This window comes from Helianthus annuus, chromosome 14 (assembly GCF_002127325.2).
Source record: "Helianthus annuus cultivar XRQ/B chromosome 14, HanXRQr2.0-SUNRISE, whole genome shotgun sequence".
Lineage (NCBI taxonomy): Eukaryota > Viridiplantae > Streptophyta > Magnoliopsida > Asterales > Asteraceae > Helianthus > Helianthus annuus.
Genome location: NC_035446.2, coordinates 29,954,600 through 30,026,688, shown reverse-complemented (window position 1 = coordinate 30,026,688; position 72,089 = coordinate 29,954,600). Strand labels below are relative to the sequence as shown.

Here is a 72,089-nt window from a genome sequence, read left to right as displayed (position 1 = left end):
TATTATGATCTTAAAATGGTGGGATCCGAGATTGAAGCATACGTGAAGCGGTCGTATGAGTTGGCTGACTTGTGTCCGAATTTGTCTCGACCTATGCCTCGCAGAATTGAGTTGTTTATCAAGGGATTACCTCCACGGGTGAAGGGTTTGGTTACTGCGGCAAACCTTAATAACTTAACTCAGATTGTCCGTTTGGCTCACAAGATCGTTGATCAAGAGGTGGAGAGCAATTCACTACCACCACGTATTTCTAGTACTACTACAGCCGCTACTACTTCCACTGCACCTACTACTGATAGCAAGCGTAAGTGGAACGATATGGACAAGGGGTCCAACTCTGCACAGCCTCAGAAGAAGACGGATACTGGCAGCAACCGCAGTTTCAGCCAGTCATCGTTAGTGAATCAAAACCAGAGTAACAAGTCAGGGCAGGGATCTTATGCGGGGAAGCTACCTTTGTGCAACAAGTGTAACTATCATCACAAGGGATAGTGTACTCGGGTTTGTCATCGGTGTAACCGATCAGGGCACGTGGCAAGGGATTGTAGGGCTACACTTCCAGCTCAGCAGCAGCCATCACAGCAGCAGGGCAGACAGCAGCCACAACAAAACCAGGGTATTCGTAAGGGTTGTTTTTAATGTGGTGCTGAGGGTCACATCAAGCGAGACTGTCCTCAGCTGAATCAGAACGCAGGTGGTAATAACAATGGGAATAACAACAATGCTGGGAACAACAACGGGAACAACGGGGGAAACGGTGCGCGTGGGCGCGTGTTTACTATTGGAGCTGGGGAGGCACGAAATGACGGCAACGTGGTTACTGGTATGTTTTCAGTAAACGGTGTATTTGCTTCTATTTTATTCAACTTTGGTGCCGATTGGAGTTATGTATCTTTGGGATTCAGTCGTCAGTTAGGGTTGAGTCCTACACCGCTTGTAACTAAACACATAGTTGAGATAGCTGATGGTAAAACAATTGAGGCCTCACACATTCTAGTTGGGTGCAAACTCGACCTCATGGGTCAAGTGTTCGACGTTGATCTACTCCCTATTATTCTTGGAAGTTTTGATGTGGTTATCGGCATGGACTGGTTGTCCAAACATCAGGCGGAAATTCTCTGCAAAGAGAAAATCGTGCGTGTTCCTCTCCCTAGCGGAGAATCTTTATCGGTTCAGGGTCATCGTAGTGGTGCCACAGTTAGCATTATTTCAGCAATGAAGGCTCAGAAGTGTTTGCGTAAGGGTTATCCTGCTATGTTAGCCCTCGTTACTGATTCGCAGCCTGATGAGAGAAAGATCGGGGATTTTCCAGTAGTTCGTGAGTTTCCTGATGTGTTTCCTAAGGAACTCCCTGGTCTACCTCCACACCGTCAGGTGGAATTTCAGATCGACCTCGTGCCAGGAGCAGCCCCGATTGCTCGAGCCCCTTATCGTCTTGCGGCAGGAGAGTTACAGGAGTTGTCGAATCAACTCCAAGAGCTGTTGGATAGAGGTTTTATCCGACCTAGCTCTTCACCTTGGGGAGCCCCTGTACTATTTGTGAAGAAGAAGGATGGGTCCTTTCGGATGTGTATAGATTATCGCGAGCTCAACAAGGTGACGGTCAAAAACCGTTATCCTTTGCCTCGTATCGACGACATGTTTGACCAGCTGCAAGGGTCAAGTTTCTATTCTAAAATCAACTTAAGGTCAGGTTATCATCAAGTACGAGTTAGAGAGGAGGATGTTCCCAGAACGGCTTTTCGGACGCGGTATGGTCACTATGAGTTTCTGGTTATGCCGTTTGGGTTGACCAACGCACCAGCGGTCTTCATGGATCTCATGAACCGCGTGTGCAAACCGTACCTTGACGACTTCGTTATTGTCTTCATCGATGACATCTTGATTTACTCCAAGAGCCAAGAGGACCACGAGCGGCATTTACGTCTAATCTTGGAGCTCCTGAGGAAGGAGCAGCTTTACGTGAAGTTTTCTAAGTGTGATTTTTGGATTCGGGAAGTACACTTTCTGGGGCATATTATCAACGAGATAGGTATACATGTGGATCCTGCGAAGATCGATGCTATTAGGAATTGGGCGGCGCCAAAGAATCCTTCGGAGGTGCGACAATTCCTGGGTCTTGCAGGGTACTATCGTCGGTTTATTCAGGATTTCTCAAAAATTGCACAACCTCTCACCTCCTTGACACAGAAGAACGTCGTTTACTCTTGGGGAACGAAACAGGAGGATGCTTTCCAGCTTTTGAAACAGAAATTATGCAGCGCGCCGATTCTATCTTTACCAGAGGGTACCGAGGATTTTGTGGTTTATTGTGATGCTTCGATTCAGGGTCTCGGTTGCGTGTTGATGCAACGCGAGAAGGTAATAGCTTATGCTTCTCGTCAGTTGAAGGTGCACGAGAAGAACTATACGACTCACGATTTGGAGTTAGGAGCTGTGGTTTTCGCGTTAAAGATCTGGAGGCATTATCTGTACGGTACCAAATGCACTATTTACACCGATCACAGGAGTCTCCAGCATATCTTCGACCAGAAGGAGTTGAATATGCGGCAACGTCGTTGGATAGAGCTTTTGAACGATTACGAGTGTGCCATTAAGTATCACCCCGGGAAAGCTAATGTTGTGGCTGATGCACTTAGCCGAAAGGAGTCGAAGCCTAAACGTGTTCGCGCATTACAGCTCACTATTCATTGTAACCTCCCTGATAAGATTCGTACGGCTCAGACTGAGGCACTGAAGGAGGAGAACATCGAAGCTGAGCGTTTACGAGGTATGAAAAAGCAGCTTGAGCAGAGATCTGATGGCATCTATTATATTATGGAAAGAGTATGGATCCTTCTGTTTGGTGATCTTAGAGAACTTGTGATGGATGAAGCGCACAAGTCACGGTATTCTATTCATCCGGGATCGGATAAGATGTATCAGGATCTTAAAGTTTTGTATTGGTGGCCGAATATGAAAGCTCTCATCGCCACATACGTGAGTAAATGCTTGACTTGTGCTAGAGTCAAAGCAGAGCATCAGAAGCCTTCGGGTCTACTTCAGCAGCCTGAGATACCCACGTGGAAGTGGGAGCAGATCGCCATGGATTTCGTTACAGGGTTACCGAGGACTCAGGCTGGAAACGATACTATATGGGTGATTGTTGATCGACTCACAAAGTCAGCACATTTTCTGGCAATCAAGGAAACAGACAAATTTTCTCAGCTGGCAGCAGTTTATCTTAAGGAGGTGGTTTCTAGGCACGGGGTGCCAACTTCTATCATCTCAGATCGAGATCCGTGTTTCACTTCCGATTTATGGCAGTCAATGCAAAAATCGTTCGGTTCCCAACTCGGTATGAGTACTGCCTATCACCCACAGACGGATGGTCAGAGCGAGCGCACCATTCAGACACTTGAAGACATGTTGCGGGCGTGTGTGATTGATTTTGGGAAGGGGTGGGAGAAACACTTGCCATTGATAGAGTTCTCCTACAACAACAACTACCATACAAGTATTCAGGCAGCTCCGTTCGAAGCACTGTATGGGCGAAAGTGTCGTTCTCCTCTCTGTTGGGCTGAAGTGGGTGACAGTCAACTCACAGGTCCTGAGCTCATCCTTGAAACTTCACAAAATATTGTTCAGATTAGGAATCGTATGGCAGCGGCGCATGATCGTCAGAAAAGCTATGCCGACAAGCGTAGAAAGCCTTTGGAGATCGAAGTTAATGATCGGGTTATGTTGAAAGTTTCACCGTGGAAGGGCGTTGTACGCTTTGGGAAACGCGGTAAGCTTAATCCGCGTTATGTTGGGCCGTTTAGAATCCTGGAGCGAATCGGTAAAGTCGCTTACAAGCTTGAGTTACCTGCCGAGTTGGGTAATATTCACGATGTCTTTCATGTTTCTCAGTTAAAGAAGTGTCTTGTTGATGAGACATTGGTTGTGCCATTTCAAGAGCTCAAGATTGATGACAAGCTACAGTTTGTTGAAGAGCCTATTGAGATCATGGACCGAGAGGTCAAGGTGCGGAAACACAGTCGTATCCCGATTGTTAGAGTTCGTTGGAACTCAAGACGCATACCGGAGTTCACATGGGTGCGTGAGGATCAAATGGAGCTCAAGTATCCACACCTTTTTCCTAAAGACAAATCTAAATCTGGTAAAACTGGTAAATTTCGGGATGAAATTCCTCTTCAAGTTGGGGATGATGTGACAACCCGAGATTTCAAGGTTAGTGTCTTCGGTTTTGTGAATTTTTCCCAGTTCTTGTTTAATCTATCTATTCGACCCGTGACCTTGATAAGCGTGCTTATATCTGGTTGTGTGGCTGTGTGTATAACGGGCCAATATATATATTTGGACCGCTATATATATATAATGTATTTGTTTGATTAAGAAGCCCATGGATATAATTTAGCGGATAAACCTTGAACCCAATATTTTGTGACTGTGATTAGAATTACCATCGGCCCAAACCCCCTTTGCCCCTATAATTACATGAACGTAACTGATTAGGGAGAATAGTAGCTCAAACCCTATCTTTGCATCTGTTGTACGAAGGCAGTGGTCAAGGACCCCCCTCTCTCTCGTAGCAATATCTTAGTGGATCATTGGCTGGTTAGTGATTTCTCTTATTTGTCTTGCTTTGATAATCATGTACGTGTGTATTTGTGACCTTGATATACATGAACTATCCTGTGCCATTAATTATTGAGTGGATAACTATTAATGTTATTAAAAAAAAAGCTATATCAATATCAAGATGATGGGACAAATCGGTGGACATTGGTTGGGATTGGGAACTGCCGATTAAATAATGATGTTGGCATGTGAGTTGATAATTTCAATATCATGATAATATTAGTCAAAGTTTATAACCAACTATTTGTGCACATGATAACCGAACACACCCACATCTATTAAAGTTTGGCCGGATTTAATTGAACCTATCGATTGGAATTGGGCCAGCAAGGTTGGGCCGAGTAAGATGTGGCTGGAAATTGAATGTATATGACATGTGACAGGAATAAGTAATAAGGGACTTTAGTATGTTTTTGGTGTGCTGAAGTAATATAGGGTAGACGTATGTGCTTTTATCCTTGAACGAATATGTTAATTTTGAACAAATATTCATGATGTTGTTGGGGAGGGGTCTGGTCGATTTCTTTAATTAATGATTAGGGTCTAACATAAATTAATTAGGTATGAACAAGGGGCTGATTAAGTATTGCTATACATATGGCTGTGATGTTATAATCGGCAAGGTATCGAAAGGGGGTGGGTCATGATTGGCACGAACAGGTTGTATATCTAATGGATGACATATAATCACACACAGGTGCTAAGGGTTGCAAACTAGTTGGGGTTGTTATGTATAATGGGCTGCGAATGAGGTTATGTTTAAAGTAGTGTATATTTGATGTGGGCATGGTATTGTTATGATAAGTGCTTGTTAATAGTTGTAGTGGATCATGAAATTATTAAATTAAGGAATTGCCATGCCAGATGTGTTGAGTCTTTAAAAAAATGATGTGAATTGGACAAGTTATAAGGGACTAGTTGGGCACCATGTGAATGAGTCTGGACATGGGCCGACCCCTGTTAGCAATGGGCCGACCCAGTGTGCAAGCATGAAAGGAACAGTGTGTTGCATGTATTTATATTTTGTGTGCACATTGTTAATATATGATTATGTGTTTTTGGCAGAAAGGTGTCAACAAATATATGGATAATATTACGTGTATGTATGATATGACAGCTTGTTAACTTGGACTTCTTAAAAACCTTGAGTTGTTGGAAACACTAATCCTACGTATGTGCACTTACGTTTACTATACATTAGGTCGCGTGTAGCGGGTTTAACATTTAACGTGTAGAAGTAATAAATCATACCGAGCACTCTAAGGTGAGTTCACTACATTCGAGCATGCGTCCCAGTGGTTGGGGACAGTCAGTGGTTTGGGTAAAAGCGGGTATATTGGTTAATATTCTCACCTATCATTTTTGTAAGTCCCTTATTATGTTACCTGGAGGGTAACGGGTATTAGTTGGTAGCGCTACTTAGGTTTGGCACCCTCACACCGCTCCTAGAGAGGACGGATGTGAACTAATGACCCAGTTGGGCCCAGTACTGGATAGGAGTACGTGGGAAAGGGCAGTCATGTACTTCAGGAGCCGTCTTGTTCGGAATTGAGATATTAACAATATTACTTGCATTGGTTATTGAACTGTTTTCATTCAACTGGTAACAAACGTTTTCTTAAACTGTGGACTCGCCAGCTTTGTCTGATACACTTGTTACATGCTCGCAGGTCGTTAGGTACTTGGGAACAGGAACTTGCTGGCCGGAGGGCGTGAGTGGTCATGGTTGCCTTGCTGGGTTTATTTATCAAACATTTATTTACTATGGTTGTTTGGAAAGTATTTACATTATGATACGTTAACGCTTCCGCTGAACTTGATAGTCTTGAATTACTTATGTTTGGATTTTATTACTATTAAATGATGAAACTTTATTTAGAACTTGTGATTCAATGTAATTGGTGGCTCATTGTTGTTCGTCACACGCCTAACAGGGACACTCCCTAGTTGGTAATTTGAGGGTGTGACACAATGTAACACCCCAAAACCCGAATGTTAAATTTTGAGCATGTTTTGTTTTACACGATGTGACATGGTAACTAAGTTAGTTAACTTAGTTATAGTTACAAGTTAAATATTAGGAATGGAATTTTTGTGACTAACAATTAACAAATTTCAAGGGTTAAAAGAGGATAAATGGAAAGTGTTTTATTTAAAGGAATGAAGTTGTGGCAAGTATGGGAATATGGTGATTCTTGAGGGACTTAGGGTGCCAAAATGGAAACTAAAATTTATTAAACAAAATATCACACACACACAAGGTGTGTGTGTGCGTGACTTCGATCAGGAGAAAGAGCAGAAGGATGAACCCTAGCTCTCAAGAACATCAACACAAATTCAGCCCAATCAAAGCTAAAATCGAATGGAAAATCATGCATGAATGAAGAATTAGCATCACCCAACGTTAACAAACATGTGGTAAGTTGTAGATTATTATTTGGTGAACTTTTAAGAAATGGGTTATGAGCAAATCCGTGAAATTGTATGAAATTAAGCATGAATGGGTGTTAGAATCATTAAATAGAACATGTGTTATGCAAGATTTTGACTAATTTGATGTTTTGGGGTGAAACCCACTTGTAGTAGTAGAGATGATGATATGGATGATTATACATGTTCAATACTTGTGTGATGTTGATATTTGATGTTGTATGTAATGAGTAATTGTTAGATAATGGCATAAAAGTTATATGATTCTAGTTGAAATTGATGATCTATGTTATGAACTAGGAAGAGTATGCATAAAATACTTGTACTATAGGCTTAAGTGATGGCATGCACACCAAGTGTTTGATGAAATGCCCAAGTGATATTAGGATATGAGAATTTTATCAAAGGGCTTGACATTTATGAATGAATTGGGGAATGACGAGGTCGGTAGTAAACTAACTTGAAATAATGTGCCTTAGAGGAAATTCATAAGAGAATTCGGGTTGAATGTATGTGATGATCAAGATTATGCATTAGAAGCTTGTACGTTGTGCTTGAACGGGCGATGCTCCCCATGTGTTTTTTATTAATCACTTAATTTCAATCAAGAAGTGAATGTGTACTAAATATATAATATATGACCATGCTAGTAAAGGATGATGTTATGAATTACGTTAGGTTGTCTAACTGAACAATGTGGTTGACAATTTATGTCGTATGCGTGTTAGTGAAAGTCAATGTAGATAAGAGCTGGAAAATGTGTATTAATATGAATAAGCATGAGTACTAACATTATTATGGCATGACGACATGAAAGGATAGGAACCACACTAGCATGGACCAAGCATGAAAGGCTAACGGGTCGAAATGAGGCAAGGAAGCGGTTACGAACATGGATGCACGAGGTAAGTGATTTCCGTAATCACTTCTTATTTTGTTTAAGTAATGTAGTGTTAGTTAATTGAGCATGATGATGATTGAAATTTGATATGGTTTTGGTTGTATGAAATCGGTGAAGACATTACCATTTGGCAATATTGACTAATGAATTGTTTGTCAAGTATTATGCATTCACAGGATGATTAGCGAAAGGGATTATGTTGCTATTACTTAGTCAATTAGTGCACGAAGTATTAAAACGGGTCATAGCTTTGATCCGAGCCAGGTATGTGCGATTAGAGTTGTAGTTAAGTCATGGGAGTAGTCAAATGTTTAAGGAAGCCCTTTATAGTAAAGGATGGAACAAAGTTGACAAAAACGCCCTTGAAGGGTAAATTGGGCTAACGATCTTAAAAGTAGTTTAGAAACAAGCTAATCGATTGGTGTAATGTTTTGGTCAAGTATGAAAGTGAGAAGTATAGGGTTTTGTATGTCGTAGACCTTTTATGCACGAATACCCATGACGTGTAACACCCCAAAGATAAAAGACACAATAAATAATAATAAACTAAATGTGGGATCCTAAGGAATATGTAGTAATACGGTACCTAAATGTGGGATCCTAAAGAATATGTAGCAATAAGGTACCTAAATGTGGGATTCTAAAGAATACATAGTAATATGGTACCTAAATGTGGGATCCTAAAGAATATGTAGCAATAAGGTACCTAAATGTGGGATTCTAAAGAATGCATAGTAATATGGTACCTAAATGTGGGATCCTAAGGAATATATAGTAATATGGTACCTAAATGTGGGATTCTAAAGAATGCATAGTAATAGGGTACCTAAATGTGGGATCCTAAGGAATATGTAGTAATATGGTACCTAAATGTGGGATCCTAAAGAATATGTAGCAATAAGGTACCTAAATGTGGGATTCTAAAGAATGCATAGTAATATGGTACCTAAATGTGGGATCCTAAGGAATATATAGTAATATGGTACCTAAATGTGGGATTCTAAAGAATACATAGTAATATGGTACCTAAATGTGGGATCCTAAAGAATATGTAGTAATATGGTACCTAAATGTGGGATTCTAAGTTAAGAATTTCCTTAATCCGGAGGTAGGATTTTAAGTTAATATGATAGAATGTGAATTTACAAGCATGTAGGAAGAAACGAGAGGTTAAACGGATAAACGGTTCAAAAGTTATGCGCGTTTTAGCGCGTACGAACGACAAATCTCGTTTCCGTGAAATCGAGTCGTGCTGAGAATTATACAGCACCAGCTGCAACATTCTGTCAAAACTAGGCCGTGGCGTAGCGCGACGGGGAAGGCCCCAGGCCGTGGCGCTACGCGACGGGGGTCAGTTTCGCGAAAATCATTTATTTTAACTGTTGATGCATTGCGAACCCGTCTGGACCGTTTTAAACGCGTATTAGCTAAGAATGATTAGTTTATTCCTTGTTTTAGGGAAAGTAGATACGTATGAAGGTATGTATGTATGTATGTGTGAATATAAGTGGTATGTATGAATGAATGTATGTATGTATGTAGGTGTGTATGTAGGTAGTATGTGTATGTGTATATATATATCCAAGTGAGTATGTACGAATGTGTGCACGTATGTAGGGTTGTGAGAAGGCATGTAATAGGTATGTATGTAGACATGTATGCATGTATGTATGTAGGTATGCACGTATGTAGGAACGTACGTATGAATGTAGGTACGTAGGTTTGTAAGTAGTTATGTGTGAACGGATGCATATATGTAAGTATGTATGAAAGTATATACGCATGTATTCAATGAAATTGAGTATTGACGATAATAATAGTGTGCCTTGTGAACGAAGTGTAACGCAGGTACAATGAGAAAGTCTCACCACGGATTGTACGATCAGATGGAAAGCTGGGATGTAAAGAGTTAACGGAACAAAAAGTAAACGTGAATAAATCTTGTATGTTTATAATGCGTACTAATGTTATGAATTTTATGTGGTGAGCGCAGGTAGTACGAGTTATGAGGATCATCAAGGAATAGAGATCGAGGATCGAGTCACTAGTGAGATTGTACGGGAACGTTGATGTATATAATGTAGTAAACATAAGCTATGTTTTTACTTAGTAAATAAGTCGATTGATGGATTTATGTGAAAGAGTTATGTTAAAGTTAATTTTTAAATAAGTTAAGGTGTTTATAATGAAAGAAAGTTTATGGCTTGAACTTCCGCTACGACTTTTAGTCAAATACGTATTAGGGTCTTACAAGTTGGTATCAGAGCCCTGGTTTGAGAGAATCAAGTACGAGAAGGTAGGTACTTGAACTCAAACCTATGAGCTCTTGTGATAAGGAACCTGTACAATCCATGACTCGATCAAGATCTAAAGGTAGAAATGGAATAAAAACGTGTATGTATGTATTCATATGAAGAAGCTAACGGTTTGATATGTGCAAGGTAAGCTTAAAAGTTTGGAGAGGATGATCCGTGAATGCAGTCTACGATGGATGCTAAGGTAGGCAAGGATGCGAATGGACGGACGGACCCCAGGTACATAATGTTAATATGTATGGTACCGGTGTTAAAAGAAAAAGGAAGAAATCTCCATGGGAGGGTAATTAGTAAACGAAAGACAATGATATGGTCTTGGGGAAGTTTTGGAGATGTGCACAAAACTGAAACCCATTTCTCGGACATAAGGTGATGATTACACGAAGGCACGAAAATAGTATGTGAATTGCGCACCTGGCCAGTACGCAAGATGCATATGACGTTCGTGAGACCATGGTAATTATCGCATGTATGTCCGATAGAACTGGGTAGCAGGTGGGCGTGCGGGTGAAATAGGTAGTAAGACTCTCGGGAAATCGAGAGTACTACATAAGAGTAAAAAGTATGAGTGATAAGAATGAAGAATGTTGAATCCGTAAGAAAGTACAGATCAACAAGATATGAATGCAATGTTTGGATCCGCAAGACGGATTCAAGAAATGAAATGTTTGAATCCGCGAGATGGATTCAAAGAATGAAAGATGTGAAAGCAATGTTTGAATCCGTGAGACGGATTCGAAACATGGAAGAAATGCGAATGATATGTTAGAATCCGTGAGACGGATTCGAAACATGGAAGAAATGCGAATGATATGTTAGAATCCGTGAGACGGATTCGAAACATGGAAGAAATGCGAATGATATGTTAGAATCCGTGAGACGGATTCGAAACATGGAAGAAATGCGAATGATATGTTAGAATCCGTGAGACGGATTCGAAACATGGAAGAAATGTGAATGATATGTTAGAATCCGTGAGACGGATTCGAAACATGGAAGAAATGCGAATGATATGTTATCATCCTTGAGACGGATTCAAGATATAGAAGAGAATGAAAAGTAGAATGAAAAAGTTTGAACTCGTAAGCCAGTACGAATCAAATAAGTAAGAATTACTGGTTCGACTTCGAAAATGTCAAACTGCAAAAGTTGACGAATGAGTTAAAGGTCCTCGATAGAATGGTTATGTAAATTGACCCGTTATGAACGGGTCAAACAACTAAAACGATTTGTTAGGTAATGGTCATGTATTGACCTGTTTAAACAGGTTGAACGTACCAATGTTTTGAGAAATAAGTCGAGAAAGAATTAATATAAAAATAGGAAATGCAATAAACATTATGTTTTGAACAAGTTGAATGTAACTGTGGAAATTCTGATAGAATATACAAGACAGTAAGTATCGTTGGAAATACTAACTGGATGCTAGGCTTGTTGGCCATGTTCATTTGAACAAGACATTGTTGAAAGAACGCATTTAAATGGAAGCTTAACAAGGAACAAATACGATCAACCCAGGTATCGCATGACTCACAATGAATTGGGTCGATTCGGGTCGCAGGCAATTGGATTATGCAATGGAAACGAGGTTAGTAAAACGTTTAGCTTGTGATTATAAGTAAGAGTTGGTATATAAAATGTTTATGGTATGCGTATAGAGATACGCCGACCTTTCAATGAATGTGAAAGTAAGTAGAAGGGACGTTAGTAACGGGGTGTTAGGGTTTGATCGTGGTGAACATAATGAAATAATGTGTACGATATAATAATAGAATGAAATAAATCGTAAAAAGTGAAAATGACACTAATAAGAGCTCTGGATAAGTTTCCGACCTTTCATGTGTTTGTGAAGGTAAAGTTTGCTTAATTTAGGTAGGTAGGGACAATGCGTACAATTACATTAATTATGAATAAAATTTTAGGCCAAGATCTCGAATGTATTCATATTGTATTATGCACTCTGAATGGGTACAAAGAAAAGGTAAGAGTAAGAACGAGCAAGGTTTCGGGGACGAAACCTCTTCTAAGGAGGGTAGACTTGTAACACCCCAAAACCCGAATGTTAAATTTTGAGCATGTTTTGTTTTACACGATGTGACATGGTAACTAAGTTAGTTAACTTAGTTATAGTTACAAGTTAAATATTAGGAATGGAATTTTTGTGACTAACAATTAACAAATTTCAAGGGTTAAAAGAGGATAAATGGAAAGTGTTTTATTTAAAGGAATGAAGTTGTGGCAAGTATGGGAATATGGTGATTCTTGAGGGACTTAGGGTGCCAAAATGGAAACTAAAATTTATTAAACAAAATATCACACACACACAAGGTGTGTGTGTGCGTGACTTCGATCAAGAGAAAGAGCAGAAGGATGAACCCTAGCTCTCAAGAACATCAACACAAATTCAGCCCAATCAAAGCTAAAATCGAATGGAAAATCATGCATGAATGAAGAATTAGCATCACCCAACGTTAACAAACATGTGGTAAGTTGTAGATTATTATTTGGTGAACTTTTAAGAAATGGGTTATGAGCAAATCCGTGAAATTGTATGAAATTAAGCATGAATGGGTGTTAGAATCATTAAATAGAACATGTGTTATGCAAGATTTTGACTAATTTGATGTTTTGGGGTGAAACCCACTTGTAGTAGTAGAGATGATGATATGGATGATTATACATGTTCAATACTTGTGTGATGTTGATATTTGATGTTGTATGTAATGAGTAATTGTTAGATAATGGCATAAAAGTTATATGATTCTAGTTGAAATTGATGATCTATGTTATGAACTAGGAAGAGTATGCATAAAATACTTGTACTATAGGCTTAAGTGATGGCATGCACACCAAGTGTTTGGTGAAATGCCCAAGTGATATTAGGATATGAGAATTTTATCAAAGGGCTTGACATTTATGAATGAATTGGGGAATGACGAGGTCGGTAGTAAACTAACTTGAAATAATGTGCCTTAGAGGAAATTCATAAGAGAATTCGGGTTGAATGTATGTGATGATCAAGATTATGCATTAGAAGCTTGTACGTTGTGCTTGAACGGGCGATGCTCCCCATGTGTTTTTTATTAATCACTTAATTTCAATCAAGAAGTGAATGTGTACTAAATATATAATATATGACCATGCTAGTAAAGGATGATGTTATGAATTACGTTAGGTTGTCTAACTGAACAATGTGGTTGACAATTTATGTCGTATGCGTGTTAGTGAAAGTCAATGTAGATAAGAGCTGGAAAATGTGTATTAATATGAATAAGCATGAGTACTAACATTATTATGGCATGACGACATGAAAGGATAGGAACCACACTAGCATGGACCAAGCATGAAAGGCTAACGGGTCGAAATGAGGCAAGGAAGCGGTTACGAACATGGATGCACGAGGTAAGTGATTTCCGTAATCACTTCTTATTTTGTTTAAGTAATGTAGTGTTAGTTAATTGAGCATGATGATGATTGAAATTTGATATGGTTTTGGTTGTATGAAATCGGTGAAGACGTTACCATTTGGCAATATTGACTAATGAATTGTTTGTCAAGTATTATGCATTCACAGGATGATTAGCGAAAGGGATTATGTTGCTATTACTTAGTCAATTAGTGCACGAAGTATTAAAACGGGTCATAGCTTTGATCCGAGCCAGGTATGTGCGATTAGAGTTGTAGTTAAGTCATGGGAGTAGTCAAATGTTTAAGGAAGCCCTTTATAGTAAAGGATGGAACAAAGTTGACAAAAACGCCCTTGAAGGGTAAATTGGGCTAACGATCTTAAAAGTAGTTTAGAAACAAGCTAATCGATTGGTGTAATGTTTTGGTCAAGTATGAAAGTGAGAAGTATAGGGTTTTGTATGTCGTAGACCTTTTATGCACGAATACCCATGACGTGTAACACCCCAAAGATAAAAGACACAATAAATAATAATAAACTAAATGTGGGATCCTAAGGAATATGTAGTAATACGGTACCTAAATGTGGGATCCTAAAGAATATGTAGCAATAAGGTACCTAAATGTGGGATTCTAAAGAATACATAGTAATATGGTACCTAAATGTGGGATCCTAAAGAATATGTAGCAATAAGGTACCTAAATGTGGGATTCTAAAGAATGCATAGTAATATGGTACCTAAATGTGGGATCCTAAGGAATATATAGTAATATGGTACCTAAATGTGGGATTCTAAAGAATGCATAGTAATAGGGTACCTAAATGTGGGATCCTAAGGAATATGTAGTAATATGGTACCTAAATGTGGGATCCTAAAGAATATGTAGCAATAAGGTACCTAAATGTGGGATTCTAAAGAATGCATAGTAATATGGTACCTAAATGTGGGATCCTAAGGAATATATAGTAATATGGTACCTAAATGTGGGATTCTAAAGAATACATAGTAATATGGTACCTAAATGTGGGATCCTAAAGAATATGTAGTAATATGGTACCTAAATGTGGGATTCTAAGTTAAGAATTTCCTTAATCCGGAGGTAGGATTTTAAGTTAATATGATAGAATGTGAATTTACAAGCATGTAGGAAGAAACGAGAGGTTAAACGGATAAACGGTTCAAAAGTTATGCGCGTTTTAGCACGTACGAACGACAAATCTCGTTTCCGTGAAATCGAGTCGTGCTGAGAATTATACAGCACCAGCTGCAACATTCTGTCAAAACTAGGCCGTGGCGTAGCGCGACGGGGAAGGCCCCAGGCCGTGGCGCTACGCGACGGGGGTCAGTTTCGCGAAAATCATTTATTTTAACTGTTGATGCATTGCGAACCCGTCTGGACCGTTTTAAACGCGTATAAGCTAAGAATGATTAGTTTATTCCTTGTTTTAGGGAAAGTAGATACGTATGAAGGTATGTATGTATGTATGTGTGAATATAAGTGGTATGTATGAATGAATGTATGTATGTATGTAGGTGTGTATGTAGGTAGTATGTGTATGTGTATATATATATCCAAGTGAGTATGTACGAATGTGTGCACGTATGTAGGGTTGTGAGAAGGCATGTAATAGGTATGTATGTAGACATGTATGCATGTATGTATGTAGGTATGCACGTATGTAGGAACGTACGTATGAATGTAGGTACGTAGGTTTGTAAGTAGTTATGTGTGAACGGATGCATATATGTAAGTATGTATGAAAGTATATACGCATGTATTCAATGAAATTGAGTATTGACGATAATAATAGTGTGCCTTGTGAACGAAGTGTAACGCAGGTACAATGAGAAAGTCTCACCACGGATTGTACGATCAGATGGAAAGCTGGGATGTAAAGAGTTAACGGAACAAAAAGTAAACGTGAATAAATCTTGTATGTTTATAATGCGTACTAATGTTATGAATTTTATGTGGTGAGCGCAGGTAGTACGAGTTATGAGGATCATCAAGGAATAGAGATCGAGGATCGAGTCACTAGTGAGATTGTACGGGAACGTTGATGTATATAATGTAGTAAACATAAGCTATGTTTTTACTTAGTAAATAAGTCGATTGATGGATTTATGTGAAAGAGTTATGTTAAAGTTAATTTTTAAATAAGTTAAGGTGTTTATAATGAAAGAAAGTTTATGGCTTGAACTTCCGCTGCGACTTTTAGTCAAATACGTATTAGGGTCTTACACACAACCTAAAAGCTCCGCCACCACAGCCCCTCTATTTCATCCGCCTGTTCACACTTTTCCAGTGAAAGCTCGAACCAGTGACTACAACTTTGCCGGCCGATGGCCTGAAACCAATTGTCATAAGTTAAATGGTTTTACACACATGATAATTGTCAGACAAAGTCTAATAATTTTAAATTTGATAAGAATTGATGGAAAAATCTAGATTGAATATTTTGGAGTGATCTATATTATAATCCAATATAGAAGTGCATATATACATATACATGTTAACTGCCAAGTATGTTAACTGCTAAACAATTATTAGAGGGGAGTTTGTATATCTGTTTTTTGACACTCCCCCTCAGATATACATCCTTATTCATTATACACTATTAACCACATGCTTCAGGATGATGTTAAATCGATACTTCAGGATCTATGAGATAAACTGATACTGTTGGATCAGTTATGCTGCCTCGTTAAAAACCTTACTAAGAAAACCCGATGGGACAAAACTTAGTTAAGGAAAAGAGTACGGCGCGTATAAAGCTCCCCCTCAATTTAACTAACGTCTTTCAATCTACGGAGCCCGATCTTATGTGATAACTGCTTGAAACTGCTTCTGGGTAAAGACTTTGTGAAAAGGTCAGCTAAATTTTCACTTGACTTGATCTGGTGAACATCAATTTCCCCTTCCTTTTGCAGGTCGTACATTGAGAAAAACTTTGGTGAGATGTGCTTTGTTCTATCACCCTTGATGTAACCTTCTCTGATCTGAGCTATGCAAGCAGCGTTGTCTTCATAAATATTTGTCGGCTCCTTCTTGATTTGTTCTAATCCGCATGCTTCTTGTATATGATTGATGATTGATCTCAACTACACGCATTCTCGACCAACATCATACAATGCTATCAATTCGGCATGATTTGATGATGTTGCTGTAAGTCTTTGCTTAGTCGACTTCCAAGAAATTGTTGTGCCACCGTATGTGAATACATAACCTGTCTGAGATTTTGCTTTGTGAGGATCTGATAGATATCCGGCATCAGCGTATGTGACAACTCGAGTTTCTGAGATTCCATCTTCGCATTTATTTCACGTTAATTATTAATTGTTGTTTATACGACTTGTTTGCTTTGTAACCGTACATGTTTGTGATATGCTAAAACGTATTGTGAGTATGGTTTTATATGTTTGATGATTTAAGTTGGTAACTTGTTGGTCTGTTTAGAAGTTAAAAACCTTAAACTGTTGTACCCCAAACCAACTCGACGAAACACTAGAATTGCACCACATCCCCACCCGACGAAACAGAAGTGTTTCGCCATCCATACTTCGACGAAACAGATGTGTTTCGTCACACACACAACTCGACGAAACAAGGTGTTTCGCCGGCCCAAGATTCGCCAAAGCCCATTAAGGGCCCAGTACGTTACGTGGATATTTATAGAGTTCCACTGTTTCATTCGTCACACTTTTAACAAATTAGAAACCCTAGAGTTCTCTCCCCTTAGCGACGGCAATCTTGTGTGTTCGAAGCCCTCTAGATCGATCAAGTCAATAATTCCGTTTATCCCGGTTAGTGTTTAACCCCTGCACGAATAATTGATTTCTTGCATAGCTAACTGTTAGATCGAAGATATGATTTAGCAATGTATGTAATGCTTGGTCTTATGTTTCGATCCCTTTTGACTGATTATTATGATATGTATGAATGATAATGAAACTCGTAAATGCTATTCGGATTATGTGACAACAAAGTGCTGAATCTGTGAATGTTTAGGGTTCTTGTTGTTGTAGTTTCGAATAGGATGTTGTTCTATGGGATAGATTGGTTGATGTTGTGAATCTGTGAATTTGTGTTCATGTAATAGTCATTGTATGATAAAGATCGTTTGAGATTAATGTATGATTCTGCTCTGATTGATTGAACATCGAATGATTGCCGTATGATGATGATGATTGATGATAGTGTGTAACGGCTGAGGATAATGGTTAGGGTTTCTGGGTAATCATCAGTTACACGACGTAACTTACCTTGTAGGCGAAACGCAAATCACGGCGAAACAGGGGGTGTTTCGCCGAGAGTAAATATGACGAAACAGTGGGTGTTTCGTCGAAGGGTCGTATGACGAAACAAGTGTGTTTCGTCAAATGGGTAGAATACACAGTGAACTCAGTTAAGTCTGTTAGGGGTTAACCGAGTTAGTTAACTGTTGTTAAAGAATAAGCATGTCTTGCATGAACTTGTATAACTGATAAAATGCTAAGTGTTAGTTGTTACTTGCATGTATATGATTGAACAATGTGATTACCAACTGATTACGTATGTATAAACACTATAGGATTGGATTGAATTGTTTGTGAGCGAGTAATAGTCTTACCGAGCAAACCGTGGTGAGTTCACACTTTCTACAAGGCATGGGATTCCCAAGGGTTGGGAATGGGTTAAAGAACTAAAACAGAATACTACATATTCTCCTTGGGTAGAATATGTACGGCCATCCTCATTGGGTAGGATGCCACTATATATCCTGCGTATTCTCCTTGGGTAGAACTACGTACGTTCATCCTCCTTGGGTAGGACAACAACCTTAACTTACTAGACAAAACTCTATCATGAAGTCCCTCCTCTTTATATCGACTTAATCGCCGAGGCCGATGGCGAGCGGGTCATTAGTTAATAGCGCTATTAGGTTTAACAAACTTCACACCGTGTCGTTCGAACGGGCGTGTACTAATGGACTATGGCAAACTGTCAGTGATGATAGACACTGATGTAGGGCACCACTTATATTTCGTTAGTAGTCGATATGGTATGGTCTAGTGGTTCACAGGGGAAGCCCCCCACTTTTTATGGTTATGGTTTGGGAAACAAAGGTATTGGTTAACTCGTGGTTTACGAAACAACTTATGATTTTCATAACAAACTAGTAAAACTAAACAACCAACTGTGAACTCGCTCAACTTTGTTGTTGACTCGTTGTTACATGCCTTGCAGGTCGTTAGGTATTTCAGGAGCTTGCATGAGGAAGCGTGGGCGTTGTGGAACATGGATAGTCATATGCCAGGTTAAACATTTATTACATTTTGAACTTATACTTTGGTTTGAAACATTATGCTTCCGCTTACAACTTAAACTATGTTTTGTTTGGACACCAATTATATTGTGTTTGGGTTTGCATTTATTTTATACTATGTTCAATATGATTGGTGGCTTGATCCTGGTCAGTCACGCCTCCAAGCAGTGTTACTCCGCATGTGGATTTTGGGGGTGTGGCAGATTGGTATCAGAGCCATTGGTTATAGTGAACTTGGTTTTAATAAGGGGAAAAATTTTTTGTTAAAACCAGACTATAACCTGTACAGTGCTCAACGATCCACAACGACGCTTCGCTCCACGTGCAAGACTCAACCTTCTAGGTGGTATGGTTTATGTTTGTATTTTGGTGATTACATAGACTTAATCCCTATAATTATAATTTTGAAAATAGTTTTGGAGTTTTGTAAAACAGTTGATAAAAAGAGAATGCCTCACATTGCAGATTTACGAGCAGAGTATAAGCTTTACTGATTAGCCTTTTAACCTAATTTAAATAACAATGCACACACAAACGGGATTAGTAACTAATTCAGCAGTTACGTCAATTCACGAGATTAAACCTTCACAACTATTATCAAGTGCAATACTTAATAATTCAACGGATTCACAACGAATGACAGAGCATAGTCCGAATTCGAACAGCACTCAAACATTCAAGTTGAAATCACAATGAATAACAAAGTACAAGCTCAATTTGAGCAGCACTCGGAAAATCGTTGGATAGTTATAATCGATCGGACGTTGAATCGTAATAGCGATCGAGTTATTACCCTGATTGCGGCAGCACCTCGTGATCGTGTGTGTGTTTATTGTGATATATTGGCCTGAACTCGACGTAAACATCGTTCTAAGTTCAATAGTTAAGTGCCAATGTCGGCTATTTATAGCAAATTTTGGGACCTCCTTATGGACCGTAAGCCCGAACCTTTACGGTCCGTAAGCTAAGCAGTCTAATTCATAGGCTGCCTAGACTCGGTTGTAGCTTGGGTGACTCAACTTTTGAACAAATCAGATCAAAGCAACGTTTTAATTAAGATAATTATCAACTAGGGTTTGCCCCCCTCGAGTTTTAGGGGCCCTGATCCTGATTCCGATCATTCTGAAAATTTTAGGGCTAGTGCAGAATTAATTGGGTGTCTTAATTAGGGTTTTCTTATTGACTAATTATCGTCCTAATTATTGATTTTAGTGGCAGTTGTTACATCCTCCCTACCTTGAGAAAAATCTCGTCCTCGAGATTTACTGAAATAGATGAGGGTACTTTCGCTTCATCTCTGATTCCAGTTCCCAAGTATATTCGGGTCCTCTCCTGGATTCCCATTTGACTTTCACTAGCACAAGTCGTTTGTGTTTCAGAAACTTAATCTTCTGATCTTCTATTTGTAGGGGTTTCTCTACGAATTTCAGCTTTTCATTTACCTCTATATCTTGAAGAGGTACTACCAGGGATTCATCTGATAAACATTTCTTGAGATTGGATACATGAAACACATCATGTACTCCCTCTAATTCTTCTGGTAGTTGTAAACGATAAGCTACTGGTCCTATTCGTTGGATCACTGGGAATGGTCCAATATATCTTGGACTCAGTTTTCCTTTCTTACCGAATCGTACTACACCTTTCCAAGGAGATACTTTCAAAAGTACTTTGTCTCCGACTTGAAATTCTAATGGCTTACGGCGATTGTCTGCATAGCTTTTCTGGCGATCTCTAGCAGTCTTCAGTCTTTCCTTGATTTGCGATATCTTGTCAGTAGTTTCTTGCACAATCTCTGGTCCTGATAACTGACTTTCTCCTATTTCTGCCCAACAAACGGGAGTTCTGCACTTGCGTCCATATAGTGCTTCGAATGGAGCAGCTTCGATGCTCGAATGATAACTATTGTTATAGGATATTTCAATTAATGGTAAATGGCTATCCCAATTACCACCAAAGTCAATTACACATGCTCGTAGCATGTCTTCTAGAGTTTGTATCGTCCTTTCACTTTGTCCGTCCGTTTGAGGATGATATGCAGTACTCAAATTAAGTCAAGTTCCCATTGCTTCTTGGAAACTTGTCCATAAACAGGAAGTAAAACGACTATCTCTATCCGATACAATGGAGAGTGGGACTCCATGTAAGGATACTACTTCATCTACATACAACTTGGCTAACCTTTCCATGCTAAAGGTTTCCTTTATTGGTAGAAAATGAGCTGATTTGGTTAATCGATCCACAATTACCCAAATAGCATCATTACCTTTTCTGGTTTTGGGTAACTTAGTAACAAAATCCATTGTTATGAGTTCCCATTTCCATACAGGCATTTCTAACTGTTGTAGTAGTCCTGAAGGTTTCTGATGTTCGGCTTTAACTTGTGAACAGGTTAAACACTTAGATACGTATTCGGCTATATCCTTTTTCATTCCTATCCACCAAAAATTATTTCTTAAATCTTGGTACATCTTATTATTTCCTGTATGTACAGTATACCTAGATTTATGAGATTCTTCCAAAATCTTATTTCTTAATTCTCCTTGCTTAGGTACCCAAATTCGTTTCTTGTGGAATCTCCAAATTCCATCTTTTCCTTGTTCTAATTCTTTTAGGTAACCTTTTATTCCTTCGGCATCGTCCTTGATGGCCTTTCCCTGAACTTCCTTTATTAGTTCCATTAAATCTAATTGTAGATTTAACCTAAGAGCACGAACTCGCTTTTGCTTTTCATGATATTTACGACTTAAGGCGTCTGCGACTACGTTCGCTTTTCTTTCATGATATTGAATATCACAGTCGTAATCACTTAAGATTTCCATCCACCTTCTTTGCCTCATATTTAATTCTTTTTGCCCAAATATATACTTTAAACTCTTATGGTCCGTATAGATAGTAAACTTACTTCCATACAGATAATGTCTCCAAATTTTAAGAGCAAAAATTATGGCTCCTAACTCTAGATCATGAGTCGTATAATTTTCTTCGTGCTTTTTCAATTGCCTAGAGGCATACGCAATTACCTTTTTGCGTTGCATCAACACACATCCATATCCTAATTTTGAAGCATCACAGTATACTTCAAAATCCTCGGTTCCTTCGGGTAAAGCTAAAATTGGAGCATTTGTCAATTTGTGTTTTAGAATCCTAAAAGCTTCCTCTTGTCTAGATCCCCATTCAAACTTAACGGCTTTACAGGTTAGCTTAGTTAAAGGTACAGCTATCCTAGAAAAATCTTTAATAAATCGTCTATAATATCCAGCTAAGCCTAGAAAACTTCTAACTTCCATAGCCGTTCGTGGAGCTTTCCAATTCGTGATTGCTTCTATTTTAGCAGGATCTACGTGAATTCCTTCGTGATTCACCATATGACCTAAAAATTGCACTTCTTGTAGCCAGAATTCGCACTTTGAGAATTTGGCATAAAGCTTTTCCTTTCTTAACAAAGTTAAGAGTGCATGTAAGTGCTCATAATGTTCCTCCCGACTTTTGGAATAAATGAGTATATCATCAATGAAAACGATCACAAATTTATCCAAGTATGGTTTACAGATCCTATTCATCATGTCCATAAATGCAGCTGGAGCATTTGTTAATCCAAAGGGCATGACTGTAAACTCATAATGACCATACCTAGTTCTGAAAGCAGTTTTAGGTATGTCCTCCTCTTGTACTTTCAACTGGTGATATCCAGATCTTAAATCTATCTTAAAGAAATACCTAGCTCCTTGCAATTGATCAAAAGATCATCAATCCTAGGTAATGGGTATTGGTTCTTAATTGTAACCTTATTCAATTCCCTATAATCGATACACATTCTCATTGATCCATCTTTCTTTTTCACAAACAACACTGGTGCACCCCAAGGGGATGAACTAGGTTGTATGAATCCTTTGCTTAGTAATTCATCTAATTGCTTTTTCAATTCTAGCATTTCAGTAGGTGCTAATCGATAAGGTGTCTTAGCTATTGGTGCAGTACCTGGAATTAAATGAATTCTAAATTCTACTTCCCTATCAGGTGGTAAACCAGGTAATTCTTCAGGAAAAACATCTGGGTATTCTGAAACTATAGGGATGTCCTGGAGTTCCTTTCTTTTAGTGTTAATGATTACAGAAATCATATACGCCATTTCTTGTTTCCTTGAATAACTAGCCAATTTCATTATTGAAATGAATTTCAGTGGCTTTCGAGGTCTATCTCCTGAAATTAGAATTACTTTTCCTGTGGGAGTACGGATTTCTATAGAATTCTTATCACACAGGATTCGGGCATGGTTGGCTATCAACCAATCCATTCCTAACACTACATCGAATCCGGATAAATTCATAGGTAATAGGTTTGCAGAAAACTTATGACCTAACAATTCTATCTTCACTTCTTGCAAAACCTTATCTATGTTGACAGAATTTCCATCTGCCGTTTCAACAGAAAAGATCTGCCTAAGGGTATTTAGAGGTAAATTAAGAGCTTGGCAGAATGCAGTATTAATGAAACTTTGGTTTGCACCAGAATCAAATAATACTTTTGCATAGACGTTATGCACTAAGAACGTACCCGCTATCACGTCTGGAATGAGTTCGGCTTCTTGAGTGGTCAGCTGGAATGCTCGTGCATTTTTCTTAGTAGTTCCTTCAGTCGTGTTAGCTCTACTATCTGCTGGTTTAGCTAACTTAGGGCATTCAGACTGGAAATGTCCTATTTCTTTGCAGTTATAACAAACTTTTGTTTTCCTTCTGCAGTCTTCTTCCCGATGTCCTTTCGCTTTGAAGAAGTTGCAAAATATATTGCACTGTCCATAGTGTTTCTTTTTGCAATTTCTACAGAAAGGAGGTGACGAGTATTGCCCGGTTCCTCTTTTCCTGAATTTATTGTTATTATTACCCACGCGGAATCCTTGGGTAATCTTCTGAGCCAATTCCTTCTTGCGATCTTCTTCTCTGGTGCGGACTAGTTCATCGGTTAAGGTATTAGCTAATTCCACAACATCGTCAATCGTGCGTGGTCTCGCAGCTTTAACGATGTTACGGATTTCTCCAATTAATCCCCAAATATAACGGGAAATTAGTACCGGTTCTGGCGAAGCCAGGGAAGGTACCACTCTCGCATATTCGAAGAATGTCGAAGTATATCCTCGACAGTCTACGCCTAGCATACGATGACTCAGGAACTTGTTTGCCATTTGTTCCTTCTCGTATTCGGGACAGAATTTTCTTTCGACAAGACTCTTAAATTCTTCCCAATTCATTGCATAAGCCACCCTTCTTCCTTTTGCTTGTAGCACCGTGTTCCACCATTCTAACGCCCCTTCTTTGAACAAGTTTGATGCATACATGTAGGATCGTTTTCTGACCTCACGAGTCGTTCAGAGAAGTTCGTATCCGAATTAAGAGGCGGAAACTAATAATTCGGTGCTATTTACGCTGTATTCACTTTAATATTGCTGTTGTATTGATTTCTTGCAAGTTTACACGATCAGTCAGCACTTCGGCAGAGTACCGGAACAATTACACCGTTACCTATGTGTGTGGATCGCCCCTTCTATATATAGAAGTTCTGGACCGCTCATACGACATGCCGTGTGAGCGACCCTACATGAGGACATATAAGCGATCCAGTACATAATCAAATAAGCGACCCTAACCTAAAGTTGACACAAAAGCGACCCTAGGTTATGTACATATGAGCGATCCATATACAATAACACTATTCTAGGATTCCGTGTCATTTCCGATCTTCTCAATCTTCATGACTTGATGAACGACGTAGTCAGCAGACGTAGGTGCACTAACAAACTCCCCCTCGGATGTTGACGGAGTCTTCATCAATGTCTTCATTCCAGTCTGCAATCTACAATCTTCATCAGTCGACAATCTGCCTCTGGATAATTTGTCGTTCCAAGAATCCTCGTTCTCTATCTTCATCATCATCAAAATCTTCTTTCTTGAATGTTGACTTGGTGTCTTCAGACTCCCCCTCTCACATAGCTGGGATCGTAGTCTGGAATTCAAACTTTCACTGATTATGAGATCGTTAACAGGCTCCAACCAGTTTCAAGATCGTAATCTGACTCCATTCTCTCTCAGGATCAATATCTGGCTCAAGTCCTGTACAATCTCTACTCAACCATACGTTTCTACAAAGATTAAACTTTTCAACAATTTGGAAACTATGTTGAACAAATACAATAATGATTTTGCATTCAAGAATTTATAACTGATTCTTATCAAAACAACTTTACCATCTACACTCAAACATTCCCCAAACCAGTTCTTCAAGTTTAGCACTTTGAATTTCGAAAATCAGCATCTCAACACCAGTTATCAAAAATCTTTTTGATTTTTCAAAATTTTATGCTAAAACACACTGAAAATCTTTTTGGATTTTCTGAATGAAAGATAAATGCAGAAATGAAATATTTACAAACAATATTTTTGTGAGTTTGTGCAAGAGGATCATATCAGTTTTGAAGCATATCACAAACACCGTTAAGCTTGATTACATGATAAGTCTAAACAATTTACCTAGATTGTCAGTATGTTTGTCCACTTAAATTTTCAACACAAATTTCAATCGATTCGAGATACGATATTAATGTTTTAAAGACTTAAACTTATTTGTGTATCACTCCACTTGAATATACTCCCGCATCCAGATCCCAAATATTCAGTCTTACAAGTGAGTATACCACAGATGATATCTGTAAAGGGATAATGTGCGAGGGCCGTGAGAGCTCAGGTCGATACTTCCGTATACGCAGAGAGATGACGGCTTCGACTTTTGGTGGGTCCCCTTTAGAGGATCTTTTGTTACAACAGCAAAGATTACCAATTTTATTGTTTAATCAGTTTGCTGAGGGCGGCGCTTATATTTCAAAGCTTTTTGCAGAAAGTATTATTCGGGGACTAGGTCAGTATTTCCATACAGCAGAAGTCCCGGAATAATACCCCAGATATCACTGAGTATAAAGACCTAGTATTTCAGAATACGGGACCTTTCAAACAAGATTTCGGGGGTTACCCATATATCCAAGAATAGTTACCCACGAATCAAGCAAGTTTGATATAGGTTTATATCTCGTTTCAATTTACTAAATGTGCGAAAATCTACTGACACATCCGCAGTAAGATTGTTTATCACATTTTGACTTTACATTTCTTTAGCATGCTGTGATAGTCCACTGATGTACTATCATTTCCTCTTTTATGCAACAACAACTTATTTTTCAAATTTATCATGTTTTTGTCGTTTTCAAATTTTCTGATGTTTTTGGATTTTCTAAAAATTCTTACTCCCCCTAAAATTCAAATACATCTAAAGAAAATTGAAAACCAACTGAACAAAACATGACAACTGATATCAAAACACCTCAATTCTCCATCCGTTTGGCTTAAACAATCAGAACTCCCCCTCACAACAAACTATTTTCCCATAATGATTTCAAAACACTTAAGTTTGTTTTAATCAGAATGGTTTTTCCAGAAAATAAGTTTAGTTGTTTTTACCTTTTGTAAAATGGGGTAAAATCATCACATTGTTTACCAATTCTTGAATGATAATTAAATCAAGTCCAATTTAATGACCTTGATTTAACCACTTGTAAGATCAACTGGTTCTCGTTTTGAACCATTTATAACAATCACAAACATACAACCACTTGTAAGTTTAGCAATTCAAGCTCTTCAAACCTGTTTTTCAACCAATTACCATCTTTAGGTTGAATTCTCAAGGTGCCGATTCCTACTCCTCGCTTACAAACCTGGGAGTTCCGGCAAGTCCTGCATCTTCACAAACAGATTTAGAAAGATGCCGATTCATGATCCACAATACCATCTTGGGATCTCCGGCAAGTCAGGTTTTTACTCTTTGAAAAATATATCCACCCAAGCCTGACCTTCCTTGGGTGTAACCTCGTCGTTTTCATTGTTTCTTTCAACTGACCTGTAAACCCATCCTTTGGAAGCATAAAAATCCTGAATGCTTTGGGCCTTACCACTGACCATTTTTCCAAAGATGCGTTTTACATTTCCATTGAAAGTTTTTTCAACATCAATTTTCTTCTTGTCAGAATAAAACTGATTTGAAATGTCAACTTTTCCGATTTTAGATTTGTAATTTTTAGCACTTAGTGGCGGAAAATTCACATCGTCCACTATCGAAACTTTCTTTTCCATCTTTTTCTCAACACGTGGCTCCTCTGATTTTATGGAATCAGATTCATCACCAGACTTGTTACCTGAACCTTTTACAACCCATTTCTGATTTGTAGCATTGTCTATTCTTTTAGAAGCACTCTTTGAAGATTCTTCTTTTTCATAAGTCGAATTCTCAAAGCCTGTGAACTTCCGGGTTGACAGTTCAGTCTTCTCAACAACTTTTTCTTTCATTTTTCTTGAGACCTCTTGTTTTGGTCGAAATGTCTTTGGACAATCTTTTGCAACATGACCCACAGCTTTACACTGAAAACAAGATCTCTTTTCAATCTTCTTCGGGTCTTCTTTCTTCATCATGCCCTCTTGCTTCTTAGCAAGGAATTCTTGATTTGTCTGATTTCTGAATGATTTCTCTTTTTCAGCTTCTGTTGTTTTTCCTGCAACAAACATTGTTTTTGGTTTATAAACTTTTTCATTTTTATAGTTTTTATAGTTTTTCTGTGGAGCAAAACCAAGACCTTTCTTTTTGTAATTACGATCATGGTTTGGTTTCTTTTGGAAACTATAACCACAATTGTAACTCATTTTCTTGTTGATTCTTTGTTGATCTCTTGAAGTGTATTGTTTAGGTTTTCCATTAAGATAAAAATCTTTTATTTCAGAAATATTAATTTCTGTAATTTTGAAAACCTTTTGAATCATTTCAAGTCTGACACTTCTTATTGGAAAACTCTCATCTGAATATAATTTGTCAGAACCTTTCAAAGTATATGCCACTTTGACTGATTCATCATTCAAATTAGATTTCGAAAGTAAAAACTCTTTATCATAAACCCGTTTGTCCTTTTTGACTGTTTGCTTTGATGCACTGGACCCAGACTTTGACTCGGGTTTAGACTTCGGTTTTGATTCTTCATTGTCATCTGTGTCTAACACCTGATCGACCATACTTTTTATCAACTTTGACTCATGATCAGTGTCTGATGACATATATGTGACATCAATACTTTCTGGTAAGTTATCCGACGACCCAGACTCCCATTTCAAATTGATTGCTTGATTGACTCTTTCTGAATTTGGATTTCGAGGTGAATATCCATTTTCGACTGGGGGCGGACATCTATTGTAGGATACACTCGGTTTCTTACCAGAAGTCTTCAATTTTTCGTCATCTTTTGTCACGGATTTTTTTTCTTCAAATATCTTCACTTCTTCAAATGTCTTCAAATCTTTCACCACTGGATAAATCCTGTCAACAACAAAAGTAGAACATGAGTAACTGTCTAATAATTTCTTAACTTTCTCAGTTTCTATCTTTTGTGTTGCCAACTCAAGCTCGAGATCTGCACATTTCTTTATGTTATAATTTGCAGTATCAAGCTGTCTCAGATAAGCTATCTTCAAAGTATTCATCGCTTCAGCTTGTTCACCATCAGAATCAGTATATTTGTTGATTTCTCTGTTCATAGTATCATACGATTCTTTCAGCTTGTGAATGTTGTGCAATAGCTCATTGTTCTGCTTGATCAGCGAATCACAATTCATGCACTTTTCTTGGACCATGACCGGTTCAGCATCCACTTTAATCTCAAATTCAGGAACTTCTTTCACTGTCCTGCTTGAATTTAAAAAATGAGCTCTTCTCAATTTTTCAGCTTTCGCTTCTTCCTTCAATTTCTCTTCCTCTTCAGCCTCCTCTTGAATCTTTCTTCGTCTCTCTTCAGCAGCTTCCATGACTTTTCTGCATCTTTCTGCACATTTTAGATCATAAGCATTAGCAAAGAAAGCATGAGAAGTATTTTTGGCCATAAAGTCTTGATCTGTACAGAAATCATCCCAAGTAAATCCTTCAGCCAACTTTTCGTCATTTTGTTCAGCTACACACACTTTGCTTTCTTTCGGAAGATATTTTTCCCAGGTAAAATTATCATATTTTCCCTGATTAACAACACATGCCTTTTTATCAACCACATCTCTCCCATGAGCTATTTGTGCCTGATGCTGCTGTGCTGGTTGAGTGATTTGATGATAAATGGCCTTCTTGTGATAATCATTGTTTCCGAAAGGATTCTGGGCACCGGTAGCTTCACGGTTTTTGCATTCCCTCTTGAAATGCCCCTTCTCCCTGCAACGAAAACATGTAACTTTAGATTTGTCAAAACCTAAAGCTGAAACATTTGCATCACGAAAATCATCACGGCCGGTAATTTGTTTGAACTTTTCAGCGCGTCTCATCACACTCGCCATACACCATTTTATATCCATCAACTCCATTTCCTCAGCATCAATTTGATCGTAATCCTCTTTCGTGAGCATTGGATTTCCGATCTTTCCTGCAACAAAACAACTATAAGACTCTAAAATCATCCCTAACAAAGACATTTGATTTTTAGCAATATCTTCAGTGTAGTCTTGATCATTTTCAAGGCTTAACACAATGTTACACTGAAGTTTTCTACCATTCTTTGTTACAGAGATGTTAGGATCAAAAGATGAGAATCTTGTGCTATTGCTTGATCCTTGAGATGTCTTCATTTCAGTAGAATCTTTAACACTGTAAGCAGTTTCGATCTTAGGCGAAAACTTTGTCGAATCAGTAACACCATGGTTGTAGTACAAACTGATATCTTGCTCTCCATCGTAGTTCTTCATCCTAGCGATCTTTCTCTGCTCCATCTCTTGGGCTTCTAAATGCTTTATAAAGTCTCCGAGTTTCATCTTTTTATATTCCACTTTGTTGGACTTCAGCATCATCAAGAATGTTCCCCAGATTTCATATGGAAGCGCATCTGCAAGTTTTTCAATTAATTCATCAGTATCTTTCTTAACGCCCAATTTTGTCATATTTCTCACCAAATTACAGTATCGATCAATAATTTGTTTGGTGGTTTCATTTTTCAATCCCCGAAACAAGTCAAATTCTTTCTTCATGAGAGACATTTTGTTCTTTAACATATCGTCACTTCCTGTAAACTTGGCCTCCAATTCTGTCCATATCGAATATGCAGTTCCGTCATGTTGAAGCAAGATCAGAATATCTTCTTTTATCGCTTGCTGAAGTAGACTCACCATAAGCTTCTCATCCCGATATTTCTTTTTCTCATCTGTACTCATATCTCGAAGTGTTAGTTGCACACCATTTTTAACTGGTTTAACATATGGTTCCTCGGTGTGTTCCCACGCATCAAGATGATAAGCTTCAACCCAATTTCCGAATCGTTCCGACCACACGTTGTAATCATCAATATCCATGAGTTTTGGTGGTTTTTGAGACGTTCCGGTTTCATTTTCGATCAAAGCACTTTGCGTAATCAAGGCCGGGGTAGCAAAAGCATTATAAAAATCAGTGTCCATCTTACAAACTGTTCAAAAGTTCACAATGATTTTCAAATTTTATCAATCAGTTCACAAAAGCGATCCAATGAAATGATTAAATGTTCAAATGAGCGGTCCAATACACAATCCGTTCGAGCAGTCCAACAATGTTACTAAAAGCGGTTCACAATTTTGTTCATTCGAGCGATTCACAAAAATCAGTTCGAGCGGTTCAACCTTGTATGTTCGAGCGGTCCAGGAATGCTATTTCGAGCGATCCAGGCAATTTTAATTCGAGTGGTCCAAGATCAGTCAATAAGAGCGGTTCAACCAATGTATCAATAAGCGATCCAGAAGTCAACTCGAGCGGTTTAAAGATTAAACTTTCGAGCGATCCAACTAGAAACTGTCTCTTGGAGCGATCCAAACATGTAATTTTAAGCGGTTCAAAGGCTTACGTCACCTAATGAGCGATCCTGAAATAACAAATCACCTAAAATCTCTGTTTCTACTTCGATTTTAGTTCTGAAAACTTCCAGGATTTGTTAATTCATGTTTCCGAGTGCATTGTGTGATTTTGAGCTTGTTTTACCGTGAAAAATTTTGAAAAAGTGAAGAAAGTGTAGAAAATCAGAAGAATAGCAGCTATAATGGCAAGAACTCCTCCTCCTGAGCTCTGATACCACTTGTAGGATCGTTTTCTGACCTCACGAGTCGTTCAGAGAAGTTCGTATCCGAATTAAGAGGCGGAAACTAATAATTCGGTGCTATTTACGCTGTATTCACTCTAATATTGCTGTTGTATTGATTTCTTGCAAGTTTACACGATCAGTCAGCACTTCGGCAGAGTACCGGAACAATTACACCGTTACCTATGTGTGTGGATCGCCCCTTCTATATATAGAAGTTCTGGACCGCTCATACGACATGCCGTATGAGCGACCCTACATGAGGACATATAAGCGATCCAGTACATAATCAAATAAGCGACCCTAACCTAAAGTTGACACAAAAGCGACCCTAGGTTATGTACATATGAGCGATCCATATACAATAACACTATTCTAGGATTCTGTGTCATTTCCGATCTTCTCAATCTTCATGACTTGATGAACGACGTAGTCAGCAGACGTAGGTGCACTAACAATACATCACTTGATCTTCTTCAGCACATTTACTTATTGCAATTACTGCCTCGGTTTTCTCTAACCAACGCAGTGTTGCAGTTGCCCCTTCATTACCTGCAAATTCTACGGGTTTACAGGCAAGAAATTCTTTGTAAGTGCAACCAGACGTTGCAGCTTTCATTCTCTTAGGGAGTGGGGCTTGTTGTGGATCATGATCGTCATGATTGCCGCCTCCATTTATACTGTTACTGCCGTTATCTTCCGGAATACGTTTATTAGGAATTAATTGTGGTTCGGCAGGTTTCTGAACAGCAGCCACAATTTCTGGAATAGCATTGGCTATCCCTTGAGCAATAAAGTGTTCAATATCTTGTCTAGTTATATATTGATCTTCCCGATTTTGCTCAGACTGGTTTACTTCATTAACTGGTTCACTATTAGCGTTTTCCATCTGCTAATTAGAAATTATTAGTGTCTAATTATTAATATCACAATCACAGATACATACACAGAAAAACACATAGTTCAGCATAACATGCAAACATTGTCGATGCCTCGACTTCTGTATTGTTTCATATATTATACCTGCTTCAATACACACTTTTTATCTTACAGTGTTTTATTGCCCATTTTACAGAATCAGTTTTACTATTTTAGTTATAATACAAACAAACTTTTCCAACCCTTCCTATCTTTTAGTCCAATGGCAGTTTCAGTAACGACGTTCCCTCTCGTCGTACTTCCAAGAAATCTGCTCCCCCATTTCTCGGATCCTATTCCCAGTGCCTATCAGTTCTTCACCAAACTGACGTAGCTCAGCTAAATTTTCATAACTCATTGGCGGATTAGGGATAGGTTCTGGATCAAACTGTGGGAGAAAACTATAGGGACTATTAACTAGATTTTGGAATTGCCAGTCATTGGTCCACCATTCCTCCATTTGGCCTAATGGTCGGGTGTGAACTAGTGGGTCTGGAATAGTTGGTCCTAGGTTTATTGGGAATTGGGCTGTAGAGGATAAGAGAAGAGATTATTGTTGATAGGCTCTAGAACATCACAATTATCCAGTAGGCGGTCTATTTCGTCCTGGAATGTGATTTCCTCAGACTGTTTAGAGCTTTCTCCGATCTCTATTCCTTTTTGCTTTAGATCTATCCCTATTTCTGCTGGCTTGGAACTTTCTCCGGTTTCTATTTCTTTTCCCTTGCTCACACTCACAGGATTTTCTATTTTAGGGAGTCTCCTAGGTTTCCTTCTACGCACTTTTCGCCACCCTACATATCTTCTCTTCTTTTTAGGTTTGGCTTTTTCCAGCGGTGGAGCTTGGAATTCCAGAGGTTCCTCTATGTCAGCAATGTAACCAGTGAAGTTGTGGGAGACTTCAATCGGCACAGGATAGAGGTTAAGATTCTGAAATGCTTCCGACATCTCATTCATGCTGTACGGCATATATGCAAAATGCACAAAATGCCAAGTTAAAACTTTGGAACAAAGCTTAACAAATAAACATTTTTTTATTGCATACCAATTTGTACAACATACCGCAAACAGAACACACTCAGATTTATTTATTTATTTACTGGGAAGTAAAAATTTTCTAGGTTTAAAGCTTAAAGATTTGCATTTTCTGCTACAGTAGCGAGCAGATACAGATTTGCCCATTTTTCATCTAAGTTATTTTCCCCTGGTGGATTCTTATTAATTTCCTGAATTTCTGGGTTAAACCTCACTATCTTGGTTTGGGGTTTCTTTTTCTCTTGACCTTTTCTAAGGATTGAATTCCTTTTCTCCGGTGTAAGTGGGTTTTCATAATTTGACTTACGGACAAAGATTTCCTCTTCTAAATTAGTGGGAGATTTGGAGGAAGAGGTTCCCTGTTCTTTAGATGTACTATCTAATTTGTGATAGATAGCAGAAATCTTTTGTTTACCCATACTGTAATTTTAACAAGTAATCAGTTAATAAGCATATTTTCACAGAATGACAAATAAAATTTTCCTAATTAAAATAGTGAGCTTAATCAGTAAGCTTAAAACAGTGGCTCTGATACCACCTTTTCCTGTCACGGCCCCCGACCCGGTTTGACCCGTTTCAGGAGCCGCGGGACAGGAATCCCGTGGTATTTAATTTAGGCGACAGCGGAAGTCTTTTTAAAACAGGATTTTTCAATAATTCAAACTGCCCGTTTCATAACTTAGGGATAATTCCCGAAATTTACAATAATGTGATTTCCCAGGGAAATCTTTATTTTCAAAACATGTTCATTTATTTATTTACACTGAGCCACTTTTCTAAGCTGGGAGTGCTCCACGGCACTTTTCTTTGCTCATACCATATCACCTGAAACATGTTTGAAAAAGGTTAGCGGGGAAATACTGAGTGAATCATTCATTTTACTGAAAACGACACATTTGTTATAATCTACAGTATTAAGGGGAATTACAATGTTTTTGATATCAAACCAACTACCCACAATATTTGTCACTCGACCATCCATTGGCTAGCCCATTTGTCCAATGGTGTCTGTGACTGTGGTCAGGTCACCCCTTGGCTACCCGTTTGTCCAAGTGTGACGGGAAATAAGTAATGTATACAAAACCCCACATACCGGCTGTATTTTGGTGATTACATAGACTTAATCCCTGTAATTATAACTTTGAAAATAGTTTTGGAGTTTTGTAAAACAGTTGATAAAAAGAGAATGACTCACATTGCAGATTTACGAGCAGAGTATAAGCTTTACTGATTAGCCTTTTAACCTAATTTAAATAACAATGCACACACAAACGGGATTAGTAACTAATTCAGCAGTTACGTCAATTCACGAGATTAAACCTTCACAACTATTATCAAGTGCAATACTTAATAATTCAACGGATTCACAACGAATGACAGAGCATAGTCCGAATTCGAACAACACTCAAACATTCAAGTTGAAATCACAATGAATAACAAAATACAAGCTCAATTTGAGCAGCACTCGGACAATCGTTGGATAGTTATAATCGATCGGACGTTGAATCGTAATAGCGATCGAGTTATTACCCTGATTGCGGCAGCACCTTGTGATCGTGTGTGTGTGTTTATTGTGATATATTGGCCTGAACTCGACGTACACAGAAGCGTTTTACGTCGTTCTAAGTTCAACAGTTAAGTGCCAATGTCGGCTATTTATAGCAAATTTTGGGACCTCCTTACGGACCGTAAGCCCGAACCTTTACGGTCCGTAAGCTAAGCAGTCTAATTCATAGGCTGCCTAGACTCGGTTGTAGCTTGGGTGACTCAACTTTTGAACAAATCAGATCAAAGCAACGTTTTAATTAAGATAATTATCAACTAGGGTTTGCCCCCCTCGAGTTTTAGGGGCCCTGATCCTGATTCCGATCATTCTGAAAATTTTAGGGCTAGTGCAGAATTAATTGGGTGTCTTAATTAGGGTTTTCTTATTGACTAATTATCGTCCTAATTATTGATTTTAGTGGCAGTTGTTACATGACATGACCAGGATCGAGCCACCAATCATATTGAACAATGTAATTTAGTACATAAAATCAACCACAATACAATTGGTGACCAAAGCTAGTTAACTAAGTTCAAATTAAACAGCGGAAGCATAAACGTAATTCCAAAAAAAAAACATAAGTCCATAGTTCATAAGTTTAAAGCCCAAAGCGTAAGTTTAATAAGTTCATAAGGATTTAAATATTAGGCACGGTGTTGGTGCATGCATCTGTCGACTTCGTCTTGTATCGAGTCTTAGTCTTAGAGTGTTAGATCAGGGCACGTTTTACTAGAAAACAGGAGATTGTATAGGTGATTGTAATAGGTTTCGCTTCAAGGGACATAAAGGTTCTACTTGTATGCCATTGTTAGTTCCGCTTGAATGTGAAGTTGGAGGTTTCGCTTGTATGACATGTACAATCAAGCGAAACCTCATGACCTATAAATAGTGGTCATTGAAGCGAAACAAGGGGTTAGACTTGTTACTCGTATCGAAGGGCTGTCGGATCGAGATTTGAATGTAAACTGTCAGAAATCAATGCAAATAGAAGTTTAAAGTGATTTGCTAGCTGTTCCTAAGTCAAATACTTATTTTCCGCATCTGTATTTGATAGAATTTCCTTTGAACGACTCGTTTGGTTCGAGACACGATCCTACAAGTGGTATCAAAGCTTCAGGAGGAGGAGTTCTGCAGAGAATAGCTGGAATTCATCAAAATTTCTCACTTCTACACCTTCTTTTTTCAGTTCAAAAGGTTTTACCTGTTAAAAACAGCTCAAAATCTCACGAATTGTGCGTAACAGTATATAGACAAACCCTGGAAAGTTTGGTGTTAAAATTCGTATTAAAAATGGGTCAAATGAACTTCCGTATTGGTTCCGCTTATACGATCATTTCATAGTTCCGCTTAAGTGTACGTGGTAGTTCCGCTTATTGATACACTTAGCAGTGGTTCCGCTCCAAAGTTTAGGAGGTTCCGCTCCAAAGTTCAGGAGGTTCCGCTCCAAAGTTCAGGAGGTTCCGCTTCAAAGTTCGAAGGTTTCGCTTCAAAGTTCAGAGATTTCGCTTTAAAGTTCGAAGGTTCCGCTTTGTTGTACATTGTTTAGGTCCGCTTCAGTGAACGTTTCGAAGGTTCCGCTTGTTTGAACATCAAGTGATTCCGCTTATTTGAACTTAATAGTTCCGCTTGTTTGTATCTTGTGATTTCGCTTCAGTGTACAACTGCCTTAGTGGTTCCGCTTATAAGGACTGTTGTGAGAATTTTGTAAAATTTGAAAATGGATGAGGAATTTTTCAATGCACTCGCTACACCGGTTACACCAATGAGTATTGTTCAAAACACGATATTGGAAAACGAAACGGGAACAATGCAAAAACCGCCCAAATTATTGAATATTGAGGAATATAAAGGATGGCAAGAACGGTTTGAAAATTGGGTACAAGCAAACTACTTGGATGCTTGGGAATGTGTGGAAACGAAGTATGTTAGACCAAAGAACGACGATGATGAAGAGGTTGCAATTAAAGATTTGATTGGAGATGATAGGAAGAAATACAAAAACGAGAAAATGATGCTAAGTTTGCTACACCAAGCCATAAAAGGAAGATATTTTAGTGTTATTGCAGCATAATGGGAGTTCATATTTGATCTGGAAAGCGTTAAAATCAAAATTTAAAGGGAGTGAAGAGATGGTTAAAAACAAGAAATCACTTCTAAAGAAAGAGTTTGATTTATTTCGTGGATTGAAGAATGAAACTACAAAAGAACTCATTGAACGATATTGTAATTTGGTAATGTGCATGAAAAGAATGAGCATCACAAAAACAAATGATGAATTGATTGAAAAAATTGGCTGATGCATTACCCTATGAAACTTGGGGAATGTTTTTGATGATGTTGAGGAACAAAAGGGGGTTTAAAGATTTGACGTTGAGCAAATTTATTGAAAAGATAGAAGCTCAGGAAATGGAGCAGAGAAAGATTGTTAGAATAAAAGATTTTGATGGTGAACAAGATATTGGATTGTATTACAAAGAAGGGGTGAACGCTAAATCTACAAATCTATCTCCAAAAACAGAGACTGCTTTCAATGCCAAGAATTCTTCTGGAGGTTCATCATCAGGATCAAACAGCAAAACAAGTTTCACATCGTTTCCGTCTTTTGATCCAAACATTTCAGCAACGAAAAATGGGAGAAAACTTCAGTGCAACATTGTTTTAAATCTTGAAAATGATCAAGATTATTCTGAAGAAGTTGCCAAAAGTCAAATGTCTTTATTAGGAATGGTTTTGGAATCTTATACTTGTTTTGTTGCAGGTTGTATCGGGAATCCAATGTTAACCAAAGAAGACTACGACCAGATAGACGCTGAAGAGATGGAGTTGATGGACATAAAGTGGTGTTTGGCTAGCGTGCTTAGGAGAGCTGAGAAATTTAAGCAGATCACGGGGAGAGATGATCTTCGTGAGGCTAATATTTCTACTTTAGGTTTTGACAAATCTAAAGTTACTTGTTTTCGGTGCAGGGAGAAAGGTCACTTCAAGAGGGAGTGCACTAACCGTGAAGCAAGTGGAGCTCAGAATCCTTTCAACAACAACAATGATTACTATCGAAAAGCCATCTATCACCAAGTTGGTCAACAATCATCTCAACAACATAAACATCAAGCTCAAACTGCACACGGAAGAGATGTGATTGAAGATACTGGAAAAAGAGCATGTGTGGTTAATCAAGATGAAAAGAAGTCATTCAAGTGGGATAAATATATTCCAGATAATGCAAAAGCTTGTTTGATTGATCAAGATGATGAGAAGTTACCCGAGGGATTTAGCTGGGAGAATTTTTCTTGGGATAACTATATTCCTGATCAAGCTACAGCTCATACAGCTTTTGTTGCCAGAATTGAAGAAGACAGTGATAGTGATGATGGCACTAAGTATTATGCAAAAAGAATGGCTGAACATTTGAAACAAATGGCAGAAACTGATAGTGAAGATGAGAAAATCAAGAAGAAAAAGAAGAAGGTGAAAACACCGGTGAGTAGTGATGATGAAACAACTTCGGTGATTCGAAAGAAAGTGAGAGTTCCAGAGTTCAAGATTGATGAAGAAGCTGTTGCTAAGAAGAGTCCAATAATTTGTGAAAATTGTGAAGTTGTAAAGAAACAAAATAGTTCTTTGATTCACAATATGAACAGATTAAAGGAATATTATGATGTGCTCAACAAAGCGATGAACATGTACAATAACACAAGTGAAGAGCAGGCTACAGCGATGAAAACACTTCAAGGAGATTTCATGGTCAAGTAAAAAGTTGTAAACAATTATATTGAGAAGTGTGCTGAACTTGAACAGAAATTGGAACTTCAAAGAATTGAAACTGAAAGAGTTAATCGTTTATTGAAAAGTTACTCATGTTCGTCTTATGTCATTGACAGGATTTATCCGACAGCTGAGAGCTTGAAGGCATTTGAGGACAATGATGTAACTGAAGAAAAGAAAGTTTCTGAAGAAAAGGTTGAAGAAAAGACTCCAGTGAAGAAGATTAAAAAGAAGAAAGACACTGAAAAGACGTCATCTGGTAAGAACCAAGGTGTCAGTTACAACAGATGTCCACCTCCTCTGGAAAATGGATATCTGGCTAGAAATCGAAATGATGAAAGAGTCAAAAAGGCAACAAATTTACAGTGGGACTCGGAGTCGTCTGTCAATCTACCAGATAGTATTGATGTTGTGTTTACATCGTCTGACACTGATCAACAGTCTCAATTGATGAAGAAAGTCGTGGATCATGTGTTAGAAAATGATGAAATAGAGGAGTCAAAGTCGGAGTTAGCGTCAGAGTCAAAGTCTGAGTCAAGCATTCCATGTCAAACAGAAAAACAGGGCAAAATAGTTTATGATAGAAAATTTTTATTATCAAAATCTAATTTGGATAATGGATTGTTCAAAGTTGCATACACTTTGAATGATTCTGACAAATTATATTCTGATGAGGAATTTCCAATAAGAGGTGTCAAAACTGAATTGATAAACAAGGTTTTCAAATTCACAGAAATCAATATTTCTGAAATAAAAGACTTATGTCTTAATGAAAGACCTAAAAAATACACCTCAAGAGTACAACAAAAATTAAACAAGAAAAAGAATTACAGTTCTGGTTCAGGTTTCCAAAAGAAATCAAACGATAATCGTAATTTCAAAAAGAAAGGATTAGGTTTTACTCCTACAGAAAAACAGAAAAATGAAAATTATGTTCATGATTTTAAATCCAAAATGAATTTTATTTCAGGAACGTCATCTGAGGAAGAAGAAAAGAAAGATTTCTAGAGACAGTCAAACAATGAATTCCTTGCAAAGAAGCAAGATGAATTGAAGAAGATGGCTGAGGAGAATACATATACGAGAACTTGTTTCCGATGCAACACCGTTGGACATATTGCCAGAGACTGTTTTAAGGCAATACAGTCAAAACAGGGAGTATCTGATAAACTCAAAAAGAAAGTGGTTGAATTCGAACCACCAATTGATAGAGAAAAATTGTTTAAAAATTCTAAATTTGAAATTGGTGAGTGTTCGAACAAGTTCTACAAGAAAAGAGCTAAATTTGACAACCAGAAATCGGTTGTTAAAAAAGCTGGTGAAAGCTCTAGCGATGATTCTGATAGGTCAACATCAGAGGAGCTATCTTCTGGCGATAAAACTGATTCCATAAAGTCAGTTGAGCCACAAGTTGTTTCAAAATGTGAAGCTGTTTTAAAAAATGAACAATCAGTTCTGATTGTGAATGATGAGGAGTTTCCATCACTTCGGGCTGAGAATTATAAAAAGAAAATTGGTAAAATTGAAATTTCTAACCAATTTTATAATGATAAACAGGAATTTGATGCTGAGAAGGTCTTTAACCCCAAGGTAAAACATATCTTTGGTAAGATGATTGATCGAAAAGTCAAAGGGGTTAAAGAATTTTATGAGAAGAAAACAAAGAAAGAAAAGGTTAAACCATCCCTGGTTTGTGACTGGGATGGTACATATTATGAACAGTAAGTCTCGGGACTTGCCGGAGCTCCCAGGTTGGTAAGCGTGGAGCATGAATCGGCATCTTTCTTGAATTTTATTCAGTAACGTCAATCATACAAACGGTAAAGAGGTTTGTTTATGTTTGTTGGTTATAATTACAAGTGGTTAGACGATTTGATTGTATATGGTAAATCAAGGACATTAATTTGTACTTGTATTTTCCTATAACTGGTTGGAAGACAAGATGATGAACCACATCCCCGATCCTATGCTTGATAAACCTACAAGTGGTAAAATCAATCAAACTCATTTTCCGGAAAAACCATTTTGATTAAAACAAACTTAAGTGTTTTGAAATCTAAATGGGAAAATAGTTTGTTGATAGGGGGAGTTCTGATTGTTTATGCGCTAGTGAATGGCGAATTGATGCAATTCGATATCGGTTGTCAAGTTTTGTACAGTTTGTTTTGTGTTCAAGTAGGTCTATAGCTTAGTTTGTTTTCATATTTTCTTTAATGTGTTTGCATTTTAGGGGGAGTAGAAAATTTCAGAAAATCCAAAAACATTAGAAAATTTGAAAAAGCCAAAAACATGATAAAATCAAAAATGAGTTTTTGTTGCATAAAAGAGGAAATGATAGTACATCAGTGGACTATCACAACATGCTAAAGAATTGGAAAGTTTAAAAGTGATAAACAATCTTACTACGGATGTGTCAGTAGGTTTTTGCACATTTAGTAAATTGAAACGAGATATAAACCTAATTCAAACTTGCTTGATTCGTGGGTAACTATTCTTGAATATATGGGTAATCCCCGAAATCTTGTTTGAAAGGTCCCGTATTCTGAGATACTAGGTCTTTATACTCAGTGATATCTGGGGTATTATCCCGGGACTTCTGCTGTATGGAAGTACTGACCTAGTCCCAGGATTATGCTTTTCGCAAAATGCTTGAAACATAGCATCGCCCTTAGCAAGCTGATGAAACAATAAAATTGATAGTCGCTGCTGTTGTAAAAAGATCCTCTAAAGGGGACTCACCTAAAGTCGAAATCGTCATCTCTTTGCGTATACGGAAGTATCGACCTGAGCTCTCACGGCCCTCGCACATAACCCTTTTACAGATATCATCTGTGGTATACTCACATGTAAGATTGAATATTGGGATCTGGATACAGGAGTATATTCGAGTGGAGTGATACACAATTAAGTTTAAGTTTCAAAGACATTAATATTGTATCTCGAATCGTTTGAAATGTGTGTGAAAATTTAAAGTGGACCAATATACTGACAATCTAGGTAAATTGTTTAGAACTTAGAATGTTTAAAGCTTAACGGTGTTGGTGATGTGTTTTTATACTGATATGATCCTCTTGCACGAACTCGCAAAAATATTGTCTGTAAATGTTTCATTTTTGCATTATTTTGTTTTTACAAGTAGTGTCAGTCATCATCTTTCAGATAATACAAAAAGATTTTTGGTGTGTTTTAGCATAAATTTTGAAAAAGTCAAAAAGATTTTCGACGACTGATATTGAAAAGCTGATTTTCAAAATTCTATGTGCTAAACATGATGAACAGTTGGTTTGGGAGATTGTGTTTGTTTTGATACGAAAAATGTTACAAGTCTCAAGTGGTTCATCAGTATCTGAGTGATTAATTGATTTGTGATAAGTTTTAAGTGGTGTCTATATGTTTAAATGTTTGTCATAAAACTTATGTATGTGGTAGAGTTTTGTTCAGGAAAAGTCATTATTTGAGGGGGAGTGAATGTTGGAGCTGAGAAACTCAAAAGATGTCAACATCAAAGTGAAGGAGTCTGTTGGTGATAAAAGAGAAAGAGATGAAGATAGAGAGAGAAGCCCAGAGACTGATCAAGACTGAAGACGTGAAGACACAGCTTTGTCATGACTCGATAGTCGACTCGCCAACATCTGAGGGGGAGTCTGTTGGTGCATGCATCTGTCGACTTCGTCTTGTATCGAGTCTTAGTCTTAGAGTGTTAGATCAGGGCACGTTTTACTAGAACACAGGAGATTGTATAGGTGATTGTAATAGGTTTCGCTTCAAGGGACATAAAGGTTCCGCTTGTATGCCATTGTTAGTTCCGCTTGAATGTCAAGTTGGAGGTTTCGCTTGTATGACATGTACAATCAAGCGAAACCTCATGACCTATAAATAGTGGTCATTGAAGCGAAACAAGGGGTTAGACTTGTTACTCGTACCAAAGGGCTGCCGGATCGAGATTTGAATGTAAACTGTCAGAAATCAATGCAAATAGAAGTTTAAAGTGATTTGCTAGCTGTTCCTAAGTCAAATACTTATTTTCCGCATCTGTATTTGATAGAATTTCCTCTGAACGACTCGTTTGGTTCGAGACACGATCCTACACACGGAACATAACAGTCCGTATCCCACAACGACTCCTTCCTCGTGCAAGCTCCAAGCATTTAACGACCTGTATGGCATGTAACAACGAGTCAACAACAAAGTTGAGTGAGTTCACGGTTGGTTGATTAGTTTTAAGTTGTTTCTGAAAATGTGGTTTGTCTTTCGTTGGCATAATTGCCGTGGGGGTTACCCCGTAGTTGAAAGCATGATTAACCAGTTCATTCTTTATTACCCAAACCATATCCATAATCAGTGGGGGCTTCCCCATGTGAACCACTAGACCGTACCATATCGACCACTAACGCAAATAAGTTGTGCCCTACATCAGTGTCTATCATCACTGACAGTTTGCCATAGTCCATTAGTACACGCCCGTCCGACTGGCACGGTGTGAGGTTTGTTAAACCTAATAGCGCTATTAACTAATGACCCGCTCGCCATTGGCCTCGGCGATTAAGTTGATATAAAATGAGGGACTTCATGATAGAGTTTTGTCTAGTAAGTTTTAAGGTTGTTGTCCTACCCAAGGAGGACGAACGTACGTATTCTACCCAAGGAGAATACACAGGATTAACATTGGCATCCTACCTATGGAGGATGGCCGTACATATCCTACCCAAGGAGGATATGTAGATCCCGTTTTAAATTCTTTAACCCATTCCCAACCACCAGGAAATCCCATGCCTTAGAAAGTGTGTGAACTCACTTTGGTTTGCTCGGTTAGATTCTCAAATATAGCTAACAGTCAAGGTCGTTCAATCACGTCCTAATATGATTACCAGTTAGTTTATTAGTGACTTCAAATAAGCACAAAGTTCCTACACGCGTCTATCACATAACATGCATCACTTTAATGGTTCACACTCATATAAACATTCTACCTATAGCTACTCAAGAACAAGCATAAGATATTGCACATATTACTTTCATTGACATATAACATGTTAGAACATCCTCAGATAACATACTCGACATTTAGACACGCAATCTACTACTTATGTCATTTCAGCTTTACTATCCAAAACTGGGCTGTTTTCGGGCATTTTAATAAAATAGTTATCTTACTTCAAAAATTCCCAGATTTTTACAGAAGGTGCTAAACGATCAAGATATTTTTGTGTAAAAATCTCGGGATCCAATTCATCACCAATATTTTATAAAAATTCATTTTCCAGACTGCAATCAGATTCATCTTTTTCTGATTGCAGTCCACGGAATAATTTATTAAAAATTCATCGTAAGTCCGATTTATGAAATTCCAGTGGGAGGATTAAAAATACATAAGTGGTCATTTACAGTACAAATTTCATGACCTAGTTCTACTCAGGTTTCAAGTTATGATGAAGAATATAACACATATTTTCAGCAGCAAAAATGCAGCTTTAGCTGCTGTTACAAAACGACACTTTAAAGTAGTAAACGAAGTCCAAAAATTATGATTCTAGTGCCATTAGAACCGTATTTCATAATACATAATTCTAGGCTTCAGAAAATACGGTTTTCGTTTTATTAAGGTCCTGTTACAGCCAACTGAAGTTGGCTGTAATCACCAAACAGCCTTCTGTTTTCAGTTTTTAACATTCTAAAGCGCGTTCGATTGATTCCGTTAACATGTTTAGCGATAAATAACGATACTTACAGCAGATTATAAGTCCTTCATATCAGCACAAAATCATCATCCACCAAACAACATCATTCTAACATTATTTCTTCATGTATCATCTTGTTTAAGCTTATGTTCAAGTTTTAAGTGTAAGATCTTATGGTGTTCATATGTTTTCTTCATAATACATCTATTAACCACTAAAACAACATGTAAAATGCAAGGATCTAAGTTCTTACCACTAGCTCAAGGCTAGGGGAGTTCAAGTGTAGAAAAGTGATGGTTAATAGCAAATGGAGAAGGTATATTCACGGCATGCCCGTTGGCTTTGGGGTTGTGGGAAAAGATTAGTTTTTGGTGCCGCGTCAGGAATTTTTTCTTTTTTCGTTTTTTCCTTTAGAGATTTACTGGAGCTGCACACGCTCGGAGATAGAAGAAAGTCGGAGAAAGATGTGCTACACGGGATCATTATCACAGCATACTGGATTTTATGGAAGCCTAGGAACAATCTGCGATTTAACGGGATAATTCGTAATGTTGAAGATATTTTTAGCGAGGTTCGGGCTACCAGTTTTCTCTGGTGTAAACATAGGCTTAAAAAAGGGAAGTTAGAGTGGGCGGACTGGTATAAATTTGTTAATATGTAGTTTGTTTGTGTGTTGTGGTCGTCCCGGTTTTCGGGTTCGACTTTTTTTAATAAAGTTCTCCTTTAAAAAAAAAATTGACATGTGATGAATTAGTTTATGGAAAAGGATAGACACGAATCTTCATAGAATAATTATGTCTATTGTTAAATCATTTTACAACTACTACACTTCCTCCTGCGTTGCCGTGTTCCAAAAAGAAAGTTACATTAAAACGTAGGCTAACTGAAAACATACATAAAAATAAGAAGAAAAATGTATTATACTTGACTTTACTCATTTGCACAAAAATACAAAATAAAGTTTACGTCATAACGTAGATCAACTGAAAACATACATAATAGTAAGCATAAGATTATACTATACTATACTTGACCTGACTCATTTTTGGGAAAAATTTACGTCGAAACGAAATCAACTTGAATTTATACCCACATGTACATAAAAATACACACGTAAAACTTGATTACAAAGTCTTTAGAAAGTTAAGAGTTTGTAAGTGTTAATGCTGAAAGTTGAGAGGTATAAATATAAAAAATACAAAACGAAAAAAATACAAAAGGACAAAAAAGAAAAGAAAAGAAAAGTTCACCTAAGTTAATAATTTTGCAGTATATATAATATAACTACGTGATGCCCTGCCTGCGTTGCGGGGCGATGGCCGAATAATTCTCAACCAACTATAAAAACAGTACTTTAGTTTTGCTAGAAATAAAAAGTAAAAAGAGTGTTAGGTAGCTCTTTGACACGATTATTAGTTTGGGGCAAAGTCATATTTTATTTTTACTTGGGGGAAAAATCAAATTTTTTTCCCGAGGTTATAATCCTAATTTTTAGCTGCTGAAAATCATATGTTTATTTTGCACTGGAGGCAAAAACGTAATTTTGAATTGAGGATGATATCGTAATTTTGAACCGAGGGGAAAATCGTAAATTTTAGCTGGAGGCAAAAGCATAAATTTATTTTGAACTGGGGGCGAAGACGTAATTTTAAACTGTGGGCAAAACCGTAATTTAAAAGTAGGTATAAAATAATAAACTGGTGTAAAATCGTAATTTTGAGCCTGGGGGAACAAACAAAATTTTATTTGAACTGGGGCGAAAACATAATTTTGGCTGAGGGTAATTTTTTTACGAAGGCGAAATCGTATTTTTTAGCTCGGGGCAAAAGGGTAAATGTATTTTGAAGGGTAAACACCCACCACCACCCAAAAACTAAAAATTCTTTTTTTTTTTTTTTTTTGACGAGGGGGTGGGGGTTTAGGTTTTTGGGTGGTGATGGGGGTGGGGGTGGTTTTTTAGTTTTTTTTAGGTTTTTTGGGGGGTGGGGGCGTTAGGTTTTTTTAGGTTTTTGAGGGGTGGAGATGGGGGTGGGGGGGGTAGGGTTTAGGTTTTTGGGTGGTGGTGGGGTTGGGTGAGGGTGCATGTTTAGGTTTTAGGTGGTGATGTAGTAGGTTTAATTTTAGGTTACTGGACACCTATCACTCTATAAATCCTTCTTACACTTCTTACAATTAGAAGCTTTTGTAGAATAACTTGACCCTAAACTATATATGTGGTTAAAAGGGTGTGTTATTTAGACTAAAAGTAAATTCCATATAATCTCAGTAGAGCAACTCCAACACAGGTTCGTGTAGAAGAAGAGACATTCAAACATGTAGCGGGACCAGTAGATAACATGGAGGAGAGAGAAAGTGTGCGTAAATCAGTTGAAGATGCTCTTAGGTCGGGGTTGTGGTATACCGCCCCTAGCCACATCAGCTTCGTTATCGCCCTATAGCGCCCCCACCCCATCCCCTGCGTGCTAGGGGATTTGGGGGGGGGGGGGCGATCGAAGCTCCGCCAGCCTAGTAACGAGCGCTAAAGGGGGTGTGCAGGTGCGGTCCATTCTTTTCAACCAATCAATTTTTTTTGTATTTTATTTAACCGGAGACTTTAAACCATTGAATGCAAGTTAAAGTGAAGGGCTTTAAAGCCCCCTGTGTGACATGACGCTGATATAAATCTGACTTGGCACTATAAAACCGTTATAGGCTTTAAACCACACCTCTAGCCTTAGAAAGACGTATGGTGGTCATGTTAAGGTTGAGACATCAAGTCATTGCCCGATAGTCATTGTTGTTAGATATGAAACAATAGTTGTCATGTCACACAACTCAATACATGTGGTGATTTCTAATTTTCTAACACTTTATTTATTAAAGGTTTGATTTAGGTCACATTTTGGTTCCACTAATTTTTTAACACTTTATTTATTAAAGGTTTGATTTAGGTCGCATTTTGTTTCCAAAAGGTAAACCTAAAGTATTTTTAACTTAAATTCCATTAAATAATTATTTTAAAACTTAAAATACTTATAAAAATTGTTTGGAATATAAACCAATGTTTTAAAAAACCAGTTTTTAAATTATATCGGGTTAGGTTCAGAAATGGTCTAACCTGTTAAACCGGTTTGTACCGGGCGGTTCAACCAGATTAACTAACTAACCCTATAAATCCATAAAAAACAACTTTTACTAAAAAAATAAATCAAAACTACATCATTTCATAATAAAAAAAAAATATTCCAAAAGTTAATCTGTAATAAAAAAAATAATCCAAAAATTCACTATTGATATCTTTTTGGGCGCTAGGTTTTACTAAGAAGGTAAATCGTCTCCTTTTTAGGGCCATAAAAGATTAAAAATCCAAAATTTAACCTTTGACCCATTACTGGTACTGGTTTAAACTAGTATAACCCAATATACCGGCAGTACAACTTCTTTGCCGTTCCTTGAGTTTACCGGTATGATTCGTGTCGCCCAAGCTTCCACCATCCGGTTCAACCGGTCGATATAAACCGGTTTTTAAAACAAAATGTCATAAACAAATACCCTTAAGATAAAAGGCGGATCTTTGTACATAACACCAAGTATGTATGTAATATTGACATGTGATGGCAATAGTTCTTGATTAATCAAAACGGATATGTTGGAATTTTCATATAGTTTGTGTCTCACCTTTATATACTATTAACTAGGTTAGAGCCCGCGAGCTTTGCGGGTAGAAATTTAATTTTAATTAATAGATTTATGTCGTAAAACATAAAAATATGTTTTTATAAATGTTTTATTGAATTATGTATTATGAAAGACATAACATAAGACGCAAAACCAACAACAAATTTTATGAATATTTGAATAAATGGTTCACTCCATTCCATCTATCATCATTAAGGCACACTAAAACTACTCTAGATTTTTTCAATTATCATCATCTTCTTATTAGGAAAATAAGTAAAGAACGGTTTAAAAGGATACAGTAACACTTTTGCGGATTAAAAGATTCTTCACAAGTGCTATCTATATGTAAGTGTATTTTTCTTCAACCTCTTATTCCTCGACTGTGGGCGACCTCCGGAGCATTTTGAGCTTATGTAAAATTGCCATTCTTAGTTTTGACGCTCAATTTACATTCCATCTTTAAATGAAATAGCTCCTGCATTCGCCGACGGAATACTTTAGTTAGTTCAATACAGTAAGAAAAAGAAAAATTATAACACGGATGCGTGTCCAATCTTCACAAGAAAAAAATGCAAATTTCATACTTCTTTTGCCACGAACATACATCTAGCCTTATGACCGTATCTTCTAACATATTAAATTCTCACTCACTTGTTGATAAATCTCCAATAGTAACTAACAAAAAAATTACATTGCCTTCCATTTCAACATGAGTTCTTGTTTTTTAAGAATTCATAACTTGGAAATTTAATACAACAATTCATGTACCACTAATTAATAATAACTAGTCTTAGCCTCCCGCATTGCGGGGTAGGGGGTGTAAAACCATGCTACCAGTGTTGCGAAGTGGGAGGCATAAAGTCGTGCTAAGTAGCAATTAAACGAAGACCAAAATCGAGAAAAATTGCGAAGGAAAATCATGAATTTTAACGCTTAGTGACTCACGTGACGTAAACCATAGACGAATTCGAATATATACCGACACATATTAAAATTTGAGGAGGGTAAAAACAGACAAAATGTGACCAACAAATATCGTGCTATGTAGCAACCAAACAATAACAAACTCGAGAAAAAAAACGTAAAACAAAACTATTATAAAAGAATAAACTAATTTAATTTTTGTTACAAAATTATAACAAAACCAAAGTTTTGTTACCTTAAAGTTTATATATGAAAAAAGAAAAGCATAAAAGACAAAACCATAATAAAACAAAAATATAGTTACTGTACCTCATATTCTTATGAATTAATACATATAAGGAATTTAACATTATAATAGATTTTTTTTTACTTATAGTAATTACATTCTTTTCCATAGTTAGATCTTTTAGTTTTTTTTTAAATTTACTATTAGTACATTTATGAGGATGGTTTTGGGTGATTACTTGACCCACGTACTAAAACTTATTATCTGAATACAAAATGAATAACCATCCACAATTCTACGTAAGTTAGTTCGAGAGGATAATAACCGGTTGAACCAGTCTAACCCATGATCAAATGAGATAGTATAATTACTAATTCTGCAGTCAAAACGATGAGCTAGAAAATTCATTGTTCTGCTATCATGCACATAAAACAGATCAAATTGAAGGCTCTAATGCAATAGAAAATGTTAGATCATTTCCTGCCTTTTCTTATAAGGGGGTGTGCAAAGCATACAAAAGGGCACTGACGGATTTAGCATCTGATTAGGGGTACCCCTCAACTTTCTTGGCGAAGTACATTTTAGTACATTTTATTCCTTCCCCATTTTATGTATCGGCTACCCTTGAACAAATTTTTTTAGCCTATGCTACCCCTCAATTTTTCTTTTAAATCTGCCACTAAAAAGGTATCTTTAGCATCATCCAGATTCAGTCCCATAAAGTGTGTTTCCTTGTGGGTTGGTTTGGGTGCTTTCATGCATATTAATTCCCTTCTTGTACTTGTAAACAATTAATACCCTTTGTGTTATAAAATACACCATTTATTGTTCAGGAAATATTTGCTATACAACTGTGTGTTACACCTTAATCATGCATATTTATAACTTACCGTTGCATATTTACTCCAAGTGATGGATGAAGTTGCTCCCACTAAGCCAGCAGCAACATAAGCCATTTCTAGAATCCAAATGAATGTCCAAAACACCTGCATTGTGTCATGTCAAAACTAACTATCAAACTGACCAATATATCCTTCCAGCTATGCTACCTAGTCTATATTATTAATGTATGAATACGTTCTAATTTTTAAGGGATAGGGTGCTTATCTAGTATTATTAATGTATGAATACGTTCTTATTTGTAAGAGATAGAGTGCTTACCTGGATCTGTTGAACTTCATATTTGTAATCTTTCTTCCTTCACCATTTGACTTCATAAAGTCAAAGTACACATTATCTCAGTCTTTATTTTCTTATGAAATATACTTGAATTTACTTAATCTTTTAATAATTCAACCTCTATCTCAGTCTTTATTTTTAGTTAATAGGACTTCAATAAGCCATCCCAAACCATTTTCTTCCTACCCAAAACTTGTAATGATATAGTTCACCCAATAATCCCTAATTTGGCTGACTTAGGTTAAATTCCACGAGGACTCGCCAACCTCTTTGTTCAAAATTATAGATTTAAGAAAAAGAGGTTGCCAGACCCCAATGCTGTTCAAAAAACCCCAAATGGATTTTCACCAAAAGTTATCCTGGAATCTTTTGTAACCTAAAATGAAGAAGAGTGAGGAAAATCATACGTACCAAAGTTTGTTGATGAATCCAAAAATACAATGAGTACCTTTTGTGTAGATTGAAATCACCCAGCGAGGTGTCTCTGGGGAAGGGGGAGGTGTGATTAAATTTTGAATGCTCACTGCTCAGGGATGTTTTATTTGGTGTATGGCTGACTTTTTCTTTTTAACCATGGACAGTCTAATTGAACATTCAGGGCAATCTCATTCTCTCTCCAACATAGAATCTAATATGGGTGGGCTAGAATAATAGCTTTATAAAAAATAAAAAATCCCAGAAAATTACACATAGGATGAAACTAAATGGGGGGCTTGTGAAATTGACACATAGGACATGGAATGCTAGAATTTTGACACATTAGTTTTCCCAACTTTGCTTTATTATAGTAGAGATTTAAAACATTTGTATGCATGTTTGGTTGTAAGTTAAGCTTAAATAGTTGTACCTTAACTAAATACTTGTTGTAAGTTGTGCTTTTGGTTGTAAGTTGTGCTTAAGTGGTTGTACCTTTATCTAAGCAGTCAATAGCGGTGCTATAGCGGTTAGTGGACCTCAGGGTGTGTAGCGGTCCAAATAGCGGTGGCCTATGGCGGTTCCGCTATTAGCGGCGCTAAATACCGCTACTTGCCGCTATTTGGAAACCTATATAGCAGTTATAGCTTCAACTCATTAAAAACCCAAGTCGAAGAGTGTACTGCTTGGTCCTTAGTTGCTAGGTAATAATAGAGAAGAAGTGGTGCCTAATCGAAGTTGCTGAATCGAACCTTACATGCTGATCGAACCTTACCTTCCCTGCTGTAACCGGAACAGAGCATCCATCATCATCATCGTCTAAAGAATGTGTATCTAGGAACAGTGTGAATGTGGATCGTTCCTCTTGCAGCAGTGAAGGAGAGATGGGGAGTGGGAAAACGGCATATGATGAAAGTGAGGATGTTTAGGTTTATTTAAGTTTGGGTATTTTAACGTATAACCCCCTCCATCTTCATTAGTTTATATTTAGTCCTCATACTTGTGAATTTATATATATTTTTTCAGGGATATATATATATATATATATATATATATATAAATACATAAATTATGCATGGTATAAAAACTACCGCTATATCACCGCTATACCACCGCTATAAACTATATATCATATAGCGGACCTTGACCGCTATCCGCTATTTTATCGCATTAACTGCATAGACCTTTATCAAATATTGGTTGTAACTTGTGCTTAAGTGGTTGTACCTTAATCAAATATTGATTGTAAGTTGTGCTTAAGTGTTTGGTTGTAACTTGTGCTTAAGTGGTTGTACATTAATCAAATATTGGTTGTAAGTTGTGCTTAAGTGGTTGTACCTTAATCAAATAATGGTTTCATTACCTTAACAAATTCAATCTGTTTTGTATGCATGTATGGCTATAAATTGTGCTTAAGTGGTTGTACCCTAATTAAATAATGGTTTCATTATCTTACCATATTCTATCGGTTTGATCCATTCAAAGTTGTGTTGTTTTATTTGTACATTATTATTATCTATAATAATCTAATTAATTTAGCCGAAATCTTGTATAAATATAATTTGCAACATATTGATGCAATGGTTGTTGTAATATATGCATTATGGTTTGTATAGTGGTATTGATATATATTATATATAGATTACGATGAACCTGTCAAACGGGAAAAAATAGACGCGGGTTCATCGTAACGCGCGAGTCCTAAATCAACTTAGTTATTTTATTCTATGTTTTAAGTTTCGATTTAATTTCTTCGCATTAACACCGCAACTTCAGTGTCGGTGGTCGCTGGCAGTAGTGTGGCATTAGTGCTCGCCCCCGCCGCAACGCGGGGGTGCTTAATACTAGTTAATCTTATAATGAAGCAATAAGTTTGCATAAGTTATAAAACTTTGTCCAAAAACCAGCCCATAATACATAAACCTTTAGCCAATGAGCTAGTGGTGGAGTGGTATGGGATAGGCCTTGTGTTCCAAGTGACCCAAGTTCAATTCCTGCCCCCAGCATTTAGTTTTTGTAGCACCTGGTGGTGATGGGAGACTAGGAGAGTAGGCGGCGATTGCTAGTTCGATCCTTGAACTGAGCGGGTTTTAACTCGTCGCACTGTCGTGCCTTCGGGCGGGTGTTCACGGGCTTCGGACCTAGGTGAGGGTTTTCCCCGTTTCGGGAGACGAGTGTAGCCCAATGTGGTGAATTTCTCTAGTAGCCCATTTGGAGGATTCATTGGCCGTTAAAAAAAAATTAGAATCTGAGTTTGAATTGTTTGTGAATGTTTAAGATGAACAAATGGAAGATGATATAAAGATAAAATAATTTGCAGCGGAATGAATGTAAACCTTAGATCACAAACAATGGAAGATTTGCTTTCATCTTGAATACTTTAAGTTGAATGGTTAATTCACGCGTGCATGAATACAATTCTCCCCCTCAGCCTTAGATCACTCAGTTTGTTCGTACAAAATGCAAGTGTGTGAAGTGATCCAATAGAACAGTACATGCACTGTTCTATTTATAGTACAAACCAAACCACTGTGGAATCTACACTGACGTCACCTAGACAATGACATCTAACAACTATAACCACTTCTAACCTCTGTTATGCTAAACACTGATTACAAACTCTGGTGAGCTCTATCCTCTAATGAAGCTTTAGCAGACCTTCTTCAAAGGGTGATCAGACCTTTGCTTCTAGCAGACCTTTGTCTTCATCAGTGGTTTAACTTTAGCAGACTTTGTGAATCAACAGACCATTAGCTTTTAGCAGACAAACAACAGTTATTTAATGCCTTTGTCATTAGGAGGAGAATGAATCCAAAACATTGTTATTCTGGATCAGTTGATTGCAGAACAATTTTGGCTTTCAATCATCTGTTCTTAAGGTGGGATCCACATGAGCCAACAATCCCCCCTAAAAAGATGATGCCAAAACCCTTCTTCATTCTTGATCTTTATTTCTCATCAACATTTCCCGGATTTTCCCTTTGAACTGTAATTCAAAGTCCAAGGAAATCATGTCTTCTTCATCATCCCTTTCAAGTTGAAGGTTCAACAGATCTAGGAGGTTACATGCATTCAGACCATATGCATCCTCCATATTAATCCTTTCAACATCACCATTTGATCCGAGCAAAGTCAATACGTGGGTGTCTGAGGCTGACTTCCACTTAGTATTTTTGGAACAAATGGTTTTCTTGGGACAAGATTTATTAGGGATGAGTTTGGTGATTGAGGTCTACTTGCCAACCTTTTAATAGTTTCAGTAATTGAGCAGTGAGTTGGTCAGCAACATCATCCATGTGGAACTCAATCTGACATTTGATTGCCTCTTTTCTGTATTCTTCAAACCTCTGCTCATCTTCCTCATCAGTCTGCTTTTGCCTTTTTAATTGATTCAAGGCATTTACTGTAACACTCCATTTTTTTGTAACTTACCTGAATTAGAAAGCTTGTTTTGTAATTCAATTTTTGGAAACCTTGCTTCTCTTATAATCATATTTCGTTTTATAACCTTGTAAACCGAGACTTCGATCGCAATAATATTCCTATTTTATACAAATTATACCTTTACTTGTTCGTTATACTTATACGTTTTAATTCGTTATACGTTCGACACCTCTTTCATGATTCTTGGAAACACGTGATAAACTTACTAATACGTATGATACATACAAGACACTTAATTATTTGAATACAATACTTATAATTATTTAACGAGTGAATTTCAAGGATTGTCCTTTATCTTTATACCTTTTTTCAGGCGTTGTCCTTTATGTTTAAAATTGACGAGCTTTGTACTTTATGTTTCAAAATCTTGCAAGGTATATCCTTTGACCCTAACCAAGTTAGTTTTTTCTGTTAAATCATATCACTGAAGGGTAGTTTAGTCTTTTTATTATTTTTTTAAATTAACAAATAAAACAAAAATAAATCTAACAAAACTAATATAATATGTGACATAAACCAAAACCTTGTATGCCTCTCTCTCTACCCCTTTCTCTCCACAGTCACCATTAAAGCATTTCTCTCTACCCCTCTTTTGATCTCCACCACTTTCCAACATCAGATCACACCACCATTATTATCACCACCACCACCACCCCCACCCCACACCACCCACACCCACGACCATCACCAAACCTCCTCCAACCCAAACCCTATTTAATCATTTATCCCCAAATCAATTCCCCCTGTTAAACACACAATTTTTACCTCATCTCTCTATCTCGTTAACCCAAAACCAGATTACAACTTCAAGTCTCTCTCTCTCCTCGTTCATACTACAGGCTCTCTTTCTCTCTCTTCTTAAACACACATTCAAGATCAAGATCTGGTGATCCGACGGCAGATTTTTACAAAACAAAGTGTACGGCGGCAGCGGGTAGTGGTCATAATATTATAACAAAACCAGATCTCAAATCTATCTCGTTCATAACAAAACGAAGTGGAAGGCGGTTTTCAGGTGGTGATTTACGGGGTTTCGTGGTGGTTTAATTGCAGGTAGTGTTGGGTGGACGGTGGGGGTGGTGGTGGTTCATCTGCGTCGCCGTTATCTGCTTCGCCTTTATCTGCACAATCGTCATCTGCTTCGCCTTGATCCGCACAATCGTCATCTACTTCGCCGTCATCTGTGCCGCCGTGGAAGTTTGTACCCAACCACCAAAGGTTGTTAAGTTGGAATTTTGGATTTGATGAATTTGTGACTTGCTTTAAATTTTGGTCACATTTACGCAAGTCTTCAAGGACTTTGATAAATTTGTTTCTTGATTTGAATTTGTGATGTGAGATTTTTTGGGTTTTAATCATGAATTGTTTGTGGGGTTTAGGAAAGAGGGAGAGATGGCTCAGGTTTCAAGTGGTTCTCCGACGATCTAGGGGTCCGGTTGGGTGGTGGCAGTGTTGTGGGGATGGTGGTGGTGGAGGGTTGGTGACAATCGTTGTTTTGTGATGGTGATGTTGATGTTGAAGAGTGTTGTGAAGGAGAGGTAGAGAAAGAGGGGTAGAGAGAGAGAGAGAGAGCTAGAGAGAGAAGCAGATCATGTTTTTGTTTATGTATACACGTCTATACTTAATATATTATAGGGTGAAAAGACAATTTTACCCTCATGTACAATGTACATGACTAGATTTGACAGAAAAAACTAACTTGGTTAGGGTCAAAGGATATACCTTGCAAGATTTTGAGACATAAAGTACAAAGCTCGTCAATTTTAAACATAAATGACAGCGTCTGAAAATGGGTATAAAGATAAAAAACAATCCTTGAAATTCACTCTTATTTAACACCTCATTATATACCTATACTTGTTTAAACATTTCACTTATTCTTACAACACAAAAAAAAAATCATGTTTTTCATGCTTGTTTAACATTTGATTCCTTATTTTATATGCATATTAGACTTTGTAACATAATGGTTTATACATTAAAAATATGAATTTCATAATATAAGTCTCAAATGCACACTTTATTAATGTTCAAAAAAAATATAAAAAGAAAAACAATGGATAACAGTCCTGTTCGAACAGCCCTATGGCTGAATTTCCATGTCTTTTTCATTGTTTAAAACTTCAAAACGCATGATGATTGAATGGTTAGTTAACTAACCTAACATATTATATATTATTCTATACCTGTTGATGCAACAAATAATAGACCAAGGCCTGTAGCGATATCTCCGGGTAAAAGGGTTCAAGGGTTTCGATTAGCCTAACGCAGGTCGTGGGGTCCCCCCACGTTTGCAAGACGTGGAGAGAGGTTCATTAGTGTTATTGTTGTTCTTCTTGAATTCTAGACTGATATGAAACCATCCCAGAACGTAATCGTTGGAGAAGATGAAGTATTTGGTGTGAAGAAGAGAAGCATAAAGCTAGTTCTCATGGGAGAAGAAGAAGAGAAGCAAGCATGAAGCTTGTTCTTGAGAGGGGGAAGGAGAATCAGAGAGTTAAGATAGTTTTCAGCTGATTCTGGAGTGCTTGATATGTTTGGCATGGGCTGCAATTTATAGGGGAAGAGGTTTCTCAAAGGAGAAACCTTTAACTAATGAACCTGGCTTGTAGTGAGGGACTTACCCTTTTAGGGGTTGAACGGTTTGGACCTGCGGACAAAAGGGTGTTCTCTGTGCACATGTTCTGTCTGTGCAGAAATGGTTTACACGTTAAGTGTTGATGTGACCGGACACTGTGCTTGTCCTTTTTACTGTTCACCTGAGTTTGTGCGTATTGAACCTCTCAACCTTTTAACCTTTTAAGTTGTTATGTATATTAGTCATTTTATTGAGATTTGGGCTACCCCCGTCATCAGCCCCCCAAGTCAGAGGTGTTTGGGATGTAAGCTCAAATGCTTCTGACTTTTACACATTATTTTTTATTGCTTAAAGGCTTCAGGGCTTTAAGGCGTTTGAGTTTTGAGATTTGAATTTCGGAATGATAGTAGGCTTCAAGGTTTCAAGGCTTGAAGGCGTAAAGGCTTCAACTGTCTCACTCAAGAGGTAGTTGAGGATCGACCTAAAGTTTAATCCGGTGGGTCTGGGTTTTGGCAAATCGATCGGTTAGTGTCCTGTTGGTTCGATTGCTCTTTATTGCTGAGTTTTCCAACTTGCGTCATCCGTTTTCGGTCTTTATTCTGAATGTTTTAGAGTATTATCGTGTGTCGTTTGGTCAGTTACACCCTTAAGGTCTTGCTAGGGTTTTACACTTTGATGTTTTGTGTCCAGCGATAGGGTATGACCCATCATTGTTGTTGTTCGGCGTTTCTTCCAGTTAGCCAAGAAATGCGATTGTTTTACCTTTGAAACATCTCATGTTTATGTGTGTTTAATTTCGTCTATGGTTACTACCATTGGTTCTTGGAAGGACCGATTTTCCTGGATTTCTGAGTCCATTGTTCCTTTCAGGCTTGTTTGGAGGCACCCTTATGTTGTTTTGAATGAGCTTGAACCTTTCAAACACGAGATAGATGGTTGTTGAAGTTTATTAGGAGGTGTCCTTCTAGGCTTTGTCCCTTTCCCAAACATCTTTTAGTGCTGATAGATGTTAGCATGTTGTGGGACAAGCCGGATCGTGACCCTGTGCTCGTGAGAGATGATCAAGGTATGATATTTTGTATTTTCTGCTTATGTTATATTTTATTTGTTGCAGTTATGTTTGCCTTAGACTTTATCAAGAGCGATGACACATCTGATGTTGTGTTTGGAGATGCCGAGGCTACATCCGGCGAAGATGTTGTTGTTAGGGGCACTGAACAGAGGTTCGAGGGTTCAGGCTATGTGAACGTTCCCAATGTCAAGGGTTTCACCAAAGTTGTTGCTTCCAAAGTCTCTACTCGTCGTTCGAGCTGTTGTTTGATAAAGACTACTGACCAACCATCGGCTTCTGAGCCGGTGGAACTAAGTAATGACATAGAGGGTTCAGATGATTTAGAAGTTGGGGTTGGGGAAAATCAAAAAAGGACAAGGGACGGCCCTTGGTGGTTTAGCGGGTAAAAAGGTTGTGAGCTTGAAGGGTTCCGGGAAGGATGGTGAAGGTTCCACCAATGTTAATCCAGGGGAGGTTTATGTGCCAGATTGAAAGGTCATAGTTGGTGACAGCTTCAAGCCTTCATCCGTTTGTGAGGATGTTCTTACCCACTTTGATTCTCCTATTGTTCTAGGTTCTTGCTCATCTATGGATGATGACCTGATGATTTCGAAAAATGGTAATGGGTGCTTGTAACCTTGTTGCCTTGCTTCCAAAGGGTGTATCCCAATTTCGCAAGAGGATGCGAGAATATGATGTCTTCTCGAAGAAGAGGGATGAGATGAAGGCTTAACTAGCTACTCAAAAGAAGGAGGCAGAGGGTTATGCTGGGAGGGAGAAAAGCTAATGTTGAGGATTGATGAGCTTTCTTCCCAGCACAAGACTGAGATGGTTGAGTTGGGAAAACGCTTGGAAGCTGATAGGGTTCAAGTCAGGGTTGATAGGGTTGCTTTGGAGGTTCAGAAGTAGCCTCCTTGGAGGAGAAAGAAGGGTTAAAGGCTTCACTTTCCCAGGCAACTGGTGATAATAAACGGCTCATTGAGCATGGATTCCAGCAAGTGGTTACCCATCTTCTCCATTCGTCGGAGTTCAACAAAGTCTTGGGTGATGTGTACACCAAGCTTCTTGCTCATGTGAGACACCAAGGTTTGTTTGCTGGTTACAAAGCTTTGTGAACCTGGGGAGCCTTAGGAAAAGTCTTCTCTTTTTCAACCCAAAGCCTTCAAAGTCTTCAAGGGAACAATTTTTAAGATTGAGCATATGGTTTACCCTTATGTGGGTGAAGTCTCCAAGTGTTTTGGTAATTCTTTGCCTGTCTTACAGGAGCTAAAACCCAAGGGCCTTAATGAGGTTGTTTGTAACGAAGTGTTGAAGTCCCTCTCGAAGAAACGTCCTTGCTTCGGAGATAGCGGGGAAAAGTGTTCTGAAGGTGGTGAGGGCTCAAAGGGTTCAAGCCTTGAAGCCTCCGAGGCAGCGGGTGCAGCAGGGAGGAAAAAGAGGAAGGCTAAAAAGACCCAAGATGATGGAGGTTCGAAGAAGGATGATGCAGCAAAGTCTACCATCCCTGACGTTGCTAAGTGAAGAAGAAACCTTAATTCATAGCTTTCTTAGCATGTCGAACAATGTTATGGGTTGTTTGTTTGAACATCTTTTTATTTTAAGGGAATCGTCTAGATCCCTTGGTGGTTAAAGCCTGGAAGGCTTGTGGGCCATGTTTCATGTTTGATGGCCAGTATGACCCTTGCTATCTTTAACTTATCTTGCTATATTTATTGTGTTGTTCTGTTTATTCCCTTGTGTTTTCATTGGTTTTGTATGTTGTCTATGTTTTGGGTGGTGCATCTTATGTTATTTATACCTTAAAGGGTTCAGTGCTGCAGTCACTTAGCCTTAGGATATTTTTAACAAGAAGATACAACCTCTATCCTATGTATGACATTCACTTAGAGTCTTTTTGGTTCGTAAGCCAATGTTGAGGCTTAAGGAACATTTGGTGTAGGCTGTTCAAACCCGTCAATGAGACATGTTTTTTTAAGATTTCTATGAGTCTCATGGAGTTGTATTGATTTAGGAACTCACCCCTTATATAGGTCCATTCAACCCTTGAACCTATTGAACGATGTGGCCTGGGAGCTCATCCCCTTACATGGCCCTTGCCATGGAGTTTCTTGCTAGGTTCTCAACCTGATTATAGGATAGAAAGACAAATTCATTGTTCATTCATTTCAAAGTACTTTGATTACTAGGGGAATAGAACAACTTTTTGGAACTATTTGTAACACGTTTTGGTTAAACATGGAACATTTTAAGGTTTTTGCCATCCCAATGGCGGGGAAGCTTCTTGCCTTGCGGACCTGTCAGCTTGTATGATCCCCCTTTGTGGGCTTTAAGGATAATGTATGGCCCTTCCTACTTAGGGCCAAGCTTTCCTTGGCTTTCTTTCTTATAGGCCTCATTATTTCGAAGCACAAGGTCCTCAGGCTTGAAGCGTTCATGCTTCACCCGTGTATTGTAATACAATTCCACGTTTTGCTTGTACCTTGCTTTTTGTATGGCTGCTTGATCACGAGCCTCTTCGAGGAGTTCCAAATTCAACATCGTCTCTTTCTTATTTGGCTTGAGGTCGATGTTAATTGTTCTGTGTGTTGTTGCTCCGATTTCAGCTAGGATTACAACCTCTGATCCAAACACTAGGCTGTAGGGTATTTTCTTGTGGCTCGTTTTCTCGGTTGTTTGAATTTCCAATAGCACATTGGGAAGCTATTCGAGCCAGTTGTTGTCGTATCTTCCCAATCGAGATTTAATCCCTTCAACAATGTTGTGGTTTGTCCTATCAACCTGGCTATTGGATTGTGGGTGAGCTACCGAGCTGAATACTTGAGTTATTCTGAACTCCTTGCACCAGGAGCTAGAAGGTTTCTCGCCAAACTATTTCCCGTTATCCGTGACTAGTGTCCCTGGGAGCCCAAAACGACAGATTATGTTTTTGTAAACGAAATCAATGACCTGTTTCCCTGAGATTTTTGCCAATAGTTTAATTTTTGGCCACTTGGTGAAGTAGCCCACCGCTACCAATAAGAACTTGACTCCTCCTTTGGCTGGTGGGAATGGTCCAACAATGTCCATTCTCCGCTTAAGAAATGGCCGAGTCGAGGAGGTGGGAATGGGGTCATGTTTGGGGTTTTGGGTACCGGAGCATGTAACTGACGAGCTTCACATTTTCGCAGTTGTTCGAAGGTATCTCGATGCATGGAAGGCCAAAAGTGTTCGAGGTTTATCAACTTTGACACTACCGATTTTGGGCCACAATGAGCTCCACATATCCCTTCGTGAACCTCTTTGATCAGATATTGGCTTTGTTTTGAGCCAACGCATTGAAGTAGTGGTGTAAGGTATCCTTTTTTGTAAAGGATATCTCCTTGTAACACATATTGCCTTGACTTGATACGAACCCTTTTAGCCTTAGTCTAGTCATTAGGTAATTCACCATTTTGAGGAACCTTTCAATGGGAGTCATCCAATTTGGCCCTTTTTTAGTGATCACATCTTGAACCTCAAGTTTTTGGATGGATGAGGTTTTTAATACCCCAACTAGTACCTTCTTGGTGAGGTGGGTAAACGTTAGAGATGCAAGCTTGCTTAGTGCATCCAACTCTCTTGTTTTGAGATCTTGGAATTTATTTGATGGCACATGTTTGAAATGCGTTCATTGATTTCTCTCAGTACTTATTCATGTTGGGTTCTTTTGCTAGGTAGCTGTTATTGTCTTGGCTTGAGAGAGTTTGTGAGGACTTGTAGCTTTTGAACCCCCATTTCTTTCGCTAGCTTTAGCCCAGTGATCAATGCTTCGTACTTGGCTTTATTATTGGTAGTCTGAAATACAAGCCAAAGAGCATATGTGAATTCTAACCCTTCAGGGTTAATTAAAACTAGCCCAGCCCCTGACCCTTCGATACTAGAAGCCTCATCGGTAAAAAGCTTCCAGGTATCAGGGTTGGAGGGTTCAGCTGCAGTTGTATTAACTTCTGTTATGGATTTTTTAGGGACTTCTATGATGAAGTCAGCTGAGACTTGGGCTTTGACAGCTTTTTTTGGGACATAGGTGATTTTTTAAGCACATTCTTAATAGGTTAGTCAGTGACCACTTGTATCGGGTGTAACTGAAAGTACCTTCGAAGCCTTCTAGCCGTTTGTACTAGGGCTAGAGCAAGTTTTTTCGAAGAAGAATATTTGATTTCTTCTAATTTTGAAGTTTTGAAAAAGTCAATGGGTATCTGAACTTTATTTCGTTCAATGATTAGAGTCATACTTATGGTTTTTTCAGCAATCGAAAGGTGGACAGAGATCGTTCCTCCTGTTTCCGGAGCTGAAATGGTTGGGAGTGAAGCCAAGTGTTGCTTCATTTGGTTGAAGGCTTCCTTTTGAGGTAAAACGCTTCAAAGCTGTAAGCTTTCCATCGAAAAGCCTTTCTTGTTAGCACATCTCTTGAGGGTTAGCTTTTATGCTTTGTTTCCCAATGATATGCCCTACAAACGAGCACTTGATTGGATTAAGCCTCATGTTGATCTTTCTCGAGTTTTGGAAGGTTTCTTGTATGTTATCGAGCATTTGGTATTCCGTTTTGCTCTTGATCACTAAATCGTCAAAATAAGCTTTAATGTTTTTGCCGATTTGTCTGGCAAACGCTTTGTCAACCAGACGTTGATAAGTGGCACATGCATTTATTAAACCAAAAGATATTTTTTGATAGCAAGATATACCTTCATCAGTGTGAAATGTGGTTTTTTCTTCATCTTTTTTTTTCATTATTAGGATCTGATGGTAACCCTTTTAGGCGTAAAGAAAACACTTGAATGGGAAGCATGTGAGCGAGTTATCCTTGAGGTCTATCTCGGGTAGCGGGTAGCAATCCTTTGGGCGTGCTTTGTTCAAGTCTTTAAAATCGATACACATTCTCCCAGACTTGTCGGGTTTTTGAACCATTACCGGATTGGCTACCCATGATTGATACTTGACTTCTCGAAGGATTCCGGCTAGAACAAGCTTTTCCATCTCTTGGCGTTATACAAGGCTTCTGTTAGGGGCTTGACTCCGTTTCTTTTGTATAATGGGCTTAACATCAGGTGGGATCCATAACATCATGTTTCAACAATGCTACGAGGGATGTCGGTCATATCTTCCGGGCACCAAGCAAAGACATAGTGCAAGAGCAGCTTTTTAAGGTATGAGATGGTTTCTTTGGAAAGGTTAGTGTTTACCCTTATCCCCTGTTGAGGATATTTTGGGTTTATGTCCAACCCTTGTTCATCATCTTCGTCCTTTCTTGAGCTTTCCCCTTCAACCACAAAAGCTTCTTGGGTAGGTTGAAGGGTTGCTATCCCTTTTTCAGTGGGAAACATCACAGTGCCTTGACCAACTGAAACTGCCATTCCGAACACACTTTGACCTGGCCTTCCTGTAATGATATCATAGTTGGAAGGGATATTGATCACCGCAAAAGTGAGTTGTTCGGTTCGTCCCTTTGTTCTCTCGTTGAACAAACATTATGGGTTATTTGGCCTAAAGGCTTGATAGGTATGTCGGCGATACCTTCGATGGAGGATTCAGACTGTTGAAACTTTGAACGTTCATCGTCGCTGAGAGGGTTAAAGCATTTCTCAAACGTGATTATGGTGGTTGCACCGGTGTCAATGTAAGTCTTTTGTGTCTTGATGGTTCCTATGTTGGATTCCATCACCAGAGGGTTTGAAAGCAACTCTCCTTATGTTGATGTTCCCATGCCTCGAAATGATGGCGTTTGTGGGAAGCTTTGTTTTCAAGGTCGACCATGTTCACTATTATTATTATTATTATTATTATTATTATTATTATTATTATTATTATTATTATTATTATTATTATTATTATTATTATTATTTTTTAAACCATCTTGTCCTTGACCCCTTTAACCAAGTGAGCCAGTTCGGACTTGACGGCTTCTTCGATCCTATTTTTGGGTTGGAAGAAATCATTGGTATGGTGACCTTTCTATTCGTGAAACTCACTATATTGGCTTGATTTTTTCGATCTTTTGTTTTTTGGAAAAGGTTGAGGAGGGTGGAACCTGTGTTTTACCTCTTCGGTTGCCAAGATCTCTTGCGGAGTATTGGTTAAGGCTGTAAAGTTTATGGTTTTTTCTTTGCTTGGAGGGTTCCGGCCTTCAGGCCTTCTGGAATCCGATCCTTTGAACCGTTTGTCATAAGAGCCATACTGGAAGCTCCGGTTAAGAGTTTATTTTTTTTTATTTTTTTTTGTTCTTTGATGTCTACAGCTTATTCTCCTCGAATGTGGGCCTCAGCCCTTTTGAGTGTTTCTTCAAGGGTTTTGGACAGGCATTTATTAAAGTCTCTTGTGAGACATTTGAAATTTATAGCATTCATGAACCCTGTAACCCTAATCTTTTCATTGGCGTAAGTTAAACCTTCCTTCTGGTACCTTTCGGTGAAGTCTCTGAGACTTTCATCGTCATGTTGTTATGGGAAACCTTTGCTAAAATCGTCAAAGGTCTGAATGCTTTGTTTAGGAAGGTCATTAAACCATATGCGTGGTGACCCTTCAAGGGTTCGTATGAACATGAGACAACATCCGGGGTTGGGCCATTTTTCAATTCTTGTTGCCCCGACGAAGATTTGGAGGTGGTTTTCAGCACCGTAATAGTATCTTTATCTGGGTTTGAAACTCGTACTCAACAATTTGTTTGGGAGAAGCAAGACAAGTTGTTGGGCTTGTAAGGTTTTGAGAGGTACTTTACTACCCTTGAAGCTGGGTTACCGCTTGAGGTACCCTGGTGAGTGGTTGGCACTTGGTTGATGAAATTAAGGTTAAAGCCTTGAAGGCTTTCTGTGTCATCAACCAACTTTCACGTGCTGCAAAGGAAATTGTGCCATCATTTGTGTCATCAGCTAGGGCATAAGGTTAAATCCTTAAAGGCTTTCTGATGGTACTAATAAAAGATGACATTATATGTGTCATAAGGTTAAAGCCTTAAAGGCTTACTGTATAAGGCATTCCCATGGATGTGCTCATGACCGCACCTCGAGCCAAAGGCGTGTCACACCCTGGCTTTGCGGAAGCGTGGTTACTTTGGTGTGACTTCTTAATACCATAGCTTAACCATAACAAAGCTATATGAAATAAGAACATGCAAGATCATCCATTCATTTAAGTTTTAAAACCAAATACAATAACATTGTATCAACGGAAACACACCCTAACGACATAAACATTGCTCAGCAAACATAAACATAACCACAGTTTAAGGACTGTGACTTGTCCAGGAAAGAGTCACATTCCCTAAACCCGGATGACCTCGTACTAGTGCAGCGGGAAAACGTGCCATACCGTGCCAGATCCTTTAATTCCCTGAAATACATGTAAGTTGGAAAAATCAACAAATATTGTTGAGCGAGTTCATGTGTAGTGAGTAAGTAAAACCTTTGTATAAAGTCTGTATGTATGAAAATTCCTGGTATGTAGCAATAAGGAAAAAGAGATCAATTAATGTGTAGCTAATACATTAATAAGTGAAATGGCCTAGGAAGCACTCAAACCTGTAACGCGTATTTCATACCGGTCCTTCCGGCGGAACGACATAGTCACCACATGCAGCCACACGCTGGCTCATGCGTGGGGCTCGCAACACCCGATAGATCTATCACTCATGCCTCTCGGTCCTTATACAAGGATTAATGGTCTTACGATAATAGCCTACCCATTCACATGATCTAGGTAATAACCCTCCTTACGCTATCCATACCATGTAAAAAGTACTTGTAATCATAGTAACATGTATTTCACCCCCGCAGTTTAGAAAACTGAAAACAGTTAGGAGAAAAGGGGGACATGAACTCACAGTCAGTGCGTCGCTATACCAAGTACTCCAAATATCCGATAGCTGTGCAACGACCTACATGTGCTAATTCTATTAGACGGATGGCCGTGCCTTAGCTTTATAGTTTACATTTTCGGGGATACAGTTAGACAACCGTTCCTTGTATATACTTGGTAATTAATTTCCTTCCCAAGGATGGGGGATTTAATACATGTGTATTCTTATCATCTCATTAAGTCCCACTTAATATATTTTTACTTCTCATTCCAAAATATAAATATTTTTCTTAAAAATATTATATTTTCTCTTCACTTAATACTTTCCAAAATAATACATTAACAAAATAAGCGTTCATGAGTAATTCCGTATAAAGCGTAAGTTACGTTTTAACGATTAAGTGGTAATAGTAATTACCGTTGTAACTTATACGTTTGTCGTGTAAGCGTTTGTATTATTTTGGGTTCGTCAACGTTTGTAAATATTATTTTTACTCTAAAATAATATTTATATATATATATTCACAAAATAATCATAAACAGTGTGGTGAAAAAATATATTTATCGAATAAATATTTATCACGTTTAGTTTTTGTGAAAATCCCACCTCTGATTATTTAATAAATAAAGTCATGGCGAAATATATTTTGAAAACATCTTAAAAAAAATAGTTTAACACTTGTAAATAATTCTAAGTGTTAGATTTTAGAAAAATTTCGCCAGAGTTTCCCCTGTAACTGGAGGTGGCCACGCTTTCAAGCGTATCATTTTCTTTTACAAAATCACTTCAACAATTTCTTGATTCGATCAAACAATTTCCGACACATCAAACTAATTTCAACACATCAAACTAGTTTTCAACACCTCAAACTTGTCGATTAGTATGTAAATCGCATTATTACATGAACTTGTAGTTTTTTTCCAAAAACTATTGTGTAGATCTCGTTATATTTGGTGGATCTATGTATAAAATAGTTTAATCTTGTAAAAACCCCGTTTTTAGAATAAATCATCCTTTACAACTTCCCGTCATCTTTCTCAAAGATTGTTATTTTGTCGAAACTTCTTATTTCACAAGTGTTTATACACTTGTGGTTTGTAAAATCACCTTTGTTAGTATGTCACCAGACCTTTATAAAACATGATTTTCTCGACACTTGGTTCTACGAATATACCACTTGTACATGCGTAGATCCGCTAGTTTTAAATACCATTTTACTAGTAATAATACTTTTACACAAGTTCATGTTTCTCGTGTGGTGGAGTTTCACCTTTTAACCCTCGTACCGACAGAAACAAACTTATGTCAAGATCCATGATCTTAACAAAGTCGGGTTAAACGATGATAAGAGCCACCACATCGTAGATCGGGCCTCAATAATCAACATATTCAAATACTACAACTTTTACACAAGTTATGATCTTTTATCCAACAAAATTCAAGTTTTAGTAAACTTTAAAGATTCAAAAGATGGGTTTCCGCATTTTAACCGTTATAAATCATATTAACCACCTTAGATATGTTCGAGAGTGAGTTTTAAACATTATACCTCTAGCTCGGGGCTAGGGAAGAATCTAGGCGAAAAGGTGGTGGATAAAAGCAAGGTAACGAGGTCCTTCCGCTTCCGTTTGCTCCAAAGCTCCTAATACGTAACCCTTGAAGCTTGTGTATGCTTGGAATGGATGAACAAGAATCGAAAGATGGATGGATAGAAGTGTGGGTGTTCGGCCGAGAGTGAAACAAGAGGGAGAGAGAGTTGTGTTTGGTGATTTGTGGTGAGTATAATCTCTAGAGTAATCTAATGTATTTATAGACAAAACTTCAAGTTCTTCGTCCAACGGATTTCGTGTCCCCTAGATATTATACATAACTTAATTAAATAATCAAAAGTGTACTCTCATGTTCCCCTATAGTTGGCCGATTTCTAATGGGGGGGGGGGGTCATTTGGTTCGTTTTCAATCGTTTAGTTAGTGTTTAGTTTAGTTAAGTAGGTTAACTTTAGGGATTAACCCCGTTAGTTGCATGATGTGTTATATCGCGGGTGTTAGGGTAATCAGGGACCCTAACTGGCTCAGAAAAGACTAATAATACTTTTGGCAATATTTTTATGTTCCGGGTATAGTCCGGTTGTTCGGTTGGATAGTAATCCGTTAAAGTGCTTAAGCAATCTTTTAAGCGTCGTAAGTAATATTTTTAGCGACACAATTTATTCTGCAAAGTGTCAGGAATAATTCCTCATGTTTTGGCACTTTATTAGTTAGCTAGGAGCTAGTATGTTGATAAAAGTGCTGTGTTTCGTGCTTAGAGTACGTTTTAGGCACATCCTATCATTACATCTTATTCCTAGAGACGCAGTTATACAACCCTTGTATCCCTACACACACTATGGGTGTAGTAAAATATTTCTGGCTCATATAGGCCTTTAGAGGCAGTGTCTGCCTGATGCTGGCTATATCAGCATGTTCAATAGGTTATCCGTTCAAATGCTACTGTGCTTTTGTGCATCATGCTTGTCACTAGAGTTCAGTAGGTAAATAATGTAGTGACGGAAATCAAAGTATGATGCAGATATGTACAAGTATCAACAGTCAAGTAGCAGTTCATCAGGAATCTCAGTTAAGCACAGTAATTAAGCAACAATTAATAGTTAATTAAGACGTACGGATACCTGGTTTAGTGAGGGTTGTCACATTCTCCCCCCGTTAGAAAAATTTCGTCCCGAAATTTTAAGTTCTGCTTGTAGAAGCAGGGTTCTCAGGAAATAAGTGGGGGTATTTCTCTTTCATTCGGTCCTCACGCTCCCAGGTGAATTCAGGACCATGTCTAGCATTCCAACGAACTTTGACGAGCTTGACACTGCTCCGGCGGGTCTTGTTAACTTTCCAATCCGTGACCTCGACAGGTTCTTCAACGAAGTGGAGCGTGTCATCAACATGAATTTCGTCGGTAGGAATGGCAACGTTAGCTTGAGTTGGACTCTTCTTCAGATTGGATACATGAAATGTATCGTGAACGCCATTCAGTTCGGCAGGTAGGTCCAACTTGTATGCTACTAACCCGATTCTCTCCAAGATCTTGAACGGTCCAATGTACCTCGGGTTCAACTTTCCACGTTTCCCAAAACGTGCCACACCCTTCCAGGGTGATACCTTCAACAAAACCATCTCACCAACCTCAAACTCTAGAGTTTTCCTGCTTCGATCCGCGTAGGCTTTCTGCCTGTCACGAGCCGCGCTGATACGGTCTCGGATTTGCGCGATCTTATCTGTGGTTTCCTGTACCATTTCAGGACCAACCAATTGTCTATCACCTGCGTCAGCCCAACAAAGCGGCGATCTGCACTTGCGCCCATATAAGGCTTCAAACGGCGCGGCACCAATACTGGTGTGGTAGCTATTATTGTATGAAAACTCAACCAGGGGTAAATGCTTATCCCAGCTACCGCCCAAATCCATCACACATGCTCTCAGCATGTCTTCTAACGTCTGAATCGTCCGCTCGCTTTGACCGTCGGTCTGTGGGTGAAAAGCTGTGCTCAGATTCAACTTGGAGCCAAAAGCTTCCTGGAAGGATTGCCATATCCTTGACACGAACCTTCCGTCTCTATCAGAGATAATCGAGAGAGGTACTCCATGGCGTGTAACAATCTCTCCCATGTAAATTTCGGCCAGTTTGCTCGTATTATCCTTCTCTCGGATAGGTAGGAAGTGTGCTGACTTCGTTAAGCGATCCACTATTACCCAAATAGTGTCATGGCCTCTTGGCGTTCTTGGCAACTTCGTAATAAAGTCCATAGAGATTTGTTCCCACTTCCACTTGGGAATCTCTGGTTGCTGCAGAAGTCCCGAAGGCTTCTGGTATTCCGCCTTAACCTTGGCGCATGTTAAACATTTGCTCACATGAACAGCAACATCGCCTTTCATCCTAGGCCACCAATAATAACCTTTAAGATCCTGGTACATCTTATCCGCTCCAGGATGGATAGAGTACCGCGATTTGTGAGCTTCATCAAAAATAACCTTTCTTAAACCTCCAAACAAAGGAACCCAAATCCTTTTCTCAAAACACCATGTTCCTTCCTTGTTTGGTATCAATAACTTCTCCATCCCACGGAGATACTCTTCTTCAAGGTTTCTTTCCTTGAGAGCTTCTTTCTGCGCGGCACGAATGCGCAGAGGAAAGTCAGTTCGAATAACCATCTCCAAAGCCCTAACCCTTATGGGCTTGATCCTCTCTTTTCGACTTAGGGCATCGGCGACCACATTCGCCTTTCCTGGATGATACTTAATCTCGCAGTCGTAGTTATTCAACAGTTCTACCCATCGTCTTTGCCTCATGTTCAACTCCTTCTGGTTGAATATATGTTGGAGGCTCTTGTGATCTGTGAAGATTGTGCACTTCGTACCATAAAGGTAATGTCTCCAGATCTTTAAAGCAAAAACTACTACGCCTAACTCCAAATCATGTGTGGTATAGTTCTTTTCATGTACCTTCAGCTGGCGTGACGCGTAGGCAATAACCTTTTGGCGTTGCATCAACACACAGTCCAAACCTTGACGCGATGCGTCGCAGTATACCACAAAATCATCTGTACCTTCCGGTAGGGCTAAAATTGGCGCGTTGCAAAGCTTATCTTTCAATATCTGGAACGCTTCTTCCTGTTTGATTCCCCAATCAAACTTCTTATCCTTCTGCGTGAGGAGCGTCAATGGTTGAGCGATCTTTGAAAAGTTCTCGATGAACCTTCGATAGTAGCCAGCCAAACCCAAGAATTGCCGAATCTCGGTTGGCGTCTTTGGCGTTTCCCAATCCTTGATCGCCTCGATCTTGGTGGGATCCACGTGGATTCCATCTCCGTTTACCACGTGCCCAAGGAATTGCACTTCTCTTAGCCAAAACTCGCACTTAGAGAATTTGGCGTACAACTGTTCTTTCTTCAGCAGCTCCAGAATGGCTCTTAAATGCTGCTCGTGCTCAGCCTTCGTTCTTGAATAAATCAAAATATCATCGACGAATACAATCACGAACTTATCCAAGTACGGCTTACAAACTCGATTCATCAAATCCATGAACACTGCAGGTGCGTTTGCCAAACCAAATGGCATAACGAGAAACTCGTAGTGTCCATATCGAGTTCTGAAGGCTGTCTTCGGGATACTCTCTTCCTGTATCCGTAGCTGATGGTATCCAGATCGAAGATCGATCTTTGAATAGAAGCTTGAACCTTGAAGTTGGTCAAACAGATCATCGATTCTTGGAAGAGGATACCTATTCTTGACCGTCGGCTTGTTCAACTCCCGGTAGTCGGTACACATACGGAAACTACCGTCCTCCTTCTTGTCAAATAGTACTGGGGCTCCCTAAGGCGAGAAGCTCGGTCGGATAAATCCCTTGTCTAACAACTCTTGAAGTTGTGTTGACAGTTCCTGCATCTCAGACGGAGCAAGTCTGTAAGGTGCCTTAGCCACAGGCGCAGCGCCTGGAACTAAATCGAGGCGAAACTCTACTTGCTTCAGAGGCGGCAGTCCAGGCAAGTCTTCTGGGAAGACTTCTGGGTATTCCCTCACGACATGGATGTCTTTGATCCTTGGCTCAGCAGCCTTCTTATCCACAATATGTGCCAGGAAGGCAGCACATCCCTTCTGCAAACACTTACGCGCTTTCAAGCAGCTGATAATTCTCAAAGGCGTTTCACGCTTCTCTCCATCAACCACAATGGTCTCACCATCATCGGTTGGGATACGAACGACCTTTTCATGGCAAACAATCTCAGCCTCGTTGCTCGATAACCAATCCATCCCTACTACCACGTCGAAGCTTCCCAGCTGGACTGGTAGTAGATCTAAAGCAAACTCTCGCTCTCCCAATTCGATTACACAACCTCTGATAACTTCGTTGGCTTCTACTATCTTTCCATTAGCCAATTCAATTGTGTACGGAATATCTAACTTACTAGCGGCTAACCCAAGCATATTCTTAAACTCTAATGATACGAAGCTATAATCGGCACCAGTATCAGATTAAACGGATGCATAGCGTTGAGTAATATGGGACGTACCGATATCCGTGCTTGGATTCCTGGCGTGCTTCCTTAGCCCGGTGTTAGGCATCCTTCCCATAATTTTGTCTAATCTCCTTTGGGCAATCTTTCCTATAGTGCCTCATATCCCCGCAGTTATAACATCCCTTATCTTTTCCTTTTCCTTTCTTTCCACGCTTCGTCTCACGCCAACACGTTTCCCTGTTGTGTCCCACTTTGCCACAGTTGTCACACTTCCCATTTTTACATCGCCCGGTATGATGACGTCGGCACCTGTCGCATTTAGGTAGCTTACCCATGTACTCTTTTCTCTTTTTGGTCTTGTTGTCGCTACTCGACTGGGTACCCTGTTTGAAATTTGCCAACTTTCTCTTGTTGTCCCCAGATGACTCTACATGAGTCTCCTTCTTCTCCTCAGAGGCTGAAAATTTGTTCATCCTGATTGCCTCTTCCGTCAGGGCTACACTTAGATTGATGGCCTCAGAGATTGTGGCAGGCTTTGATGCCGTTACCATGCTCATGATTTGGGGTGCCAATCCCCAAATGAAACGCTCAATCCTTTTAAACTCTGGATTTACCATGTAAGGAACGATACGCGATAGAACTTGGAACTTCTCCACATACTCAGCTATTTTTGGACCTTCCATCTTCAAGTTCCAGAACTCAGTTTCTACCTTCTGGCTTTCT

At 38.4% G+C, this 72,089-nt stretch overlaps 1 long non-coding RNA gene across 3 annotated transcripts; it reads right to left on the bottom strand.

The window, feature by feature from the left end:
• Positions 1-47,883: 47,883 nt before the first annotated feature.
• Positions 47,884-50,672, bottom strand: LOC110905452. Of its 3 annotated transcripts, XR_002573134.2 has the most exons (4): positions 50,479-50,672; positions 50,050-50,099; positions 49,779-49,874; positions 47,884-48,213 (listed from the first exon to the last, which is right to left on the bottom strand). It is a non-coding gene; the product is annotated as an uncharacterized LOC110905452 (long non-coding RNA). The 3 variants fall into 3 exon arrangements; XR_002573132.2 differs by lacking the exon at positions 50,050-50,099; XR_002573131.2 differs by lacking the exon at positions 50,050-50,099 and having other exon boundaries at positions 50,516-50,672.
• Positions 50,673-72,089: the final 21,417 nt, after the last annotated feature.